This window comes from Camellia sinensis, chromosome 3 (assembly GCF_055761805.1).
Source record: "Camellia sinensis isolate YWXY chromosome 3, ASM5576180v1, whole genome shotgun sequence".
Taxonomy (NCBI): domain Eukaryota; kingdom Viridiplantae; phylum Streptophyta; class Magnoliopsida; order Ericales; family Theaceae; genus Camellia; species Camellia sinensis.
In genome coordinates this window covers 64,820,884-64,892,972 of record NC_138963.1, presented here as the reverse complement: position 1 = coordinate 64,892,972, position 72,089 = coordinate 64,820,884, and the positions used below count along the sequence as shown (strand labels likewise).

Genomic DNA, 72,089 nt, shown 5'->3' with positions numbered 1-72,089 from the left:
GTGACATCATGTATGTCAGATGTTACAAGGAGCTTGGCCTTTACCCAGACGATATGGAGCAATCCAATGGCCCAATGGTCGGGTTCAATAGAATGCCGACATGGCCATTGGGAGCAGCAAACTTGGAGGTGTAGACTGGCACCAAGAAGATAAGGACAGAGTTCACCATAATCGACATACCCTCCCCTCACAATGTTATCCTGGGAAGGCCATGGTTACATGCAATGAGGGCTATTCCCTCCACATTGCATCAACTATCGTGGTTCCCAACAGAGCATAGGATAGAGGAGGTCAGAGGGGATCAACTGCAGGCAAAGAACTGCTCCATGGCAGCAACAAAATCCACCTGCAGCATACGAGAACCAGAAGGGGCGGAGATCGAAGACGAGGACGTGGAAGTCCTAGACGACATCGGCAAAGAGCCAGCCGAGAAGAGTGAAGAAGCCCTAAAGAAAATCCTCGTCCAGCAGGGAGATGAAGAACGCTACTTCCTTCTCAGCTCCGGCTTAGTCGAAGAAGAGGAAAAAGAACTGAAGGCGTTCTTGAGAGCAAACATTGAAGTGTTTGCCTGGACGCCTTATGAAATGCCAGGCATTGACCCCGAGGTCACTTGCCATAAACTGAACGTAGACAGGTCGGCCAAACCTGTAATCCAACGGGCAAGAAGACCGATGCTGCTGCATGTTGAGGCAGTGGAAGAGGAAGTAGACAAACTTCTGGAGGCTAGAACCATTTGAGAGGTAAATTACCTGACATGGCTATCGAATACAGTGGTGGTGAAAAAAAAATGGTAAATGGAGGGTCTGCGTGGACTTTACCAGTCTAAACAAGGCCTGTTCCAAAGACAGTTTTCCTTTACCTAAGATTGACCAACTGGTGGATGCCACTTCAGGGCATGGAAGGATGAGCTTCCTAAATGCCTACAGAGGATACCATCAAATAGCCATGTACCCCCCAGATGAGGAGAAGACTGCGTTTATCACCCCAAAAGGGTTGTACTGCTACAGAGTGATGCCTTTTGGATTGAAAAATGCAAAAGCAACTTACTAGAGATTGGTAACTAAGATGTTCAGACACCTGATTGGCAGAATAGTGGAGGTATACATTGACGACATGGTCATGAAGACCAAGGAACCTGAGAATCACCTAGAAGGCTTGAGGGCAGTTTTTGACATCCTTAGAACATATCGACTTCGACTCAATGCATCGAAGTGTGCATTCGGAGTTGGATCTAGTAAATTCTTGGGATACTTGGTAACCAAAAGAGGCATTGAGGCCAGCCTAGATCAGATCAAAGCCATCCTAGAACTGAAAAGCCCAACATCAGCGAAGCAAGTACAGATGTTGACCGGAAGGGTTGCAGCCCTGAACAGGTTCATAAGCAAAAGTTTTGACAAATGCAAACCCTTCTTCAGCTTAGTGATGAAGGCTACAGACTTCTTATGGACAGAAGAGTGCGAAGTCGCCCTGGTCGACTTAAAGAAGTATTTGACCACGGCTCCAGTTCTCTCAAACCCAGAACCTGGAGAGGAGCTGTTCCTGTACTTAGCAGTTTCAGAACATGTGGTAAGTGCAGTGGTAATCCGAGAAGAAAATGGGGAGCAAATGGTTGTTTATTATGTAAGCAAAACCCTGGCTGATGCAGAAACTAGGTATTTACCTTTAGAGAAGTTAACGTTGGCCTTAGTAATGGCTTCAAAGAAGTTGAACCATTACTTTCAAGCCCACAAAATTGTGGTGCTAACTGAATATCCCTTGAAGTCCCTGTTGCAGCAGGGAGATCTGACAGGCAGGATAGGCAGAATAGCCAGATGGACAGTGGCCTTGGGCCAGTATGACCTGGAATACAGACCCAGAACAGCAATCAAAGGCTAAGTCCTGGCCGACTTTGTGGCCGAATTCACTCCAGGAGCCATCATACATTGGGCTCCATTGAGCCGAGGTGAACAAAGTCTAAGCGAGCAAAGAGGAGCCCAGCCAAAGGCAACAGAACAAAGGAAAGAAGAAAAACTCAGGCCCTGCAGCATTTACATCGGCGACTCCTTTCGACTGTTTGTTGATGGGAGTTTAAACCGACAAGGAGCGGGGGCAAGAGTAGTACTGGTATCTCCAGATGGACAGATACTAGAACAATCCATTCGTTTGGGGTACAAGGCCTCAAACAATGAAGCAGAGTATGAAGCGCTGATTGCAGGACTGAAACTGGCAGCAGCAGTAGAAGCAGATGAGGTGATAGTCTTCTGTGACTCTCAGTTTATAGTCAACCAGACAACATGCGAGTTCACAACCCGAGATGAACGTATGTCGGCATACGTAAAGGAAGTAGGCAGGTTGGTGGCCTTGTTTTAGAATTGCCGACTATAGCAGGTTAACTGAGATGATAACAGTCACGCCGATGCCCTGGCCAACCTGGCTAGTGCAATACAACCCGGAAAGGCAAGGACAATAATGGTCGATTACTTGTCGAGCCCGAGCATCGAACCACTGACCACAGAGCGTGAAGCAATGTGTGTGGACATAGGACCAAGCTAGATAGACGCAATAATAGCATTCTTGAAAGAAGGAAAACTTCCAGATGATCACAAAGAGGCACACAAGATCAAATTGAAATCGGCAAGATTCAGTCTGACAGCAGAGGGACATTTCTACAGAAGATCCTTCACTGGACCCCTTTTGAGGTGTGTACATCATTTACAAGTTGAAGATTTTTATACGAAATACATGAAGGAATATGTGGAAACCACGCAGGGGGCAGATCACTTGCCCATACGGCCATTACCCAAGGGTATTGGTGGCCCTACATGCAGAAAGATGCAGAAGCCTATGTCAAGAAGTGTGAAAAGTGCGAAGGTTTGCACCACTGATATACCAACCAGTAGCAGGCCTGAACCCAGTATCCAGTCCTTGGCCATTCGCCCAATGGGGCATGGATCTTGTTGGAAAACTGCCCCAAGCAACTGGACAAAGGAAGTACCTGCTGGTAGCAGTAGATTACTTCACCAAGTGGATAGAAACTGAACCCCTTGCCAAGATATCATCACCAGGTTTGGGATCCCAAGAGCACTAGTTGCAGACAATGGAACACAATTTGACAGTAAGCTAATCAAGAGCTTCTGTGCAAAGTTCAAAATCAAGAATTACTTTTTCACCCCAAGTTTTCCTCAAAGCAATGGACAAGCAGAAGCATCCAACAAAGTCATCTTGGATGGGATTAAGAAGAGGCTGCAAGCAGCAAAAGGAAAGTGGGAGGATGAACTGCCAAGTATACTCTGGGCATATCGGACTACGCCGAGAAGATCAATTGGGGAATCCCCATTTGCCATGGCTTATGGCACAGAAGCAGTCATTCCTCTGAAAGTCGGCATCCTAGGGATCAGAACCTAGGGAGTAGAGAACGGGACTAATGATGTATTATTAACTCGAGATCTGGATCTGCTAGAAGAAAGAAGGGAGAGAGCTGCAATTCAGCTAGCGGCATACCAGCAGCAGCTTGCCAAGGCTTATAATAAGAAGGTCAACCTAAAAGAGTTTCAAATCGATGACCTCGTCTTGAGAAAAGTCGTCGGCAACAAGAACAATCCCAAAGAGGCAAGCTTGGCCCAAATTGGGAGGGACCCTATAGAATCATCTCGGTATTAGGAAATGGGGCATATCGACTTGTAGATAATGAGGGCAAAGAGTTCCCAAGGCCCTCGAATACTTGCAATCTTAAATTTTTTTGTCATTAAATTTTCTTGTTCTTTGTTATTAGCCGAAGTAATAAATAAAGTTTTAGCTTGATTTTTCACACTTGTGACTGATAAGATAGTTGAGGATGTTTCTAGAATACATGCATAATAAGAATCCAAGTGGAACTTAAGTTCACATTAGGGGGCAGAAAGTTGGAAAATGGTTCCTGGCAAGGTAGAATATACAAGCTAAAATCAGTTTAACACTTGTTGAAATTTGTGAAAAATTTACAAGTTGAAGTTAGACCGAGATCATGTTTAACACTTATTGAAATTGGAGAAAAATTTACAAGTTGAAGTTAAACCGAGATCATATTTAACACTTGTTGAAATTTGAGAAAAATTTACAAGTTGAAGTTAAACCGAGATCATATTTAACACTTGTTGAAATTTGAGAAAAATTTACAAGTTGAAGTTAGACCGAGATCATGTTTAACACTTGTTGAAATTTGAGAAAAATTTACAAGTTAAAGTTAGACCGAGACCATGTTTCACTTGTTGAAATTTGAGAAAAATTTACAAGTTGAAGTTAGACCGAGATCATGTTTGACACTTGTTGAAATTTGAGAAAAATTTACAAGTTGAAGTTAGACCGAGATCATGTTTGACACTTGTCGAAATTTGTGAAAAATTTACAAGTTGAAATTGAACTGAACACTTGTTGAAATTTGTGGAAAAATTTTACAAGTTAAAGGCCAAGGTTGTATTAAAATAAACACTTATGTACTTGCCGATGTAAACCGTTGGTGGATATAATCGAGGTATTTCACCCCGAGAAGATTACACAGTTAAGGTGTACATTAAAGATATGCAGAAATATTCTAAGTATGAGAACCATACAAGAGCAGTAAAAGGAAGACAAACATGCAAAGCATTCAAGAGAAGAAGCTGTATTTACATTCAAAAGAAGGCACATCGGCCATATCGAGAGCTTACATTGTTTCAAAGAAAGGAAAAAGTACAAAGAAACAGAAAAAATGAGAAAGACATCAAACTAAGACTCTTCAACAACTTTAGGCGGTTGGGTCTGGAGTTCGAAAGACTACTGGGACGACATCTCGGTGGCCTTCTTAGCCACAAGCTCGGCATCTATTTCTTGAAGGGTTTGGTCGAGGCTCTTGTCGGCAATAGGCACGTTCGATGTCGCCTTCTCAGGAGTAGCATCCTTGGAAACCTCCTCACCCTCCTCATCCTGAGTCAAGTCCAGGACTTGCTAATTTTGAGTAAGGGACTTGGCCTCAGCAGCTGCCTTTGACTTTCTCACCAAAGCTTCCTCCTCAGACTTAGAATCGTCATCGGATTGGCTTGGAGTTGGGGGGAATGGCAGGGCGAGGACGTCGGTGTTCCTGAGGGGGGAGTCCTCGGGAACTTCAAGCTTTTTTAGTACAGCCATCCAACCAAGGGTGAAACCCTTGTTGCATGCATGCTTCACCTGTTTCTCGTAGTCCGCCGTGACATCGGCCACCCCGTCATTGTATGCCTTCTCATCGGCGGCCTTGAGCTCAGCATCTTTTGTGGCCAAGGCATCCTGCAGCTCTTTCTAGGCCTCGACCGTTTTCTCTTCGGCCTCTTTCTTCTAGGTCTCACGAACCTTGTTGATGGCCTCAGCGGCATCCGCCTTTTTCTCGGCCTCGTCTTTAGCTTTAACGGCCGATGCAGCCTGATCGGATAAAGTTTTCATCTTGGCCTCATTCTTTTTAAGAGTCTTCTGCAAACCAGAGACCTCCCTCGTCTTGTTGGCTAACTCTTTCCGATTCTCCAAAGCCTGCATCGAGAAAGAATGGGCATGCTGGATCGCCAAAAAGAAAATGAACAAAACAAAAGTTAGTGAAATTCTCTGAGTATGAAGGGATAGAGAAAGAAAGATACCAAGTGTGAAAGACTTACTTGAACAGAACGCTGGAGCATCAGAGCAAAGTTTTCATACTCGCTTATCTCGGCATTTCGGTTGAGATCTCCAAGAAGGTGCAAAGCTGTGCTAAGGGCAACACTGACGTTAACGTCATCGGCACTATCACCAACTCTGACCGGCCTGTCCTCCAGTGTGATTTGAAGGGCCCAGGGGGAGTCAGACTTTATGGAGCCCGAAGATATTGCAGATTCAGACCTCGGCCTTTTTGACCGAGTGGATTGAGATGGTTGGGCCTCGGCGGGCCTCTTCTCGGCAGCAGAATGAGACTTATCACTCTCAATCAATTTTGAAATTGGCAAGGTGTCCTCAGTATCAATCTGAGTCATCGTTGCCTTTGGCTGAGCCTTCTTTATTCTTTTTGGCTTTGATTTTGGTAGATGCTGGGACTACGCTAGTTGGGGGTCTATGGTGGATGGAATGTTAACCAAGAGGTCTTTAGCGACTGCTTTCTGGCGGCCCATCTCAGTAGCAAAAACAGTTCGTCGTCGTCGGCGGCGTTGAGATGGCGGGATCCGTTGTGGAGCTGAGATGGATGACTGCTCTACTAAATTTGAGGTTGACCTTTGATCTGGCCGAGATGAGGACGCTGTTGGAGGAGTTGTGGCAGAATGAGGATAATGGTTTTTCTTCCTCTTTGGGATGTCGGGAAGTACCGACTTGTAGGTCGGGATAAAGTTGAGTACCAAAGGGGCTCTGCGCTTATGGACTGGCAAATCCAATAGCTTCTTCAAACCCTTGCTGGGGAAAAAGGACTTCTGGAAGCCTTTTTCTGGTTGGGGAAGAGCTGCAAGAAAAACAAACATTAGAAACAAAACGAAGTATTGATGACTTTAAAAACAAGTAAGTATAAACACTGGGCTCTTACCATTACCCTCTACAAAAATTGTTCGAGGAAGAGGGTAGAGGTGGAGGTCCTCATCTGGAGTGAACTCCCAGTTCCCCGAGATAATGAAGTAATCATCTCCGACTCCCTTGTTGGAGTCTGGGAGGTCGACAACAATTTTATACTCTGTGTGCCTCGGTTTGAGGTAGTAAATATAGCCTTTCTCGTTTTTGAGGCCACACATGGTGTAGTAGTATTGGATGTCGGCTAAGGTAACCCTAACATTTTCTTGTTTGGCTAAGGCTATTATACCATTTATGACTCGGTAGGAGTTGATGGCAAGCTGCATTGGGTTCAATTTATAGTAATGGATTATCTTATGGAAGAGGATGTCGAGTGGGAGCCTAAGACCGCACTCAATGAAAGCTACAACGGGGAAGGGCATAGAATCAATTGTGGGCATGATGAAGTCATCCTCCCTAGCCAACCTCAGATGAACGTCGGCCGGGATGTCAAACTCCCGCCTAAAGTGTTCTAACTTGGTCGGGGTGTTTACCCTATGCTTCCACATACCCATAACGTCGGCTTAACTCGGAGGAGTTGGATTTCAAAAAGAAGGTGTTTTATGGAGGTTATAGTGACCTCGGCAAAAACCTAAAAGCGAGCTGGGGTAAAAAAATTTGGGAATCGTTTCAGTTCTTCTTAGAATTTGTGGGTTCTATAAACAAATCTCAAACCTAGATCTATGAAAACGAAGATTGGAGGCAAGAATCTGGAAAAAACACGGCAAACAGAAACAAGAACAATGATTCAGAATCAAAAATAGGGGTGAATTATCAAGGACACTATGACAGAGTGTGTGCCAGGGTGCAAGGCCAAGAACAGTGGTAGAATGAACAAGTATGTGGGTATTATGTGTATATTAAAGAACGGTTTGGGCAAAAAGCAAAATCATAAGGAAAATATGCTCAGAATACATGGTTGGATTCAAAAAGACAAAAATGGACAACATTGCAATAACAATATACAGATATAACAGTTTGAGAAAGAATAAGAATTGAAACGAATGAACAGTGACTTACAAGGGAAAATTAGAGTCGCCGAAATCAGATGGTGGCAGCGACCGGAAAAGTGCAGCAAAAATCCTCGCTGGAGGGGAGTGAACGGAAGTAATTGCAGAAAGCTTCACGGGAGCGACAATGGCAGACTTAAGAGAAAAATTTAGAGAGAGGAAAAGCTTCAGAAATGGTGGTGTAAAGTGAAAAGACGGAAAGAGGAAATGAAGTTTTGTCTAAACACAAAAACGGCGGCAAAAGGCAATTAATGTGCCTAAAACGACGTACGTATCAGACGGCGCACACGAGAGCAATTCGACTTAGTGGCGGGTATAGCCCAAAGAGAGATAGATGCATGGCAAGAACGGTTGAATAGTCATGCGTGATAGCGTATACGTGCGATAAAGCTCTTGGAATTCTTGATTTCATGGAGCAGTACCTCGGCTTGGAGGATGATCTCGGCTGAGAAACTTGGACAAATCCTGGTTAATGATTCTGAGGCATTGATGGAAGTAGACTGTGGGTCTTGGTCATACTGAGCCAACGAGTTCTTACTTCGGCAATGAATTAAGAAGCAAGCTTAGCCGACGTTATAGAAAGAAGTATTGATATAGGTTCTATCACCTCAGGATGCCGAGGTAATAGAACCTAGGGGCAGTTGTGGGGATATATTTTCTAAATACCAACACGTGGCCAAAGTGACGCCGATGTGTCAGCTGGGGTGCCACGTGTCCTGGTCGTGACGCCGAGGTGATCTCGGCTAGGCTGAGGTTATCTCCGAAGATATCGGAGTTCGGGATAAACGGATAAGGGACAAGAGTCCTAGAATGAGGAAGGACTTTAGCCTGGATAAGGATAAAGCTCTTAGGAAGTTTATCTTTATCTATTGGAGAGTCCAAGCTAAGCACTAAGCAGAAGTCCATTGAAGCTAGGCTTCTATCTGGACTAGGATTGTGTTGGCTATAAAAGAAAGGCACCCCCATGGGTCTAAGGTACGCAATTTATATTTGGAATAGTGAGTTAAGCACTTGATCTATCTTTGAGAGATAACTGACTTGATCGTCGGAGTGCCCCCGGGTGGACGAACCACCGCCGGAATCTCTTCTTGCTGTTGCAGGTCACTCAGGCGCCATCTATTCTGCCAGTGTTCTCCAGTTGAATACTTAGTTGGCAGTGTGGTTAGAAATTCACTCACACACCAAACATTTTATATTTCACTTAAATCATCAATTCAACTTCCATAAATTAAAAACCCTAGCTTTCTTCACATGTCTTTTATAAAAATCTCCTCAAAATGAGGGTTTTATGCAATAGAAATTATTACACATCTATCCACAAAATATTATTGAAGAGAAGCAAAGAAAATCCCTACCTTAAGCAAGGAGAGAGAGAAACCCGAAGTTTCAACTTCAATGAAAACAAGATCCTCTTAGATGGATTGAAAGCCCTTGGCGCACTCTACAACCTTCCTTAAGGGACCTAGGTGAGGAGATGCTTCTAGATGAGTAGATCTAGTAATCTAAGTGGGAAAAAATTGGGTTTAGAGAGAGATAAGAGAGGCTCACGGTTTGAGAGAGAGGAAGGAGGAGAAAAGTGAAATGAAACCATGCTTGGAGCCTATTTATAGTAGTAGATAAGTAGCCCTAAGGTCAATAAAATAATAGGCCCAAAACCCCCCAAAGGTAGGGCTCGTTTGAACCCCAAAATTTGAAAAAAAAAAAAAAAAAAAAAAAAAAACAACAACAACAACAACAACAAGTAGGGGTCGACCCTTTAGGTAGAAAAGACAATTTTGCACAAGTAATGGGGGGTCGACCCTTAGACAAGAGGGGGTCGACCCTATTTTCTAGCAACCAACACAAAAATTCTGCAGCATAAGAGGGTCGACCCTTCCCAAACTGGTATCGACCCTATAGAAAACCATGAGAGGCGCTAAGAATTCAAACAAGTATAACTCTCTCGTTCGGACTCCGTTTTAGGTCATTCTTGTATCCAAATTGAAGCCCCGAAAACAAGCTTTCCAATGGTTCTAGCCTCACATCCAAATTCAAAGTATGGAAAAATAAAAGGGCAAAAGAGTGAAGGATGGTCAACAACAAAAACTCAAATTTGGGGCTTTTGATCTAATCTTGTCTAAACACTTTGTTAAGGCTTCAATCAAGGTTCCAAACATCACCCAAGAATCCTCAATTATAAGATTTAAAGTTCACTTGCCAACCCATCAATACCAATCTGATATGAATTAGAATCTGAGTCATTACAATCTTGAACTTTGGATTCTATACCCTTGTATGTATTTGGAAAAGAGCGTGGCCTCGACATGGTAAAGATTGTGAATGGTGGTAAGTGGTGTATTTCCCAAAAGAGATTGCTTGTTTTGAGATTTGGTTGTAAAATCTATAAAGTGCAAACTAAATTAGGTTTAAAGATGAGATTTGAAACGGACAATATTCACAATTGTTGTTACCTCTACTTATTTAATTGTTTTGTCCCTAGGTGTTAGGGGAGGGGAGTGTCCAACACTTGTTGGTAAAAGAATTATCTTAAAGGAAATGAGTTGTGTTTTGAACCAGGGTTGTATTTTCTTTGGGGACATCTTGTGTCTGGTTGGTTAGTCTAGTGGTTCCCAAATGGAATCTTGGAATGATTCTATGAGTATGAAATTTTGGCAGTGTAATCTAGATTTTAGATTGTTTTGGCTGTACGAAATTTGGGTAGTCTTGAGAACTAGGTTCTCTTTTCTTTGCAAATGGGTGAGTTGGGATGAATTATGAGTTTGTTTGTTAAACCTTGGAGGGTGTTTCCTTGTGTTTAATGCGTGATAAGTCCTAGAAGAGAAGTAAGATCTCTTGTTAGTTAGTCAGGGGAAATGGCACTTTTGTTGTAAATATCCCGCGAGTTTGTGTTAGTCGAATCATGGTTGCATTTAGGGTGGACCTTGTGAGTCAGCAGAGTTTGAGTTGTAACTTGGAGTAAATGTCTTAGAAGTTGAGTTGAATTAGCTTTTAGCTTGAGGGCCATGTATAGCTTGGGTGGTTACCTAGTTGTGTTGAGTCTTGCTTTGACTTAAGGTATGTTGTTGAGACCATTTTGTAAACCCCACATCGGAGTGGAATCGTTAATGTTGATTTGTAGTCTTGTTGAAGGAAATCCTAGCTCGTTGTCCGAATTGATTTTATTTTGTTTAGGTTATGGGTTGTGGCATCACCCTAGTGTTGGTTAAGTGTTGTTCGTCTTGTGACGGTTGGCGGTCACTTTTTGAGTTGGTGGTTAGTACTTTTGAAGAGGTATTGTTTTGTTTTTTTTAAGGTCTCGGAGTAATAATAGTTTTTTTGGCATTGGGGTGCATTGTGCATTAGGCGATGGAGATAGTTCGTTGAAGTTGGGTTATCACCAATAAGGTATGGTGTCTTGGTATTTTGATGAGTCATTTTGCCAAAATTTGTGTTATGCTTAAGGGATTAGATCCTATTTTGGTTGCTTTCGGTTATCGATGTGGATAGAAGAATCACTTAATGGTTTATACTAGTAAGGGTTTTTATAATCAATTGTTGTGGAAAAGTAATGGTTTGGTTCGTTACCGGTGTGACTCGTTGAGACTCATGTAGTAGTCAAAAAAATTTTGTTGATGCATTGGTAAGTACCTGACGGAGTTTGTCGGTGACAGTAGGATGCATTACATTACTTGTTTAAATTTTGAGGACGAAATTTCTTTAAGGAGGGTAGGTTGCGATGACCAAGAATTTTTTTTTTTTAAATAGTCAGTGCATAATTTAATTGAAAAAATTTTCAGATTTCACTGCTGTGTAAATTCTGTACGAAAACAGTTTGGTTTTGTATTTTTTTAAAATAGTTTCCGATCTCAGAAAATTATGAAATTTTTATATGTTGTTCGCATACGAGTCTATCACGTTGGGTAAAAATTTCAGAATTTATTGATGAGTATTTATTTTATGAAAATTCATAGACTAATTGGTATTCAGTTTAATTTATAGCAGAATTTTTTTATTTAATTTTGAATGTTTATATCATGATTTGGATAAATTTGTTGGGTTTATTTTGCTATATAATTGGACCATGTTTGGCTTATGGATGAGACCCATGACTTAGATTTAATTTAATTTGAGTTTGTTTAGTGACTCATGTTTAACTGTTTGGTCCTTTTTAATTTTGTGATTGGTAGTAACCACCTTAGGAGTTGTTATTATTTATTATATAGGGGTTATAATAAATATTTTATGGTTGATTTTATGGTGTGCACCATATGGTAAAAAATTATATATTTTATAAAGAATGAAAATATGTATATTTCGTAATGAGCAAAATATTATATTTTGTGGTGTAAAAAAATATTATATTTTGTGGTGAGAAAAATTATATTATTTTATAATTTATATTATAAAATTTTGAGGTATTATTTCAAAAATTATATTATATTTTTTGAAAAACCCATTTTGGGGAAGTGAACCCACATGGAGTTGCTCCCCACTCCTCCCTTCTTTCTTTTCCTTTTCTTTTCTTGGGGCTTGGCAGAGCTCAACGTCTCTCTCTCTCTCTCTCTCTCTCTCTCTCTCTCTCTCTCCATGTTCACCATTTTTGCTCAAGCTTCAAGCTTGAAATGAGAGTCTTTAGAGTAAGATTTTGCAAAAGTGTTGTAAATAAAAGCTGGCGAGTTCATCGTGATCTTCACAATGGTAGTCCCGAATTCATGATCAGGCAATATTTGCCTTCCAGATCTGCTCTTCTTTAATATTTGAGGTAGGGACTTTCTTCATATTTTTACATTAAATTTATGTTAAGATTATATTAAGAGAATATGTCATTTTAAGAGGTATTGCATACATATATATATATATATATATGATTTTTAGATTTTTATTTGGTAATTTTTGGAAGAAAATTTATGATAAAATGTTAAGAATGTTGGCATTTTGAGATTGATTTTGGAAAAATCATTTTGTGTTATTAATTTTGAAAACAAAATCTGAAAATAAAATTTAAAGGTTGTATGATTGTATTTACATCATATTATGATTAGATGATTTATTTTGAGAAATATAAAGTTGAAATATTTTTTTTTACCTTTCATTTGGAATTTATTTTTGAGAAAAATAAATTGATGTTGAGGAGTATTATTTAGATTGTTAAGTTGGGATTATAGAGTTGTTTTGTGATTAAAAACTTTAAAAGTATTATATTCATGAAACTTTATCGAAGATGATATGTTGATGATTAAGTTGTGTTTATTTTTTTTGTGAAAATGAAAAATGTGAAATATGGACTATTTAACTCATAACCTTGAAAATGTTACTCTTGGGCATATTTCATAATTTTTTATATAAATATCATTTTTTTGGGTAAGTATGTGTAGACGTGCCCGAACGTCCCGGCTCTGCGTGCAAAGGCGCGAAATCCGTTTTGTTCAAAAGCTACTACAGTTCGGACTCAATGTCACGGTTCTGAATCTAATCTCATAAAGTGCAATGCAAGACCGATAAATCACCAAAGAGTCCAAATCCGGCAAGTCATTTTGGAAAACTTATTTTAATAAAGAAGTGACAAACATGGACTGCTTTGCCAGATACAGAATCGCCACCTAAATGTTTTTGTTTTGGGAAATTTAGGAAACCTTGAGTCGTGCCTAAGGCCACGTATCCGTCATCACCAAAGTTGCCTCGTCTCGGGAACTTGGGTACGAGAGGGGAAGGTCATGCAATGAGTACCCCCGCTCGCTCGATCAAAGATCGGTCTTTACTAAGCATGATATTTTGTTTTTGAAAACACATGCGTTCTTATTCCGGTTTATTAGCTAGCTTACTACGTGATGCGCACAACATACAAGTATAGACTAGATCGCCTAAGTTGGAACAAAACATCTTATGTTTGTTTGAAAATGGTTTGAAGGTGCTACTCGCAAGTAGGCTAAGACGTGGATTTGCCACCCTCAAGTGGGCTTAGAAAACATGATTTTACCACTCTCAAGTGGTCTTAAAACTTGCATTTCAATGAATTGTTCCAATTCAAGCAATCCAACCTTCACCCACAAGCATTCAGGTAGTTATATCATTTAAGCAAATAGCCTCATGGCAAGCATGCTATCATGGCAATCAATAACACACATGCAGGACGAAATTTTGAGGACGAAATTTCTTTAAGGAGGGTAGGTTGCGATGACCAAGAATTTTTTTTTTTTAAATAGTCAGTGCATAATTTAATTGAAAAAATTTTCAGATTTCACTGCTGTGTAAATTCTGTACGAAAACAGTTTGGTTTTGTATTTTTTTAAAATAGTTTCCGATCTCAGAAAATTATGAAATTTTTATATGTTGTTCGCATACGAGTCTATCACGTTGGGTAAAAATTTCAGAATTTATTGATGAGTATTTATTTTATGAAAATTCATAGACTAATTGGTATTCAGTTTAATTTATAGCAGAATTTTTTTATTTAATTTTGAATGTTTATATCATGATTTGGATAAATTTGTTGGGTTTATTTTGCTATATAATTGGACCATGTTTGGCTTATGGATGAGACCCATGACTTAGATTTAATTTAATTTGAGTTTGTTTAGTGACTCATGTTTAACTGTTTGGTCCTTTTTAATTTTGTGATTGGTAGTAACCACCTTAGGAGTTGTTATTATTTATTATATAGGGGTTATAATAAATATTTTATGGTTGATTTTATGGTGTGCACCATATGGTAAAAAATTATATATTTTATAAAGAATGAAAATATGTATATTTCGTAATGAGCAAAATATTATATTTTGTGGTGTAAAAAAATATTATATTTTGTGGTGAGAAAAATTATATTATTTTATAATTTATATTATAAAATTTTGAGGTATTATTTCAAAAATTATATTATATTTTTTGAAAAACCCATTTTGGGAAAGTGAACCCACATGGAGTTGCTCCCCACTCCTCCCTTCTTTCTTTTCCTTTTCTTTTCTTGGGGCTTGGCAGAGCTCAACGTCTCTCTCTCTCTCTCTCTCTCTCTCTCTCTCTCTCTCTCTCTCTCTCTCCATGTTCACCATTTTTGCTCAAGCTTCAAGCTTGAAATGAGAGTCTTTAGAGTAAGATTTTGCAAAAGTGTTGTAAATAAAAGCTGGAGAGTTCATCGTGATCTTCACAATGGTAGTCCCGAATTCATGATCAGGCAATATTTGCCTTCCAGATCTGCTCTTCCTTAATATTTGAGGTAGGGACTTTCTTTATATTTTTACATTAAATTTATGTTAAGATTATATTAAGAGAATATGTCATTTTAAGAGGTATTGCATACATATATATATATATATATATATGATTTTTAGATTTTTATTTGGTAATTTTTTGAAGAAAATTTATGATAAAATGTTAAGAATGTTGGCATTTTGAGATTGATTTTGGAAAAATCATTTTGTGTTATTAATTTTGAAAACAAAATCTGAAAATAAAATTTAAAGGTTGTATGATTGTATTTACATCATATTATGATTAGATGATTTATTTTGAGAAATATAAAGTTGAAATATTTTTTTTTACCTTTCATTTGGAATTTATTTTTGAGAAAAATAAATTGATGTTGAGGAGTATTATTTAGATTGTTAAGTTGGGATTATAGAGTTGTTTTGTGATTAAAAACTTTAAAAGTATTATATTCATGAAACTTTATCGAAGATGATATGTTGATGATTAAGTTGTGTTTATTTTTTTTGTGAAAATGAAAAATGTGAAATATGGACTATTTAACTCATAACCTTGAAAATGTTACTCTTGGGCATATTTCATAATTTTTTATATAAATATCATTTTTTTGGGTAAGTATGTGTAGACGTGCCCGAACGTCCCGGCTCTGCGTGCAAAGGCGCGAAATCCGTTTTGTTCAAAAGCTACTACAGTTCGGACTCAATGTCACGGTTCTGAATCTAATCTCGTAAAGTGCAATGCAAGACCGATAAATCACCAAAGAGTCCAAATCCGGCAAGTCATTTTGGAAAACTTATTTTAATAAAGAAGTGACAAACATGGACTGCTTTGCCAGATACAGAATCGCCACCTAAATGTTTTTGTTTTGGGAAATTTAGGAAACCTTGAGTCGTGCCTAAGGCCACGTATCCGTCATCACCAAAGTTGCCTCGTCTCGGGAACTTGGGTACGAGAGGGGAAGGTCATGCAATGAGTACCCCCGCTCGCTCGATCAAAGATCGGTCTTTACTAAGCATGATATTTTGTTTTTGAAAACACATGCGTTCTTATTCCGGTTTATTAGCTAGCTTACTACGTGATGCGCACAACATACAAGTATAGACTAGATCGCCTAAGTTGGAACAAAACATCTTATGTTTGTTTGAAAATGGTTTGAAGGTGCTACTCGCAAGTAGGCTAAGACGTGGATTTGCCACCCTCAAGTGGGCTTAGAAAACATGATTTTACCACTCTCAAGTGGTCTTAAAACTTGCATTTCAATGAATTGTTCCAATTCAAGCAATCCAACCTTCACCCACAAGCATTCAGGTAGTTATATCATTTAAGCAAATAGCCTCATGGCAAGCATGCTATCATGGCAATCAATAACACACATGCAGGGATGCTAAAGCATGAACACTTACAGTGTACTCCGAGCCAAAACAACAACTAGTTAGTAATCAATGCATGATCCTAGCTATGTTGTTTTGCCTAATGCAACACATGCAAAAATGTAACTAAAATAGGCTCGGCTATTCTAAGATAACATATGAAATGCAACTTGATAACATGCTGTTGAACACGTATTCAAGTAAATGTATTGAAATACAATGCAGTTTGTATGATACGCTGAGCCCGGTGCATGCAAGACAGATGAATGAATGCTTACATGCAAGCATAAGGATGCTAATCAAAACATAGCCTAGAACTAATCATCGTAAGCAGTTGAGTAAAAGGGAGAAAGACGTGGGGTTGGAAGACATTCACACACTCACGTACACTTATTACAAAATTTACCCTCTCGACGGAGGGTCCGAATGAATAATACAAGCTAGCTACGCTAAGCTATTCTAACTAATCTAATAATCTAATTAGACTATGCATGCATAGCATAAGGATGCTAAATTAAATATGCCCTAATACTAACCATCAAAAACAAGTAAGTAAAAGGGAGAAAGAAGTGGGGGTTGGAAGACATGCACACACGCACCCACACTTATTGCAAATTCACCCTCGCTCGGAGGAACCGAAAGAATAATACAATTAATTAATCTATAAGCTAATTAATTATTACAAACAATTAACTAGTTAAGCAAATTAACTAAGCTAAGAAAGCAGTAAAAGGCCTCGGAAGAGGGTCCAATGCACGCGTGCTCGGGTTTGCTCGAAAATCCGTCGCCATGCACAAGTTGCCTCTGTTTACCCTACTCTGCTTCTCTAAAAATTTCACAACTCCCAAGGTATGCTCCATGGACACTGTGGATCATCACCGACCAAGTATAAACCTCACCGGCCATGGTGGGATGGTCATCGACCATTTGTTGAGCTCTCGGCCATCCATCTTTGGTCGGTCGGCACTCTATTCAATCGACCGGCCAAATCTTCCTGCAGAAACCTGTTTTGACAGCAGCAGAGGACAAAACATGGCATGGCAATGCATTCCAAGCAAATGTGTGCACCAACACATCCCTTATCATGTTTATGGCTCAAAGGGACATGGTTCTTGGTTCTCGGACCACCAATCGCGCATTTCAATGCGTGATGGCCCAAGAGACCAAGTGTGCCATTTTGATTTCAAATGTAATGCAACGCATATAAACATACAAGGGAACCTTCAACCTCTATCATGGCTTGATCAAGAGGTGAGGCATGCATGCCAATGTAATGCAACCTAGGCATGTAAACTAGGCATGCAATATGAACATGCAAGCAAGTAATGATGCTAGGCACACAACCTAAGAAATTAATCATGCAAGGCATGGAAAGACAAGCATACAAAATGTAATGTGGGCATGCAAATAGGCAAGACATGTGACAACATGTTAGGCAACTTAACCAAGATAAATGCATGCCAAATGCAAAGCCATTTAAACATGCAACAACACATGATAAGCCAAGTATGCAATCAACACACAAGGTGAGCATGCCACAACATGCGAGAATGGACCTAGACTAATTTAGGCAGCCCTCAAACAAGCCTAAAACAGTGGCCAACATGCTCAAGGATGGAAGCCAAAACACATACAAATAAGCATGTATGGCAGGCCCAACACTTAGGCACGTAGAGACAACTTTTAAGCACACTTAAAAAAGAATAAACATGGACCAATGGCATGCATTATAAGCTCTGAAAATGCATGGAAAATAGGTGCCAAACCGGCCAATCAACACAAGCAAAGCATGCAAGCATGGCCAAAACTCGAGGCAAGCCAGGGAGGCTTAAACCAAGGCCAAGTCAACCAAGTCTCACAAGGCTAAGGGGACTTAGAATAGGTCCAATGCAGACCTGAACGAAGCTAAGGATGTACCTAGATGGCATCTAGGTGGTCTAAATATGTAAGCATACAAAGAGACACATTCATGGAGCATAAGGCAACAACCTTTTAACACATTGAAGGAGCATCAAACGCAAGCATATAGGCATGTTATAAGGACTAAAATAACATGGTAAATGGTTCCAAACCACTGAAATAATGCAAGTAATGCATGCTCGTGGTCCATGCACTTGAGGCTCACAAGCCAAGAATGCAAAGAGGCTATACTAAGCATGCCATGGTCAACCAAAGCAACCAAAAACAGAACTTCAACATGCTAAAATAAGCACAAAAGCTTCACAAAGCTAAGCCTAAATCATACTAGAACAAGGGTCTAAACCTAAAGCATGTTAAGGCAAAAATGTGGCATTACAAGACATGTATGCAAGGCATGCAAGGTGTGTCCAAACCAACTAAAAACAGAGCTATATTATGACATAATAAACACAAAAATCAGTTAAGGCATGGTCAACATGGACCTAAACTAGATGCTCACACAAGAGGCTAACATAGCCCTTTTCAAGGACAACAAGGAGAGGGGGTGACCCTCTCCTTCTTAAGACCTCAAGGCACCATCCTTACCACTGAAATCCCTCAAGATTTCAGTGGTGAGGAGGCCCAAACACAATGGTCCCAGAGCTCACCAAAATGGCACAAAAATAGAGCCTAACAAGGCTTAAGAGGGGTCAAACAACCTCAAAGCTCAAAGTACTCTTAAACAACTATTTAGAGTAGGCAAAAACAAGACTTTTATATGTTGTACACCAAGTCTAAAAACAGTTTCAAGGTAGTCAAAAAAGCTATGCAAAAATGGGGTAAAAAGAGCAAGAATGTTACCCTTCAAGACCCTCTTCACAAATGGTGGACCAGCAGCTTCCTTGAGCTCAAAACCACTCAAGAACACCAAGAACAGCCCTCTTGTGCCTCAGTTCCAAGAGAAGGTGTGATGGTGGGTGTTTGTGCACAAAAGTAAGACAAAACACACACAAAAACACAAAGAGAGAGAGATATAGAGATAGGATATATGCAAACCCTAACCCTAGAACTCAAAGCTCTAAAAAAAAATTATCTAACCTAAAAGAGGGAGAAGAGGCCTCCTCCTATAGAGGATTCAATCTTGTAAAGCTTCCAAGGCAAGCTAACAAGAGGGAGATCCCTCCATACGTGTATGGAGGGGAGCAAAGTGTATGCCAGATATCACAGCTGGCATGAAAATATCTGCAAAAGCAGATGAACAGTGGTCGGCCAGCCAAAAATGCAATTTGGCCAAAAAAAGATGGCCGGTCGACCATCTATAGTGCCGGCCAGCCAAACATTTGGCCGGTGGAAACAAAACACAGCCGGTGGCCTCAAGCCATGGCCGGTGATGTGTAGGGATGGCCCACAAGCCATTCCCTGCCCCTCTAAGGCAAAACACAAGTGTTTGGTGCAAAACCAGACACAAAACAGTCGAGTCGAGAGATCCTGAGGCAAGGCGCGTAGCCGAGACCTCCGGGAACTCAAGACAAACACAAACAAGGATGATCACCGGGTGCTCAAGTGGTGACGTCCAAGTCTTGAGGACGGTCAAAAATAGGGTGTCTACACTAATCATCATGCATTGTCTATAACAATCAAGACTATCCTCCACCGATAGCCCAAAGCAATTTATTTCTAAACAGATAATAAATGCATCAAGAGATAATTTGACAACAATTTCATAAGTGAGCGATTAATAAATCCAACTCCACCATTCCCTCTTATGATGAGCCAATTACATTATTTCCAACTCAATTCCATATTTCCATAACATTCCCAAATTAATTATATAAATTAATTCATACAATAATTTAGGGCTTTCTCTCCCATTTTTCTCTACAACGACCCAAAGGTCCCATATATCATCAACAACATCAATACCATCATTTTAAGACCTAAGATACACATTTATAAGTCAAAATAACCAAACCCCTCTTTATTCATTTTGAAACCCTAATACCCAAAATTACCCAACTTCAACATTATGTCAAAATGACCAATAGTGTATGTCAAAGACCATAAAAATGAGTAGTTATCCCTACCTCAAATTCGGAGCTCAAAGGAGAAGATGAAGAAATTTGAAAGTGCTCCAAACCCCAATATTTTCGGATCAAAATGTAGCCCTCAACAAGCTCCCCACTTTTTACAAAGGCCCAAGGATAAAAGATCACTCCTACTAGATCAAACCCTAGAGAGAAGTTGGAGTTTTAGAGTGAGGTGCTCTCCAATGGAGGTTTTGAAAAAGTAAGAGAGAGAAAGAAAATCAAAAAGTGATCCAAAATGTCACTTTTCGGACTGAAATAAGAGTCGCCCCGCTCGAGCGTGGAACTCCCCGCTCAAGCATCGATTGCACACTTCCAGAAGTTTTACAAACCATGGTCCCCGCTCAAGCATCAGACTCCCCGCTTGAGCGGAGGAACAAAATCAAAAGGGCCCACTCGAGCGTCAAAATACCCGCTCGAGCGGAGAAGCAAAAACAAAGGGCCCGCTCGAGCGTCAAAAGCCTCGCTCAAGCGTGAAGGCCAAAATCTGGGCAACAACCTTTGGTTTCTAAACACAACCAACCTGTTCCAAATTTGCCCAACACAACCCAAGACTCAAATACAAAGAGTAAATGATGAAAATGAGAATAAGACAACAACATAACCACGAAACCAAGTCCGGAATACAATAAACAAAGGAAGGGAAAATCGGGATCGCTATACTGTCAGTGATAAGGCTTTTCCTTCACTCACTACTTTAATAGAGCAGATGACCCCCACCATGCTCCATTAAAAAAAAAGCTGTGAAAATCCTTACACGTGTCTTGTAATAAATTATAGTGTCAAAATTTTATCCAAAAAGGAGGATTGAATGATATGCGATGGGGCCCAAAGCAGTACCCGATGTCATTATCCTAATCCTTTATTGATAATATTCTATCCATAACTAGAATAGTAATTTGAGTCAAAATCTATGCATTTATGGCATAGAAAAATTTGTAACATCTATGGCCTAGACTTAGGTAATCTTTAAGACTTTTGAGTTTAAGACTTTTGAGTCCAATCTTTTGACGTATAGATTTTTTGGCTTGTATGTATCTATCAACCATGTGTATAAATTGGCATTCATGCCAATGGAAAAAGCATAATGAAAAAATTCCCCTTCACTCTACTTTGTAAAAATTTCCAACCCCTCTCAAAAACCTCTAAGTGCACCAAATCTTTCAGAATTTCAGAGTCTGTAATATAATCTTTGTAAGTATATATAACGCCCTTAAATAAATACATATAACCCAACCATTCATGACAACCATAGATATACGAGAATAAAATATATTCATTTATCAGAGTATTCATTACAAAAAGTATTACATGTTGACAGCAAAAGTAAATGCCCTACGAGCTTACAAATTTCCAAGTCAACACTTCGTTACAACAAAAGAGAGTTCTAACTATTAACACTAAGCCCTTGGCTTGAATTACATGTAATACAAAATACAACTACAAAAAAAATAAGCCTTCAGCTTCTAAACCTCCCAAGCTACATCCTTGGAGGCGGCATATCACCTGTACCTAAAAATGATGTCCCATATAGGGTGAGCCAAAGCCCAATAGAGATATGCTAAACATAATATGAGAATTAACTAAAACATTAGCATTTGACAAATGGTTAACACTTATAAAACAACGTACATCTCTTCCAAGACCAATCAACACTTACAACCATGTTTCAATCCATTTCCATTTATTTATCCCGATCAAATCATAATGAGGTCTCAACTCATAGTATTAACACTTCAAAATGAGACTACAACTCATAATATTATTAATACTTTAGTCATTAACGTCATTCAAACGTAATCAAGGTTTCTGGACTTTCACCCTGAACACTCCAACCAACTTAGTTATCAATGGAGTCCATCCCCTATCTCCTCCCAAACAGTAGAGTACATCCCCTATCTCCTCCCAAACCGTGGAGTACATCCCCTATCTCCTCCCAAACCATGGAGTACATCCCCTTTCTTCTCCCAAACAAAACACATATACAATATATTTAAACAGCTTGTCATATACAATGATCAATTAAAGTACATATTCAACGTGTAAATCCAACTGTCATATTCAATGACATAAACCAATCGATTAGTTTCAATTTACCTAATCATCATGCAATATTTACAACAATCATGGCTAGCCTCCACCGATAGTCCAAAGCAGATATTTCTAAACAGATAAATAAATCTAATAATAGATAATTTATCAACTTTTCCAAAGGTGAGTAATTCATAAATCCAACCACACCATTTAGTCACATGTTCCTTCAATTACAAAATTTTCGAACCAATCTCGTTATTTATACAAACTAACTTATTTAATCAAATTAGGGCAAATCTCCCCCCTTTATCAAATATTATACTAAAGACCAAATTTCATCAATTCCTCTCAAGCCTTAACATATTCAAGACCCCTTATGCCCATAAAGGACTCAAATAGGAAACCCCTCTTTTATATACATAGGAACTAACCAAAAATTTACCAAAAACCTTCTCAAGTCACATCATCTATACCAGATGACAATATCTATGTGAAAACCCATATAGGATAGTAGAATATCCCTACCTCAAGCTTAGAAGAGGAAGAAGGAAGGAAAACTCAAAAGTCGACGGAGGAGAAACCAAGCTTTGCTCTGATCAAAATGAAGCCCTCGACAAGCTCTACACTTTATCTCAAAGGATCAAGGTGAGTAGAGGTCTTCAAGTAAGTAGATCTAAGGATCTTTGAGTAAAAAGTGCCTTTTGAGAGAGAGAGAAGGTGTTTCACGATTTAGAAGGAGAAAATGGAAGAAAAAGTGAAAGAAAATGTCAAGTGAGGGCCTTTATATATTACTAGGTTAAAAATAGATATAAACCCCAAAGTCAACTCAAAATATCTAGTCAAAATATCCCCAAAAAGTAGGCCCAAATCAGTAGAAAAATCTGAGAAATAGTCGCAGGTGTCGACCCTTCACAACACAGGCATCGACACCCAAGAAGAAATCTGGAACACTAAGCGTGACTGCACTGCAGGTGTCGACCCTTCCCTAGGCTGGTGTCGACACCAAAATACAGTGGGTAATTTCAGAACAAGGGTCAACCCTTCCTTAGATTGGTGTCGACCCTTGCAACCAATAAAAAGAGAAGGTGCTAACTCCACCAAGACCGGTGTCGACACCAAAATGCAGTGAACAAATTCATAACAAGGGTCGACCCTTCCCAGCTTTGGTGTCAACCCTTGTGGCAAACAAAAGAGAAGGTGTTGACACCACCAAGACCGGTGTCGACCCCAGAACATGATTTTCAAGTTTCCAAACAACTTTTCAACGCGAACGAGCGTGAACAAGCAATCCCAACAAGTTTAAATCAATTTGTACACCTCCAAAACTAAGGTACAACAACACCAAAGATTCCCAAAATAAAATAAAGGGTTCAAATACATTTACCAAAAGCTTTAAAGGGCTCAAGTGCTACAGTATATTCCTTATTAATATGAAGTGTGAGTAGTCTCTCTTTTTCCTTAAATATTTCAAAAGGGTAACCCTTCTATTCTAAAACTTTATTTTTTATTTTTTGGAAAAAACTAAATTTATGGAATGCTTGTTTGCTCATTAATATTACATGCTTTGCACCTTCGTAATATCTGTTGTTTTCTATTTTATTACTGAGTGACCGTAGCTGAAGAGCCCGTGTAAGCCGTTGTTAGGCGTTTGAGGGCAAATTGTAGGCAAGAAGGGAAAGGTAAAAAATAGAAAATAAAAATATACTACGTTGAACGAAGCTTAGCTTCAAGGTGGGAGTACATGTAATGAAAACAAACATTGCCTAAAAATAGTTTTGCCAAAGAACAAGAATTTTAGAATAAAAGGAGAGCAACCCGAGTAGAAATATTAAGGAAATATTGTCCATAAAAGGAATTTAAAAACAAAACTTTATGCCCTTAGAAGAAAAACTTAGGATTAAAATCAAAATCAGTGCTGACCTTATACAAGAATTAGAGGATCAAAAATTAAGATATCAATTTCTCTTATCATTAGCTTCTGGCAGATCCCTAGAAAATTACAGTTTAAAAGTTTCTCAAATAAATAGACAAATAACTGTAAAACAAGAAGCCTTAAAGCTAGCCATACAACAGCTTGAAGACCTATTAGCATAACTGTAGAATTAATTAGATAATTCTCAGCCCAATTTCAAAATAGTGGTAAACCACTAACTCATCACCCCAAAACAAAAAATTGGTATCAGAGCAGTGTTTGGTTTTAGGACAGTTTAAGTTAGTTTATGCATTTTGCTTATGGAAATAGAGTAGTTTTTATTTTTGGACAATGTAGTTATAAATTTCATATTATAATAGCTATTAATAATTTAAAGTAGGATTTAATTTTGTGTATGAAAAGAGTAGAATATTTAGATTTAAAACTCAGCAATCATAACCATAATCTTAACATAAATAAAAATAAATTTCGTTGCAATTTTGAAGGTATTTTTACACATCAGCTCCATAGTGAACATAATTCTCAGCTAAATAGTATCATAGGTTATCATATTAACTTTGCATAAAATATTAAAAATAACGTAGATAAAATTAGTAATCTCTTTACTTCATCTATAGACCATTTTCGTAATACTCATAGTATAATTAAAGATCAAGATAAAAAATTAGATTATATCAAGGACCAGTGTAGTTCCATCCTGCAAAATGAATAGATTTAAATTTAGAAAAATTTCCTACTAAGCTAGAAATAGAAACTCTAATTTCAACTATAAATACTAGCAGCTCAAAACAAATAGAGTTAGAATTTAAACAATTAATTAAAAAAATTCATAGCCAGATAAATCAAATAGCCAAACAAACAGAACAAATCAACCAAATTCAAGATAATTTAAAACAGAAATTAGAAATTTTAGAACAATTAAAAAAGTCTTAGTTTATGAGTAGTGATAAAAAAGCTAATAGGGACTACCAGATTATTTTAAAACAATCAGAAGACTTTCATAATAACCCAGAAGGAATTAGTAACTATCAAGGAATAAATCAATCAGATAAAATATCTGTAAGACAAAATAATATAGAAATTTTATTTCTAAGAATATTGTGTGAAAAATTTGAAGAACTATCAGAACAATTACACAGTGTAGAAAATCGTTTAGCCTCTTTAGAAAGAATAATACTTCAAAAAGGAAAAGGAGTAGAAGGACACACAAACAAACCTCAATCTCAGGTAAACAAAGAAGATATAGCTAGATATTTTGAAAAGATTAAATTACCAAAGAAACTTGTTTGTAGAACTTACAGAAAATAAAGATGTTTAAACAGCTAGTAAAAGGAAGTAGTAATAAAAAGCGTAATAACGATAAAGATGTCAAAATGGAAGAATTTATAGATGTAGAACAACAAATAGAAAAATTTAAGAATGAAAAGTTAGAATTAATTCCAGCTAAATATGTATATAAGTTAGGAAAAATTCATAAAAAACAATATCTATTTAAACACTATGGTGAACAAATGATTAGTGTAACTCATGAAGATGAAAAAATAGAGCTAAATTTAATAGACCGAGAAAGCTATAAATATGTAGTAAATGAACACCTCAAAATAACTCACTTAGGATTAGTAGTGGTAGGAGTTAAAGCTTTAACTAGAGAAAATTTAGGAGCTAAAATTTTTGTATGTCTTTATGATGATAGGTTTAATGATGTAGGACAAAGTATTTTAGGCAGCTATGAATTATATATGAATTCAATAGTTATTTTACACCAGATTTCTTACTACCAACCTCGACCTTTCATAAAAAGATAAAAATATAAATAAAGAGTAGAGGATACAAAATGAAAAAAGGAGAAAAGAATTTATTAGTTTGCACTGGATTTTTAGGCTTAACAGTCTCAGAAAGCAATACTCATTATAGACTTACAAATGATCAGATAGTTAAGTTATTAGGCGCAAAAGGAATAAAGGCACTACCAGCTAAAAATTTTAATTCTGAAGATAATGCAGCACTAGATTGGAACTTAGGAGATTTTCTAAGACAAAAAAGATTAGCCCCTCAAGATAACTTATTATACCAAAAAGCAGATGGAAGTTATGTAGTAAGATTCACTCAATATACGTATGTAGCACCAGCAAAATCTGAAAATGATGAATTTAGTAGTATAGATAGGGAAGAAAATCAAGATAATCGTAGTGACATAAATCAGCTTTATGTAATGACAGAGGAAAAAACAATATCACAAAATAAAATATATAATATTGATGAGATGGATTTAGAAAATTTCACCCTAGGCGACATGAATAAAATATTAGATACTAGATATTATGAATACTTAACTAGAGGAGATACCCCTGATGAAGCAGTGTCATTTTTAGACCAAGAATTTCGTATTGAATATGTAGATGATATCATAGAAGATAAAATACATCCTAGCAAAATATTTAGAATGCCAAAACCTAATTTAGAAGATACTTTTTATATGAATACAGAAAGCACAGGAACTAGTAACCCACAACCAACGGTTGAAGATCCCGTAGAACCAATGCATTATGCAGTAGAAGGAAGAAAACCATTAGCAAGTTCAGGACGAAGTAAGGCAGACCCAAATAAAAGTTATAGGTTTCATGGAAGGCGTAGATAACCAGATATGAGTATACAATTACTGCCAACCAATAACCAAGGAACCCTTTTAGACCTAGCCAGATTCGACCCTCAGATATGGCAAGAAGTAATAGAAAAATGGAAAAAAGATGCGGTAAAAGCATGGATGAGTAATCCCTTTGAATCAACAGATACGCGGGAATATATGGAAGCACTTTTAGGAGATTTAACTTTTAATATATATTTAACGTTTAAAGGAAAATATGAGGAAACAATTAGACAGCTTAAAGGACTAGGAGATAATCCGTAGAATTTTACTAGTTTTATAAAAGAAATACTTATAAGATATGAACCTTCTAGGAGAAATGATTATACTCAAAGCATAACATTAACTGAGTTAGATCAGATAACATTAGGAAGTTGGAAGTATATTATACCCTTTAGTAAAGAATACTTAGCCATAGCAGCTAGAACTGGAAAAAGTTTTGATGAAGAAATAGGAAATAAATATTTTAGAAAACTACCCGGAGAGCTAGGAAGAGAGATAGAAAATAAATGGTCAATTTATTATGCAAATTTACCAGCAAAAGTAGCCTCAGGAGAAGTAAAAATAAGAGGAACCTTAGGAACAGGACCTAGAATAGTTTATACATTTCACAAGCTCAGAGAAAAATGTATACAAGTTAAAATACAGAAAGATTTGAAAAAACAAAATTATGATTTTTGTAGCAGTGTAATATATACTCCTCAGCAATATGAAGATAAATATAATAGGAAAAAATACAAAAAATATGGAAAATATAGAAAAGAAAAATATTGAAAGAAAAAATTATAGAAAACCATGGAAAAAACAGAAATTCATTAGAAAGAGTAGAACTTTTAATAGGATAAATTATAAGCGATTACCCAAAGAAGAAAAAGATAAAAGAAAACAAAGATATGTTAGAAAATTCAATAGTAAAAAATGCAATTGTTTTATATGTGGAGAACCCAATCATTTTGCAAAAACCTGCCCAAAAAGACAAAGGCCTAATACTAATGAACAGATAAAAAGACTACATATAATAGAAGATTTAGAAGAAGATATAGTTAGCATAAATAGTGATGATTCAGAAGTATGTAGCATAGTTAGTGATTATGAATATCAAATAGAAGGCATAAGTTCAGATAGTGATTCAGAAAGTGATACAGACGTAGATAATCTTTTAGGACAACTTAACCAAGAAATCGGAATGCCCTCTTCTCATGACACTTTCTTTATGATGGAATGTAATGCAGATACTGAATGTCAGCATAATTTTCAAATAGGACTAGGATTTGATACCACTAGATGTAGTTATTATAATTGGTTTCCAGCTAAAGATAAGCAAGCTTAGTGTTTATTATGCAATATAACCTATTGTGTAATCTGTCTAGAAAAATTAAATATGACACACAAAATAACATTAGGAAATAACAATGAAATGCTATAAGATTGTAATTTAGAAAGCAAAGAATTACATCTAACAATTAGAGAATTAGAAATACAGGTAAGAGAACTGAAGTTACAATTACGAGAAATAGAAACTAAAACTAATTTTGACATAGAATGTTTAGAAACAGAAAATAGACAGCTTAAGCAACAGTTAGAACAATTTCATACTAAATATCCTTTAAAAGATAAATTGGTTGAAGAATATATGAATTCTTTAAAATTAGTCAACCTAGTTGATTCTTAACCCTTTAGTCAGTATTCCTGAACACAGTAAGATAATGCATACTTACCACTTAATTACCCTATTATACCCAAACCAAATTTAGTTGAGATCTCTTATGTAATTAAATTTGTAGAAAAAACCCTTAGTATAGATGTCATGATAGATACAGGAGCCAGTAAATCATACATTGAACAACACATAGTTCCACCAGGATGGAGCACAGCTTTAATAACCCCAGCTTTAGTCAGTATAACCGATGGAACTAAACAGACATATACACATTACATCAACGGAGCACATATTAGTTTTCATCACCTAGGTTCTCGAACTCAACATATAGAATAGTTTCCTTTACCTCAATTTTGGATTGGAAATACTCGACAAAATCATCATTTCATCTTAGGACTTAACTTCATCCATAGTTTACAGGGCAACATGTTTATCAGCCAAAACACCATTAGTTTCTTCAAACGAATTGTACATACACCCACAACATATGCCCTTCGCACCATTGCCCATTCATCAGAGTTGCGTGCGAAGCGTGGTGGTACCATAGGAGTAGATTCAGTTCTCGCTAGTTTTTTATTTCCTAGTAGAAATATTTTTCTTGAGCTAGCCCAAAAATATATACCTGATGAGATAGCAAATACTTATTTAGAAAATTTAGACATACAAAATTATGAATTAGAAAATTTAGAAGAATTTGATTTTGAAGAAAAATGAGACTATTGAAACCTAGAAGATTTTCAACAAACAGTTAACCTAGAATTAATTTTTGCAAAAACAGGAAAATTAAAGAAAAAACCAGTATACAGAAGAACAGAAAATGATTTAGATGAAATAATAAGATTAGCTTAAACAACAGAGATTTTAGGAGAACAGTCCATGGAATATTGGGAAAGAAATAATGTTTTAGCCAGTTTAGATATAAAAAATAAAGATTATAGGATTACATCAACACAAATAGATCATACGCCAGCAGATATAGAAGAATTTAGAACACAGATTAAGGAGTTCCTAGATTTATAAGTAATTAGACCTAGTAATAGTCCTCATAGGAGCACTGCATTCATGGTTAGAAATCACGCAGAGATAAAAAGAGGAAAAGCTAGAATGATTATAAATTATAAAAGATTAAATGATAATACAGAAGACGATAAATATAATATACCAGATAAAGATCAGCTCATAAATAGAATACAGACAGCGAAAATGTTTAGCAAATTTGATTGCAAGTTAGGATTTTGGCAGATAAAAATGAAAAATGAAAGCCTACCATGGATAACCGTTTGTTGCCCACAATGACATTATGAGTGGCTAGTCATGCCTTTTGGACTGAAAAATGCACATTCCATATTTCAGCGTAAGATGGATAGTATATTTAATAAATATAGTTTTATATTGGTATACATAGATGACGTATTAATATTCAGTCCAGATAAAAATAGTCACGTAGATCATTTATATATAGTATTAGAAGAATTCATAAATAATGGAATAATAATTAGTAAGAAGAAAATGGTATTAAATAAACCTCATATAGAATTTTTATGAATGGAGTTAGGAGATGGAAAAATCAGGCTACAACCTCACATAGTTAAGAAAATTTTAGATTACCCAGACAAATTAGAAGATACAAAACAACTCCAATCATTTTTAGGAATTTTAAATTATGCACGGATGTATATTCCTAACCTTAGTAAAATAATAGGATCCCTATATAGTAAGACCACACCCACAGGATAAAAATATTTCAATCAACACGATATAGCTCTAGTTAGAAAAATTTAAGACATTTGAAGAAATTTACCAGACCTACAACTTCCCTTAAAATCAAAATATATAGTTGTAGAGACAGACACAAGTCAATTAGGATGGGGAACAATATTATTAGCTAAACCTAGTAAGTATGATAGTAAAAATAAAGAACGCATTTGTAGACATAGTTCTGAAAAATTTAAAGAAAAAGACACGACCATGACCAGCCTAGATTTTGAAATATTAGGAGTAGTATATGCAATAAACAAATTTAGATTATTTTTGCACAAACCCTTTACAATTAGGACAGACTGTGAAGCTATAGTTAGATTTCATAATAAACTTAACGAGCGCAAATTAAGTACCAGAAGATGGGCGAAATTTTTAGACAGTGTAGTAGGACAATGATATAAAGTAGAATTTGAACATATTAAGGGGAGTGATAATAGGTTAACAGATTGGTTAAGTAGGAAAATTTATTTAGAAAAAGAAAATAACCAGCTTAATTTTTGTGTAGACAATGGAGAACAGCAAAACCATGAACTTTGGAGGATTCGCTCTTCCCATTCATGAAGGCAGAAACAAGTTTAGACCATTAACAGGAATTGAGCTAGACCCAGTTCAACAGTGTCTTCTAGATATCCTTTGGAACAGTCATAACCATCCAGCTAAACGTTTGTCAACTCTAAACTCTCTTAGTATATGTTTTTTAAAAATCCAAAATAAACCTTTGTCCAAAGCTTTTCTTTTTATGTAGTAGCTAAAGGAACCAAGCATGGTATTTACCATGATTGGTTAGAAGTTGAACCCCTAGTTAAAAATTTTCCCATACCTCAGTTTAAAGGATTCTATGATTTTGAGTCAGCCAGTATATATGCTCGAAGACAAATAGGAACCAGTTACTTTATCAGCCAGATAGCTAAGGATTACTTGGACACATTGAGTAAGATGCAGTAAACCATTCTTGCTACTAGTGGAGTTTCAGTTAGCTAGATAATTGGAAGTAGTAGTACTGGAGGTAGTAGTAATGATCCTCAGATAGATTCTCAAAATCCTCTCCAAATGTGCAGACATTGTGAAGGCTTTACTAGAAATTTCAAGAAAATTATGGAAAAAGGCAAAAAGGTCAGTGAAAAGCTAAACCAGCTCCGAGATGAAGAAAAACAATTGAGAGTAACCATTCGAACCCTAACCAACCAGCTTAAAAAATTAGCTCCAGGAAAAACAACTGCCTCATTTCCTAACCTAGAAATCAGACAACTCACCAGTGAGTAATTTGAACAATTGAGTGCTAGAATGTATTTCTTCAGGCATTCTATCATTCGATTTTTTTGTGAGAAAAGCCAAGAAATAGAGGACCTTAAACCCTATATATACACCTTAGCCGAAGATAGTAGAAATAGCGAGTCAGTCACTATTCAGTAGTTTCTTCAAGACCTCTCCATAGCAAGAGTTCAATGCCCTGGTATAGCTTATCAATGGACTTATCTTTACGAAGATGAAGAGCAGCCCTGCTTAGAAGAGGAAAGATGTATGGACAGGTCAGAACATTTTGGTCGATACCAGTGTAATTTAGATTTCAACATCTGCCTTTGCCAGATAAATCTAGCAACGTTCGAACCATTGGAGATAGAGATTAGGGGCAAAACGCGTTATCTAACAGCCTCACAATTATTAGATTACGGCTTTGTCTCTAGAATAATTTTTTCAGATCCATATCAAACAGATAGCTTTGGAAATAAACTTGCTCATTTAGTACTTTGTGTAATGGAAGAGCATCATCCATATGTAGAAGCATTAATTGATAGCAGGCTACCAGAGTGGAAAGAAATAAGGTGTATCCCAGCCAAGCATAAAATGTACCTCAGAGGAACCTCAACATTTCCGGGATACCCAGGACTTCTTAATCGGAGACCCTGGGCATGCAGAAAATTTTCACTCAGAGATCAGCTCAATAAATGGAGGAAATTCGCTAATAATCCTCTATTAGCATATAATGGAAATTATGGACATCTAGTTTACGAAGATAGAAATCAGAAGATATACTGTAACCTAGTTATCCCAGGATATCCCTTTAGCAAAGAAACATTCGTTGATGAAAGTCAGTATCCTAACTATCAGCATAGCGTTTCTCATGAGTCACCACTAATAGGAGAAGATGACCAAGATAATCAATGGGAAGATAAACCAGCCACTACAACATTTTCTTAGTTTAGTGACATTTGAAAGTGCCACAAAACTATTAGTTTAATGACATTTTTTAGTCTTGTGGCATTTTGAACAAGTGCCATTTGTATCCATGCCACAGTAGATACTAGTGCCACGGTAGATACTTGCAAGTGCCACTACACCATCATGGTTAAAAATTTTCAATGACATTTTGTTATCATGGTAGATATTATTTGTGGCACTAACAAGCGCCATTAAAAAAAGAGTTAGTAACACTTATAAGTGTCATTACACCATCAAGATTAAAACCTTTCAGTGACACTTTAATGTCATGGTAGACATTATTCGTGACGCTATCAAGTGCCATTCGTGACGATAATTCGTTGTAGAACAATTTGATCCGCTCTTGTGGAGACTCGAACCGTTAACCTCCCACACCATAAACCTTATACACCACACTCTTCCCACTACACCTTTATAGCACCACATGGTTACATATGCTACATATATTATTCATATAGTACATACATCTATATTAATATAAAAGTATATGTAGAAACATAATTATTTTATTGAACATAATTTATGTAAAATAAACTATTTACTAGCAAAATAAAAAAAGACTACTTTTGGCTACTAATTGTTTTTTAGTTGCTAAAAAACTTAACTTTTGCCGATTAAAATCGGATTTGGTCACCGAAGATGCACTTTCAGCTACCAAAATTTTAGTCGCAAAAAAATTTAATTCCCACCTTAGGATTTTAGTTATCCCGCGCTAAAAATGACCACTTTTTGCAACTAAACTTATTTTTTAGTTGCCAATTGTAGACTTTTGGCTACTAAAATTTTTTTAATCACCAAAAAGCTTTACTTTTGGCTACTTAAATTTTTTTAGTCGGTAAAACCCATATAATCAACGACCAAACTTAACTTTAATCGCCAATTGTAGACTTTTGGCTACTAAAATTGTTTAGTCGCCAAAAAGTTTTACTTTTGGCTACTAATGCTGTTTTCGTTGCTGGAAGCTATATTTCAGCGACCAAATTTTTTTTGGTCAGGAAATTTAGTCGCCGAATGTGTTTTTTCATGTAGTGTATATTGAGTTTAATTTATTTATTTTTAATCACTTACTGCATTTTAAAAATTTTAGAAAATATATTGGCATTTTTTATTTTTTCAAAAATGCCATTATAAGCTTGGAAAGTTTTTGGCTTAGTGGCATTTCTCAAAATGTTATAAAATATTTGTTTATGACACTTTTCACCTAAGTGCCATAAAAAGTAATTTGCACCTACCTAGTGTCCTGATATTTTTTAAAATATGCCATTGCTACTAAAGTTTAGTGACATTGGTTGGTAAATGTCACGAACATAATTTTTTGTGTCATTATTTTATAAAATATCATAAAATTGATGTGACATTTCTTTATTTAAATGCCACTAGAGCCTTATATGTTTGTGGTTATGTGACATTTTTCTAAAACATTTAATGCCAATTTTTATTTTTGTGGCATTTTCTAAAAATATGCCACTAGTGTAGTGTCACTAAAGTGTAAATTTGTTGTAGTGATATTTTTGTTCTAGTGAAGTGCCATTTTTTTTACTTGAATTGCCACTTGAGACTTATATGTTTGTGGCTCTATGACATTAGTATGATATCGCTAAAATGTATTTTTGTTGTAGTAAGCCATGGGAAATGATTTTTACGACTAGCTTTCAGCGGCAAATCTGAACGATTTCTCAGACAAAATGCATGAGTTAAAAAAAAAAAAAAAATACTGAAATCCTTATATTCAATCCGAGTAATTAAACGGGGCCAAAATGTATACATTTTAACGGCCGATATGACGATCGTGAAGAGATGTAAAGCAAAAAAGCGAAGGAACGTTAGGGTGAAGCAGCCCTCGACGCCGTTATCTCTATCAGAAAAGAATCAAACGGACCACTGGCACATCTCCATATATCACCGCCTCGCTTGCTTTCTGGCTCGCGTCTGTTCTCTCTCTCTCTCTCATCTCTCATCTCTCTCTGTCTCGTCGATCGTCAAGAGTGACTAACTAGGCTCTACTATTCATAACTGTTATAAAACTCATCACTTTATCGACATTCGAAAAACCCTGATTCCCCTCTCTTCTACACATATGGATTAGGGTTTACAATCGTCAATCGTATCCACTCGCCGTTTCTGCAAATTTCAGGTTTGATATCGATGTACAATGCTAACAGTCGATTGCATTTTTATATGCATACTTTTATTCTCAATTTTGTTGGGTTTTGTTGATCTCGTGATTGTGACCATCGATTTTGATTCTGTATCTTTTGAGTTTTTCTTTGTTTGTCCACATGCACGTTTGATTTTGGACGATGTACCTTGTATTTTATTGTTTTGATTTTGTATCTTAGGCTCTGTTTGATTAGAAAGAAAAAAATGATACCTAAGTGGTAGAAAGTAAAGTGAAAGAAAAAGAAACGAAAAGTATATATTTTTTTGCAAGCATTTGATTAGGATGAATATTTTGGAAGAGAAAGAGAGAGAAATTTGAATTATTAATTATAAGGAACCAAAACTTAGTTACAATGCTAATATGGGTTGTATAAAAAGAATTAACTTCGTTGTAGATTTCAACACTTTCATCCTAAACAGACCTAGAAAAAGTTTTTAAGTGTGAGATTTTACTTCCCATGGAAATAATGGTTGATGATAGATGTTAATTTTTAATTTGTTTTGAAGGTTTATTTTATGTAACTTCCTCCTGAAGTTTTTCACTCTGTATATCGATCGAGCTAACCATGGCATTCTAATGCGAATTCTTTAATCTCGTACTAAAACAAAAAAGGAAGTTATGTTGATCTGTAAATGTTTGTGTCTTGCATTTTCATTTGTTATTGATAATCATAATCATAACTCTAATTCACATGTACGTTTTATATTGATCTGTAACTGTTTTACCACATTATCGGCAAGCTTAAGTTTTCTAACTGACAGGCCAAAGGGCTTGGTATACCTTGTTATTATACATTGGCAAATGAGTCACTTGCTGGTGTTTTTTCTTTTTTCTTTTTTTTCCGGATGAACAAACCATATTTTTGGAAGATTAAAATAGTAAATAATGTGTAACGACACCTGCCCACAATATTTTTTAGTTAAACGTTTATATGCAGTTTTACTTATATGATAGAAATTTCTGGGAGGAATCTTGTAATTATCTGCTATGTTGTGTTATATTTGAATATTTTGTATATTAGTGGATTGCAAATTTTGATATACTATGTGATTTGGTGATGATTCAATTTATTGAAATATGAGGTGTGACTGTGTGAGCTACCATTTTTGCATGCCTTAACTTGTGGTGGGTTGAACAAGGGTAAATCTAATGGCTATCAAATGTTGAGCTTCTGCAGTTATTATCCCTTCTCGATTTTGTAAACCAGTATCCTTCAACTTGGATACATGCTGAAATTTGTATCTTGGAAATATTATTAGTCATTATATAGTTCTCTTGCTGCCTCTTTTTTTTTTGTTCTATGAACGTTACCCATCATTGGTTGTTCAAAGTATTTTTGGGCAGTTTAAGTTCATTTTGGCCTAGTGCAGCTGATATACGTTGTTTTCTATTTTTTAATTTTCCCTCTCTTCAGATCAATTGCATTGACACTTGGTGGGAGTTTAAGTTTTAATTCCCGAACCAGCATGGGTTTCGATAATGAGTGCATATTAAATATTCAATCTCTTGCTGGAGAGTACTTTTGTCCGGTTTGTCGCCTACTTGTCTACCCAAATGAAGCGCTTCAGTCACAGTGCACCCATCTATATTGTAAACCTTGTTTGACATATATCGTGGGCACTACTCGGGCGTGCCCCTATGATGGATACTTAGTGACAGAAGCTGATTCGAAGGTTAACTTAATCCTATTATGCTTTCTACTTGCCCACCTATGTGTTTTCTTTCTAAACGTAAGTTACTTATTGACCCTTTCTGCAGCCACTTATTGAATCAAACAAAGCACTGGCCGAAACCATAGGCAAAATAGCAGTTCATTGTCTCTATCACAGGAGTGGATGCCAATGGCAGGGTCCGTTGTCTGAGTGCACTTCCCATTGTACTGGGTGTGCCTTTGGAAATTCTCCAGTTGTTTGCAACAGGTGTGGGATCCAAATTGTGCATCGTCAAGTGCAAGAGCATGCTCAGAACTGTTCTGTGAGTCAATTAAGGCTTACACTTTTATATCTGTGTAAGATGCTTCTCTTGTTTTCTGAATGAATTAGCTCTTACTTATGTCTTTAAACAACAGGGTGTGCAGCCTCAAGCACCGCAGGCAGCAGGAGTGCAGGATGCTGCTGCTGGAGCCACAACCACAACCACAACAACAACCACAGCTGCATCAGCTAATGCTGAACAGACCCAGATTGCTAATCAATCTGGGGCATCTACTTCTCAGGCACAGACTTCACTAACCTTGGCTGGCCCTCCAACTGGACAAGACCCCAATCAGCAGGCTAATGCGAATTCTCAGGTGCAGGCTGTGGCTTCGACTGCTGTACCAACTCCAGAACAGTGGTATCAGCAACAATATCAGCAACACTACCATCAGCATCCTGGATATGACCCTTACCAGCAGCCTTATCAAAATTACCAACCGTATCAACAACAGGCTATTCAGCAATACCAGCAGCATCCCCAACATGTGCAGGTGCAGCACCAACCTCAGGTTTACTCTCAGGCCCAACCCCATACTCAGTTTCAACCACAGGTTCAGTCCCAGCCCCAGCCCCTGCCCCCACCCCCACCCCCACCCCAAACACAGCAGCCACAAATGCAGCCCCCGTCTCAAACACACCAGCCACAAATTCAGCCTCATACGCAGCCTCAACCTCTTCAACTTGTTCATGCTCCAGTGACTATGCAGGCTTCAGTCAACCCACAGCATCAACTTCACTCAACGCTGCAGCCACATGCTCAAATACATTCACAGGCTCAATCACAACCGCATGGCCACCCCCATCCTCAGCCTCAGCCTCAACCATATGCTCAAGCTCAGTCTCTCCCACAGCCCCATCCAGTTCAGCCTCATTTACAACAACACATGCAGATACCTCAATATCAGCAGCCTCAATCCCAGATGCAACATCCACAGCCACAAATTCAGCCTCAGCATTCTCTTCCACAACTGCAGCCACAACGTCATCTGCAAGCTCAGCCACAAGCACATGTTCAAGCTCAGGCACAACCACAGCTTCAACCTCAGCCACATCCTCGTCCGCAGCTCCCGCCCCCACCCCCGCCCCCACTCAACCAGCCTCCAAATATAAATGCCCAGTCTCAGACACAATACCCACCACCCAATGCAGTGACGGGTCTTCAATCTTATCCACATCCTCAAGCTCACCAGCAAATGCAGTTGGGATCTCAACAACCCCCTCACATGCATCCCCAGGCTGGGCCTATTCCTCCACCACCACATCAGATGGGTCCCCCCCAATCACATGCTCCAGTGCCAAAACAGCAACAGCCTGTTTTGTTGTCTTCACAGGGTCAGGTTCCAAGCATCCCACCAGCACAACAGCATCTGGTTCATCCTCATGCTCAGCAACCTGGTCATCCTGGTCTTCAGCGTCCTGTTTTGCAGCCAATGCAACAACCAGTGTCTCAACAATATTTTCAACATCCGCAGCCATTTCCAGGGCAAACATTGGGTCCTGTTCAGAATCAGTTACATCCACATGGCCATTTCATACAGCAGCAGCCTATGCAGTCTCAGTTACGCCCTCAGGGCCTTCATCACATGGAGCAGCAAAATTCTCAGGACAATATGTCGTCACAACAAAATATTGCGCATTCACATGGTTTGCAAACTCACCAGCCTCAGAATTACGCTGCAAGACCAATGATGCCAAGCCATGGGGCACAATCACAGCCCTTTCCTCAATCTCCTGTTGGATTTGCCGGTACATCTCAAGTGAGGCCAATGCAGCTTGGTGCAAACCAGCCACCGGCTAATCAAAATTATCCACCGAGATCAAACCACCAAATGCAGATGTCATCTGAACAAAAAATTGGCCAATCTGGGCTGACCTTGAAACCTAGGGTGCTGGATAGGCAAGGTGATCATATGCCTGAGCAAAGTGTAGCTGATAGTAAAGATGGATCATCCTTTCAGGAAACTGCTCTTAAGGAACCAAATGGTTTGGTTTCAACATCTGGTCTCGGAGCTGATTCGGTTCAAGTAAGAAATATCAAATCTGAAACAGATGTGCAATCGAAGGATGTTGTACAGAAACCAATGGGTGGTGATAAAGATAGCAATAGTCAGGTTGATATGCACGGCAAGGATATGGACTCCGAGTTGCATGCAGGGGGAAATGCTTCTGCAGAGCCTGCAGTCAATCAAATGGTTAAGAAAGAGTGTAATGAGAGTGGGTTGGGCAATTCCCCTGGTGCTAAGTCTGTTAAAATTGTAGCTGCAGGACCCGAAGATGCAACTGATCTTCTTCCACGAGCTGAGCATTCAGCAGAAGATGGTAATTCATTGCAACAAGTAGAATCTAGTAAGAAACGTAGTGAGTTGGAAAAAGATGTAATAGATACGGCTATGCTGGTAACTGATGGGGCTGATAAGGGCTCACAAGCTATTCCTCTGGCCTCAACTCATATCCCTGACAGTTCTGCCGAGTCTCAGACTCCTCTTACTGGTGGAGAACGTTTGCAGCACGGTTCTCAGGAAAGAAATTTGAGTCAATCCCAGCTCACAACTCAAGGTCCTGGAGTGGATGAATTTAGGAGCTTCCCTTCACATGATCAGGCGTTGGGCAAGGGCGTTATGCCTCCTGGTCATCCATTCCCTCCAACTGATCATGGCAGGCATCAACATATGCCAATGTATTATGGACCATCAGCTCACCAACAAAGTCCTGCTGGAGCTGCAATGTTACAATCAGCACTTCCTCATGCACAGGTGCCAGGGCAACCCCCGAACATGTTAAGGCCTCAAGGACCTGGACATTTACCTCAGCCAGGACAGCCTTTAAACCCACCTGATCATTTACAGCCACCTGTGCTGAGGCAGCCTCAGGGTTCATTTCATCCTGAAATTGCTTCGGGTGGAATTCCTGGTCCAAGCTCTTCATCATTAGGGAGGGGACCTAGTCATTTTGGTCCTGAGAGAAATTTTGGACTGCAATCTTTTGGTCCTCAAGGGCATTATAACCAAGGTCATGTGCCTCCTTCACATGCTGGGCTCCCTAGGATGGCTCAAGGTGAACCTCCGCATGGTGGATTAATGGGAATTGCACCTCCACATGGCCCTGAAGGGCAGATTGGTCAGCAGCGTCCTAGTAATAGAATGGAAAGTGAAGTCTTTTTGGATCAGAGGTCCCGTCATTTGGATGGCAGACAATCTGATTCCCATTTGCTTGGTTCTTCGGAAGGTGCTCCATTTGGACAGCCTCATGGTGTTGAAGCTAATGTGATGAGAATGAATGGGCCCCCGGGTACTCATTCCTCCAGTTTTCGGGATGAAAGGTTCAATCATCGGACAGAGGAGGGCTTGAATCACTTTCCAATGGAACCAGCTTGGCATGTTGATCGAGGTGAGCTTAAAGAAGATCTGAAACAACATCCTAGGAACCCTCATTTGGACACTGAGCCTGGACCAAAGTTTGGGGGCTACTTCTCCTCATCAAGGCCCAATGATAGGGGACCGCATGGATTGAACTATGATGCTGGATTGAATTTAGATCCGGGTGTTGATAATGCTCCTAGACTTTTGCCTCCCTATCATCCTAGTGGTTCAAATGATACCGGATATAGATCACGACCAGTTGGTCCTGATGGTAACATTGGGAGAGCTGATTCTACTCGTACTCATCCAGATTTTCTTGGACCGTTTCCTGGATTTGGTCGGCATCATATGGATCGTGCGGCTCCAAGAAGCCCGGGTAGAGAATATCATGGTTTTTCACCTCGTGATTTAAGAGGTTTTTCTGGCCTGGATGATAGTAATGGCCGGGAATCACGCACATTTGGTGAAGGATCCAGATCCTTCAACTTGCGAAGAGGTGAGCTTGACGGGCCAAGGAATGTGCAGAGCGGTGATTCGATGGGGCAAGATATTCTCCCTAGTCGTTTAAGGAGGGGCGATTTTTTGGGCCCTCAGAACTTACGTGGTGATTTGCATTTTGGTGAGGCTGAGGGTTTTGGTTCTTTTCATGGTCACGCACGGATGGGGGATCTTTCTGGTCCTGGGAACTTCCTGCATCGTCTACCTCATGGTGAACCGTTTGGAGGTGACAGGTCAGGTCAGCCACGTCTTGGTGAGCCTGGATTTAGGAGCAGTTATTCCCTCACTGTAAGTACTTTCAGCCTTTGTGCTAATTATGTTTTCATCTCTCTCTCTTTCTCTTTCTCTTTCTCTCTTTCCCTGTAACTTGTTGACATGTATATTCTCTATAGCATTCAACGCTGTTGCATACAGAATTCTTGGTTTGTTTATGAATATGTTGAATGCATCTTTTTTGATTGCATGGTATCTGCAGGGTGGCATGGATCCTTTTGATAACTCAAGGAAGCGGAAGCTAGCAAGCATGGGGTGGTGCCGCATCTGTAAAGTTGATTGTGAAACAGTTGAAGGGCTAGACCTGCACTCACAGACAAGGCAACACCAAAAGATGGCTATGGATATGGTTCTAAGCATAAAGAAACATAATGCAAAGAAGCAGAAGTGAGTTGTCATCGGTATATCAAATGAATGACACACATTTTCAGAAACCTAAAGAAATTCTTTTGCCTTTGTTTTGTAGAACTTCCAATGTTCATTCTTCACTTGAGGAACCAAGCAAATCAAGAGGTAGCAATTATGAGGTTCGTGGCAATAAGTCTTGAGTCATTGTGCTAAGCTGCAAGCTGGACTGAAGCAGTCTCACACTTGACTTGGGATCGAAGTCGTGTCTTGGTATTTTTCCATGTTGCAATATCGGTGATTCGTCTTTCTACGTCTCTCTTCGTCATTCGGGGTGGTTTATGCTAGTTTTGATATTTCAGGTTGCTGTTCTTTTAGTGGAGATGGTATTTTGGAACTGAAGTTTCAGTCGCAGTTAAGTTTGTTTTGTTTTTGATTTGACATCCTCATTTAGTACTCTTTATTTAGTGCTGGGATAGTTTATGTCGACTTAGTACTGTAGTAACCTAGTTAAAATTGAAATTGCGTTATCAGTCATTTTAGCAGTTTTTAGTTCAAGACAAACCTGGTGCCTTCTGTAGATGCTATGATTGGGCTCTAGTTTTTGGTGGAGTTGTGTGTTTGATGAGCATCTTGAGTTAAACTACATCAAGGAACAAAATTTCCATTTGTTTTTCATTAAAATGGCTGAAACGTTCCCCTTCCTGAAAGAAGAAAATAAAACACAATTAGAATAATGACATTTTTGTTTCCATCAAAACGCATCAGAACACAGCGAAACACACCATAAAACAGAGTAATATACCAAAACTATAAGTTGAGTTGACATGAATTTTGAATTTTTTCATAAATATTTTAAGAATTTTTTAGAAATATATAAAAGACTGTATTTTCCAACATTATTAAATATTATTACTAGTAACTGTCTACGTAAATCTTAGACCTTATTTGCTTGGGATCTTTCTCTCTTTTTATTTATTTATATTTATTTATTTATATTTTTAATTATTATTTATTTATGCATATATATTTTTGATAAGCAATTGTATAATTCATTCAGCAAAAAGGCACCTAGGGGTTACCCACCTGAATACAAAACCAACAAACAAAATCAGTGAGATATACATCAGTCACTGATAAGACTACAAAATCTAAAATGTTCGGATCTTACACACTTTTAGAATCATTTACATTTGTGTTTATTAAAATTGAATTATTTGACCCCAATATTTGGTTTTTAGCAAATTGGCAATATTAATTACAATTGCTCTTTTAAGTGATTGACTATATAAATCCAATTATATTTAATTAATCAATTATTAAAGTTTAATACATTTGTACAGACTTTAATTTATGTTTCCAATTGTATCTATGTATTTTCAAATCCTTTGGTTGCTTTCAAAATGTTTCCAAAACAATTTAGAAACATTTCAGAAGCATTTTCATTTTCCTACTAATTGGAACAGCACAGTAAAAAGAAATTTTGGTCCTAGGTGCATGTATGGGATTTGGTGTGATGTTGATGTATTATAATGTGTCTATAAAAACTTTGCTTCCTTAATAGCTTATGTGCTTTTTTTTAGCTTGGAGATTTTGACTAAATTAATTATTTTTTCTGCTGCCAAAACTGGTACCAGTTTGTTTGTTGCCTGTCCTCTCATTCTTTGCTGTTGATGGGCCATTTCTGGCGCTTGTGTCAGTTGCTTGTTTGGAGATGGAAATTCTCATGACCAAATTAGGACTGCAAGATGAAAATAGTTTTTTTTAAACTAAACTCTCTCTTTCTTTCCCCCCTTGGTTTCTCTCTCCCTTTTCCTAACCCCCTGTTTCTATTGCTCTGTGTCTCCCTTGACAAATGTGTTTTGTGCATAAAACTTAGTTAGGACATTTTTTAAAAACTTGTTCACCTCTGAATATCATTGTAGCTTTACGTTATATTGCAATGGTGCCTCCTTTTTTATGTTACGTGTTCTTTAACTTTTTAATACTTTAAGCTAGATTGATAGTAGTAAAAATGAAACCCTATGAGTCATTGATTAGCGATACAGATAATCACCTGTTGAAGTACGTGTTTATATCTGATGAATATAGGAAAGGAAAACGAAGGCAATATTTCAAAACTTGGGCTCTTTGACATTGTTCTTGGTGTGTTGCACAGGTAAAACCAAACCAAACCAAACCATACCTTGTGTCCCAATCAAGTGGGGTTGGCTACATGAATCTTTTTTTACCGTTCAGCTCTATCAAGGGTTATATGTTAAGTTATATTTAATAAATTTATACATATTTTTCACTACTGCATCCTATGTCAACTTAGATCTTTCTCTCATCCTAGGATCTCCATTTATGGTGATCATACTATTGCATGACCAAATGTTGCATAGGTGTTTAGCATTAAATGATTTACCATTAAATTTGTTTGCTTCTAGCTTAGTTTAAGAGGAACAGTGCTTTTGCTTTGCTTCTTGAGTGATTGAATAGCTGGCCATTCACTTTCATTCTAATGTCTTACCCTCTGGCCTCGTGCGGCCTTCTTGAAATAGCTTGAACCATTAAGTGATGGTCTTAGACAATGCAAAATCTTGATCAACGACCGTTTTCAAAAAATACTCTGCTGCATTTATTGCTGTGTGGTTGCTATAACTTGTAAGGTTGCTGAGAAGAAAGTATTCACTGGGCTACTAACAGATCAACCATTGGAAACATAGTGTTGAATTTATTGGGAAACACAATTTGATGCTGATGATCAAGTGCAAGTCTGACGGAGCTAACAAATCAGAACTACTTGAGCTTACCTTTTTAAAACTTTTTGATTGGCAATTTTAGCCTTGGAACTTTATTGGTTATAAGAGATGGTATAAAACAGATTTATTGTATGCTTTCGAAAGTAGGTCAACAACAAAAAGTATGAAGAATCACGTTATGGGAATCATACCTTGCGATAGAGGCTGATTAAAATAGTCTGTACATGTGAAGTCAAAATGTGATGTGTTGCTATTGTATTGGTTATAAGAAATCGTATAAATCAGATTTTATTGTATGCTCAGGAACAAAGGTCAACACAAAAAGTATGAAGAATCAAATATATGGGAATCATATAGTGGGATAGAGGCTGATTAAAATAGTCCGTACATGTGAAGTAAAAATTTGATGTGTTTCCTTGCTAGCTTGTAATGCTTCTATACTATATTTGGAAGATGATTTAGCTTGGTAGTTCTAAATGTTTTGTTTTGATACATTATATGTGTGAAATTTGTGGTTAATGTAAGACAGGAATGGAAATATTAGCAAATATCTGATAATTGCTAGCAAAGCAGTTGCCACATTCAACAGGCAGGCAATGATTTTGGCATCTAATTGAGAAGAATCGAAGTGTAGATTTTGCATTAATGAATGTCCATAGGCATATTTTTTAGCTTAGTATTGTGTATGGTTACATGTAAGTAGGTCATTAAACCCTATGAATCAATAAAAGGAGGGATATTAGAAGAGAAGAGGCCAAAGAGAGATGTTATTATACTGAGTTGCTTAACATTCTAAATGGTTGTGTAATGATATTGATGATATATGTTGGGAGATTTGATATTGTGAACTGAACATATTAAAACCTATGAATCAATAAAAGGCGGGATATTAAAACAGAAGAGGCCAAAGAGAGATGTTATTATACTGAGTTGCTCCACATTCTAAATGGTTGTAGAATGATATTGATGATATATGTTGGGAGATTTGATATTATGAACTGAAGATGTTTGAGTATTGGCTAGAATGCTCTTTTAGGCCTTGTTTGGGAACAAGGTTTTTTAGTAACTTTTTAGCTTTTTGGCTAAAATATGATGTATGAAAAACTAGTATGTTTGGGATGACTTTTTGATTTTTTACAAAAAGATGTGCAAAAAGTAAAGAGAAAAGGGAATCTTTGACTTTTTGATGTAGGAAGTTGGCTTTTTGGTTTTTTTAGTGACTTTTTGGCTTTTAGGCTAAAAAGTGATGTTACCAAACAAGGCCTTAGAAAAGTTTTAGACACAAAACAATTAGGTTTTAGTGTCTTAATAAGGCTGAATGTGGGGCTGGGATTTATTTTCAAGTTTAACGGCTTTCTGATGAAAGTGGGGGCTTTTTTGTGTGCCGTAAATAATGACCAGGTTATTTTTTGTAGTAGGGGAAGAGGGGGAGATGATGAGGAGAAACAAAAGCCTAGAGGGCTTGCACTTGCAAGGGTGCCTACTTCACTCAAACACAATCACAAACTCTAGAACTTAAACTCTTGCTGTATTGGAGGCTTGGGTGAGAGGAGAAAGTTGTGGATGCCTGCTTCTTTTTGTTTGATGTAATGTATTTGGGAGAGTGGGAATAGTAAGAAAGAGTGAGAGCAACTGATGTAAAAAATGATCTACTAGGTCCAAAAAGTTATATAATGAACATATGAAACAGAACGTATGCCAAATACGTGTATGCATTTTAAGCTTTTTGTGGGCTGTTTGAGACTCTGTGTAGTGGATTATGATATATAAAAGTAGATGAATGGCATAATCTAGTTTTGGACGTCTGTCTTGTGGCATTTCTTGTTGATTGCAGATGAGGGTTCTCGTCCTATTAACCGCAATTTAAGAAGTGACATGTGAAAAGGAACTAAATATAGATGCAAGGTATACGTAGCTAACCTTATGCCAAAAGGACATGCAAAAAAAACTAAATATAGATGGACTGTTTGGGTCTTGTACTGCGTTGGCTATCCAATATCCCCGAATCAACGTTTCCAATCCAAAACTTAGTTTTTTGGTTGGCTTGCATTTGCAAGTTCATGTGAATAAAACAATGAAAATAAGAAACCTGAGTATCTGACTATGAAAACTATTTTGAACTTGATATAAACCTCCTAAAACCCCAAAACATAAAATAACTCATGAAATGGCTTATGGACCATTACCACTGCCCATGTCCTGCAAGTCCTGAAATTGCTAAAGTAGGTGTGAGTTATAAAACCCAATGAACATAAATAACATTGTTCCAACAGCAGCACAGATCGAAGATGAAAATGAAATGACATTTGACTCAGAGCCATGATAATTTTAAGACTTCGAACATGAATGTCTTATCTAATCAAGTGATGGTTAGAACATCAAATATTTTGACATCTAAGAATACTGAATATCTTTGGGCTAGGACTTAACTCATAATCTGTTTTTGTTAGCTGGTGTCTTGGAGAGATTATCTTATGGTTTTAGTTAACTATAGTGAAGAATATTGGTTCTTGTTTTTTAATAAGTAGGTTTTATTGTTTGTAGTGCTAGCAATAAATTAAGGTTTAATTTGCAATTTGATCAAAATTAACTTAACATTATTGAGGCTGGTCTTTGAAGTTGATTTTGTCTTTTCGATTGAAATTTTTGTCTTTTATAATAGATCTTTTCAATTCAACAATTCTTTTTTCGGCGAAGCAGACAACATGAAGGTTGAAAGTTCGGTTGAAAGGTTTACTCTCAATTTTTTTATATGGTAAGAGTACTTTGAAAGCACAAATTTTGTTTATTACCTAAATTTGCTTTGTTGTTTTTTTGTTGTGAAATTGGTGGTTTGTTTGGAAATTGTTATAATATGTACATTTTGATCACCGAGTATTTATATGTTGAATTTATAAGCTAATATTTGTGGTCTTAGGGAATTTGAAAAATTAGTTGTTCTCTATGGTTGTGTATTTATTTGTTTATTGCCCCAACGTGGTTATAATCTAGTGCTTGTTTGACAATTGGATTCTTTCCTCCTTATTTCGCCAACCGAGTTAGAGGTTGAACGCATGGGTCTATACCAACTAATCTGATTGGTCTAACAGTAATAGCATTTATTGATTGTTTTGCTTTAGTTGGCAAGCATTTTAAATTATCGATTGTTAGTTGTCAATATGATCCATTTCCATTTTTTAGGATGATCCTGTCTTTGTTGGTGTTGGAACGTAAATTTTTAGGATTTTCGGTGCTCGTTGAAGTGAAGGCATATGCAGAGTTACAGAGAGTTGTTTGTGTGGTATGTTGGAGACAATTACAAAAGTTACATTAATATGAACGGAACATTGTGATTTTACCATGTAGAGCAGATAAATTGAAATCCTCATGTTTGGTACTAGAGTTTTTCAAAGAAGTTATACTCAAGAATAGAAGTGCATGTGATGCTATTTTCTTGAGTTATAAAACCGTCAAATCAAAAGAAAATAGGGAGTACTAGTTCTGTATGGTTGCTTGTAGAATGGGTATAAGGTGGGGGTGGCAGTTCGATAATAGATGTGCATGTCGTAGGATGCTTTTTTTGTGCAGATAAGTAAATGTATTCAAAACATGCCAGGAGTGGCACAACCTTTGTATACCTGATGTATACAATATACAAGCGCAAAAGATGGTTAAAAAATTACATATAAGCCAAAAATGAAAATTGTGGATTAAAGTGGACTTCAATCCTTCTAGTGACAACTCTAATTCATTAAAAGTACGTGGACATGAATTTCTAGTGACTCTTCATTAGGATTATTTATGTGTTCGTGGACATGAATTTCTGAAGAGTTGATTCCCACTCTGATTGACACTATATATATATACCTCAATCCATTTTAGGTTTATTGATGGATTATTTCTATTTTAGTTTACGATTATGTGATTGCAATGCTGCTAATGGTCACTTTTGTGTATTTTTTATTTTTTATGAAAAGTAGAGCACAGCTTGACCTCTTTGCCTTAACTTTCCTTCATAAGGTGTACTTTGATAATTTTTCTATTCAACTCTAGATCTGATAGTAGCTTATAAACTATAGAGCTAATTATCTGTGAAAAAACAGAACTATGAGAAGTTGGAAAATGAATAGGATGAGGAAGGTTGTCAGAGTATAATAATTCTAAGAAGCCGACTCGTGGAAAATTCGTATTAGCCAATAAGTCCAAAAGTTAACTCTAAATAGGAGGCCTAGCAATTTAGATTTGTGCTGCTGGCATACTTGATCTATATTGGGTGGATTAAGTTCTTGAGTTTAGATGGTTGGGTAATCTGGTAAATGGAGCTGGTAAGCCCCCCTCCACTTTGAATAAAGTTTATCTTGTTTTTGGCAAAAAAAAACCCTTAATTTACTTTAACTAGGTTCTGGCACTTTTCTCAGATAATAATAGGGAAGGTCTTGTTTACCATTTAAAATACTTGTGTCAAACATTTAGGCCTCGTTTGATTGTTCGGATTGGCTATAAGAGTTTGAGGGGGATATGTAATACCTAAGGATGATGATGGGATATAATATGTTATAGGATATGAGATGGATTATATATATTGTGGGGTCACTTATACTATGTTTGGTTAAGGTAGGATATTGGATGGGATAAGAGAAGAGTGATTATTGTTTACCTTTAGATGAAGAATGAGTTATATCCAACGGTAGGAGATATATAGTATCATGAGGGGTATTGCATTGTATCATATACTATCCTGACTTCCTATATCTGCAGCAACTAAACACAGGATATAAAGAGACAAAAAAACATGTGAGACCCACCTCATATTATATTCAGCCCCACCCTCATATCTGGCCCTTGTATACCATAAACAAACATGGCCTTAATGGTTTAGAACCAGTTGTGGACCCCAGAATTGTTTTCCTTAAAACAGGCCATAATAGATTGGGTCACTGTTATAATTAAACATTTTGTTGAAGTTGTTCACCATTCCAATTGAACCATCCATTGAATGAGTGTTGAGCTTGTTGATCCATTGACAGTAATCATATTCCCTCCATTTTAGATAGCGTTAAGTGGTTGTGACTGCCATATTATCACCAAATATTCAATTGAACCATCCATTGAATGAGTGTTGAGCTTGTTGACCCATTGACAGTAATCATATTCCCTCCATTTTAGATAGCCTTAAGTGGTTGTGACTGCCATATTATCACCAAATATCCCAAAAACTTGAGCTGTTAAAACTTGAGGATGGAATTTGTATTAAATATAAACTTTAAAAATTACATTGACCTCTCTTGACTTTGTGACCCCTAAGCAGAGTTTGTTTCCCTCATTCACCATTTTCTGTCCTTGATAAATATTTTATAGCATCTTCCTCGAGATAGTATCTTCCTTAAGACTTGTTATGCTGTAGTGCTTTAGTGATATTTGTTAATTCGATTAAATAGAGAATAAGCTCTTCAAGTGAATTTTTATATAATTATTTTTATTTTATAAAAACCACCTCAGTAAATTAGTGAGCCAGTGGAGAATTCAGTCTGCCAACATTCAGAAATAACATTAATGACATATTTCTTAGTGAAATGATTGAGTAGGAAGCTCATGCAAGTCTCGCAAGTGTAGTTTAATAGCTGCACTAGAAAAAGTATTGATATCGTTTTCCTTTGGGTAGATACTCTTTTAAGGCTTTTTGAGTTGAGTATTGATACTCTTTTGAGTGATGCAACTTTTAACTCAAGACGGATTTCTTGTGCTTCTAGAACGCATCTGGTGCATTCCCTTTCTCGCAAAATGTTGGGAGTAGTATCAAAGCTTTGGGGTAGGCTTTACTTTGTTGGATGACAATCTTGGACTTCAAACACTGCTCCTTCGTTGTGTTTAAACCAGGTTTGCAGTATTTCCTATGTTGTGAACTTTGAATTGCATCACACGTTGATTTCGATTTTTATTGGATTACAACATTTAGTTAAATTTCTGCTTTAATTTCTGAAATAAATATGTAGGTGCCAGAGTTTTCTATACTAATCTTTGCTATTAGAATTGGCGAACTCTCCTCGTAGATGTATTTTTTTGAATTAAGTTGAACTTCCTTGTAGGAGCTACATTAGCTTGGTACTTTTTGTTAGATCACCACTAATTCCAAAAGCTTAAGCTGGAATAGAGCAGAAATTGCAATTGAAAGAAGAAAAACAGTGATCAAATGCAAACCGAGGGATTTGAACCAAAGACTTAGGAAATGGGCCCAACAATGTTATCCTATTTTGCACATGAAGATGCAAACACCATAAATAGAGAGAAGAAAGAATGAAAATGGAGAGACTTGAACGTATGACTTCATCCAATCTGAGCTCTTATACCATGTTAGATCACCTATTCAACACTTTCAAATGATTAAAAGATTCTTTTAAGAAAATAAATCTTATTCTGGTTGTTATTGTCAATAAACAATGGTGAGGAAAAGTAATTTTTAAGGGAAGTGAATGTGTGTGGTGCATGCTGTCTGCCTAGTAATGATATACAGTATTAATCTTTTATTTTTTATTATTCTTATATTATGCTTTTTAGATAGTGGAGGCATCATGTCATAAGTGTGAAATTGTGTTATTTTGATATTATTAAATTAGTTGAATGCAAATGCATAATTTTAATTTATAAATAAATTGGGAATTAGCTCACTTAATGTTTAAAATAGAAGACTTATGGCCTTACGATCATAATCTAGACTTCTAGAGAGAACAATGGTAGAAACCAGACTCACACAACTGTCTGTACATAATTTTCCTCAAACTTACCGTTGAGTGATTTATATTAATTCTTAAAACTGCCGTATTCAACTGTTTACATTGTTTGATGCAACCTTGTCTTCTATATAGATTATTAGATATGGGGAAAGAGCAAAAGATAAATAAGTTCTCTAACCTTGTCTCCCTTTGGCCCCCAGTTCTTTTATCTCGTTCACATCGAATTAGTAGAAGTTATGCTAGACATCCATCATCATTATATTTCTGGTGTTTGTATTGATTGGAAAGAGTTGGATGTACTTGTTTCTAGAGTTCTTTGGTCTTGTGGTACCTTTTTTTGGTCATTTTCTGCTTTTTCTTTGTTCTATTATTTATGTTTTTTGTAACTTTAGTTGCGAATCTTGAATGCCTTCACAAATATTAATTTGTCAACTATGAGATTTTGATAGATGAACATATTTGTGAGAAGTTGAGAACCAATTCAGCTAAAATGAAAGAGAAGTGTAGTTGTTGAAAATCGTTGATGGTATTGCTGAGGGGGAGGACCAAAATTGTTGTGGCTTAAAATGGTTAGGTTTAACAAAACATATAATATGGATAGTGTGGAATGTTGAAAGATTATACAGGGTTATGTTTTGATGATATAAAGGTGTCAAAATTGAGTAACCCATATCATAATGGTCAACTAAATGGATGATACATTCTGCTATATGCTAAAATGATGTGTAGTTTCAATTTTATTAAGACACTTAGGTCATGTTTGTTTGGGTGAACATGAGATTGGGATTGAACTAATAGTCCAATAAAATTATTAATCCGATGTTTGGTTAAATAATTGAAGTAGGGACTAATTATTTTAAACTTGACTATTAGTTAAGATAGGATACATAATCTAACGGATTCGTAGTACTAGGACTATTAGTCATGGGAATGCTAATCTAATCCGCCAAACAAACATGGCCTTAAGGCTATGATTGTTACTACAGGTTAGGAATAGAAATTACAGTGAATATTAGTGCGCATGAGGATGCCTATGGTGTTGATGTCATTGACACGTGGCGTTTTGTTCTCCATATCATAATTCGGAACCCTTGAGTTGGCAACATGGCTAGTGTGGGGATTTGGTGTAGGAGAGAAAAAATCAGGTTCAGGAGAGGAAGATGAAGAATAAGTGGTCGTCATATGTCCACCGTTATATACACAATACACAGATCATAGATTTTGGGAGTGGGAAAATGAGAAAATACAGTCAGCCTCAGCTTTGTTTTGTCCCCGTAAAACCACATCCAACGCTATTTTATCTCTCTATATCTGTTTGCATTTCCCTTTCTGTCTGTCTTTATGAACCATAACTAGGACTACAAATGAACAGAGTCGCTCGTGAATAAGCTCAAGCTCGGCTCGGTAAAAGCTCGTTTGAATTCGGTTCGTTAAATTTTTTGTGTTCAAGCTCGAGCTCAAGCTTCTTAAATTTTTAATAAACAAGTCCAAACATTCTGAAGCTCGGCTCGTTAACAGGCTCGTTTACTGTTTATTATTTATATAGTAAATATTGTAAAAATATGTATAAAAAATAAGATAAATACGTTATTTATATATTTAAAAAATATAAATGTAAATAATATTGAACTGGATTTATATAATAGTGGTTGTAGATATTATTATTTTGATAAAATATTAATTTTTTTTAATATGCTTATATATATTGTATATATAATTGTATGATCAAAATTTTAATTGTAACTTTAGTCTCATATACAAGTATGAATTTATAAATTTTGACTTGTTAAGACTCGTGAACATGCTCAAGCTCAAGTCAAACCTAAGTTAACTTTGCTTGAGCTCGGTTTGTTATTATTGAGCTCGAGCGTAAGTTCGAGTTTGTTAAAATCTTAATAAACAAATCTAAACATATTAAAGTTCGGGTCAGTTTTAGTCGGCTCATTTGCAGTCCTAATCACAACTCTCTTTCTTGTACTTGAAAAGAGCAGTGCATGGAAATTGTCGTCGGGTTTAAATTAAAGGATGATGTGGTAATGCCACAGCTTAGATTGAAAGAGGTAGTTTAAACACGTATTTATTTGTAGAGATGAGTTTAAGACTTTCTATTTTTTTATTTGTAGTTATGAACAACAGTTATCAAATTCCGAAAGTTTGTTTCTTAAAAGTTTGGTTGTTATTAACGTGCTTTCAGTTTTTTTTTTTTTTTTAATTTATTTATTTTTTATATAAAAAAGTAGGTCTAGTTTAGTCTTTATTGGATGGGGTTCTAGCATGGGTTGATTGGATTCAGATCCGATCCAACCTTTGACATAATTTGCATGAAGTGATTGTCCTGAGCTTCCAACCTAGGATCTCAAGATTAGTAAACCTAGTTTTAACTGCTAAACTAATGGCCTCTTGTCAATCTGTAAATAATACCCAAAAAATAAAAATAAATAAATAAATAAATAAATAAATAATTTGACAATGCCAGCGAGATAAACAAAAGAAAGAATTCTCTCATCTTTAGATGACGACCGACCACAACCACTTTGTCAGATGGGGTTTTATCACAAGGAAATTAAAATTTCCAATCTCTCTTCTCTACCTCAGATTCACTTCAATTTTTTCACTGGGCCCCGATTTTGTAAGGCCCCTAGGCTTCGACATTCTTTGTCCAAATATATTATACTCTAAAATATTTTGTTTACAGATCCAAGAAATAAAATTCATTGTAAATAGGCCATTCATGTATACTGTTAGTGATTATTTTTGTTTATTATTATTTCTTAGTTGTTTTTTTTTTTTTAAATATTATTATTATTGGGCTTTTTTTATTTATTTATTTTTATCAATAGTGTGTTAGTTGATTTTGGGCTTGTAATAGTTGATGGTTTAATTTGATGTAATTCTCTTAATAGTTGAAAATATTCTCATGCTCTTTGACAAAAAAAGAAAAAGAAAAAAGGTCCTCAATCATAAATACTTGGAACACTCATATTTTTTCTTGGTTGTCTAAAGGCCCATAAAAAATTCTTCCTGTTTAGAGGCCCCAGTTGTCTAAAGGCTATTTTTATTGAACATAAAATTAATTTTTACCTAAAAAAAGGAATTAATAAATATTATTTCAATGTAAAAAAGCCTGAGATTTTGCTTTAGGCCTCATTGAGAGTTGGGTCAGCCTTGAGACGAACCAAACCAAATTGTCAAAGATGGTTTGATTATGGTTTGGATCCACAGTTATGAGGTAATTTCTATTTTTTTTTTTCTTTTCTTCTCTTTAATATAAATTGATTTCTATCTATAAAATTATTCCAAAAAAATCTGCAAGTGTATTGCAAATTTCAAAATGCAATCTAAACTAATATTAATGAAAAGTTTAAAGACAACAAAATCCTCATATTATGTACTAATTGTTGTAGAAATGCAATTCTCAATAATATACGTTGTGTAAAAATTTTAAAAATTACATAAACAAATATATCTTTATAATAGAGAAGTACCCCGTGAATAGAAAGTAGGAATGAGTTTGGATTTTGAAGAAGATGATGAGTCGAGTACTTTGCAGAATACCTCTATACATATTAAAATTAATAAACAAAATAGGGAACAGTTTGGTTTGTTTCCATCTTGTTCTGTTAAAAGCATTAATAATCTGGAATCGAATTGTAAAGAATGGTTCGTTTCCATCGTGTTCTTTTAATTGCTTAGAACCAGAACCTATGCATCTCTACAAATAACCAAACCAGACTGCACATTTTGAATTGATCAGGACTGATGGACTCCAGCTCTGTAGACAGCTTTAGTCAAATCTCATTTCAAGGGTTTAGATGGAATAGAGCTTAATACTTCAATTTATTTTATTTTTTTGATTTAGACCTTGAAACATTTTGTAAAATTATCATTATTATTATTATATTTTTAAATGCAAAATACCTTTAGAAAATAGTGATGATGATATATAAACGGAAAATTCATGTAGAATTTTTTGTAAAGAATGGTGTGGCTCAATATGAATATTTTACTTTTAAAACATAACATCCACAAAGATATGACATTGTCACATTATTCTTGTGATATATTTTGTATAAACTTGCTGTAAGAATAATGTTTCGCTTTAAAAACAGTTTTTACACATTGACATAGAAAACACATAAAATTTATTTGTATTTTATTATTATTATATATTGTGGGAAACTCATTCTTTCAGAGTGTTTTTATGCAATTCTTAATTATGCCAATGCAATATGATTTGAATTGCTTTAATGTTGTGTTTGCAAGGGGTGCATTGTAGGTTAATGGTTGTTTTTGAATTCTGTCTTCAAGGTATATGTGTATATATATGTATTGAGGGTGCTTACCATGTTTGCTCGAGTGGTTATGTTTTTGCAGAGGTTCGTTTATGTCAACTTTTCAACTACAGTCATGCTAGGTATCATGAAAAACCTTTCATGAAAATAATCATAAAAGGTTTGTGACCTTTGGATTACACTTAGAATAAAGCACCACACACTAATCAAGGTAATCCAATGATCATAATTCTTTCATGATCATTTTCATGAAAAAAATTTCATGATCCCTAATTTTTCTCTTTCAACTATCACACCCAAAAAACCGAACTCTGTGTTACGTAAAGTTGCTAGAGTATGATTAATCTCTGGATTTGAAAACATTGCTTATGTACTTAGTATTGGTCATGATTCACAAGAACATTCTATAATCTTAGTAAGAGGGGAAAGGGTTAAGGATTTACCTAGTGTGAGATATCACATTGTTCGAGAAGCTCTAGTATGTATAAGAATATGATTCTGGTTGTGCTTATGCAACGATGCTACGAGCTGAAACTCGACTAGTTTGAGGAGAATTTACCAGACTGCCAATATGTCATCTGATTATGGTTATGCTTATGTAATGATGCTATGAGCTGAAACTCGACTAGTTTGAGGAGAATTTACCCGACTGTCAATATGTTATCTTTGTGTGGTTGCAGTGATTGTAGAGCTCAAACATGAACTATTTTTCTTTCTTGTTACAAAGTATTAAAAAAAGAAGGCTAAATTACACAATTAGCCCTAAATTGTGTTTTTATTTTCAGTTCAGTCTTATTTTCAGTTCAGTCTCTCACCGCATTTTGTCTAAATTTACTACGGTTATAAATTATAAAATGTATGAATATACATAATTTGTCCCTGTTATATACATTTTTAATAAAAAAATTAAGGCATTTAACAAATAACATAAAGTTTTAAGGGAAAATAACAAAAATAAAAATAAAAACCATGGCTTGAGCCTTATTATTACAAGATAAATCATGAGTTATTTTGTTTTATTTTATTAATTTAAACCATAATTTTTTAATTTAAACTATTTTTCTATTCTCGTTAAGTAAAATTATCGAAAAAAATGATATTTTAGTCATAATTCTCAATGTAGATGTATAAAAAAAAAAATTTTAAAATGCCATTTTTCATTTAGTTTAATGACTAACATATTTTTTTTCTATTAGTATTACTTAACGAAAATAGACAAATAATTTAAATTGAAAACAAATCAAAAAACAGAATTAAGATTGATAAAATAAAAAATTAAGAGTTTATTTTATTATAAAGATTAAACCTTGTTTTTTATTTTATTTTATTTTATAAATTTTCCATTTTGTCAGTTGAACAAAAGTATTTTTGGTAAATCTTATTGTAAGTTAAAAGTTGATAATCAAAAAATAGAAGCTAAAAGTATCAGTTTTTACATTTGTTTTCAGGTTATTCAAATTATTTTTGCTTAATAAATTATAAGTAGAAGTTGTACTAAACATTTTGACATAAATTTTTTAAATAAAATAAAAAAAAAGTATAAGAAGCTTAGACATTTAAAATCACAAATGCCTTTTGACATTTAGGTTTCATTTGAGAACAGATTTTTTTAGTAATTTTTAAATTTTTTGGCTAAAATATGATATAAAAAACAACTAGTATGTTTGGGATGATATTTTAGTTTTTTACGAAAAGATGTGTAAAAAATAGAAAGAAAAAGAAATTTTTAATTTTTTGATATAAGTTATTGACTTTTTAATTTTTACTGACCTTTTAACTTCTAAGCTAAAAAATGATGCCAAACGAGGCCTAAAAAAATATACAAATATCTTCCCCCAAGAATTTGGTGAATCAAATATTTTTGTTTTCTTTTTGTTTTGGATGACTCTATTTATCCTACAAGTCTAGCTTACGCCATTTTCCAATTGAACCCCTTTAAAATTAAAATTTTCATTTTATCTAGGGGTGGGCAACGGTTTATCCGAACCGCTCAAACCGCCCAATCCGCCCAACCCGCATATAAATGGGCGGTTTCGCTAACATAATGCGGGCGGATTCGGTTTGAAATATGACAAATTTGTGGGTTGCGGGCGGGTCGCGGTTTAAACCCGCAACCCGCAAAAATCGCCCGCACTTTAATTATTATTATTATTATTATTATTATTATTATTATTATTATTATTATTATTATTATTATTTTTACTTTTTATATACCAACTTTGTAACTTTTACAGGAGCACCATTATATTATCTATGACACTATAGGATCCTTATTTTTAAGTATTTCTCAACTTTCTTAATGCCGTAGAATTATCAAGTCCTAAACTTGGTTTCTTATATGATTTTCATTGGTGATTCATCCATTTTTTCCTAATAAAATTTTCCTTCCAATGGTCGATGGAACTTATAGTTTGATTATTGATTACTGAACTGGCAATTCTAATTGAGTACAACCTTTAATGAATTGATATACATTTTTTTCATGGCAAAAATGTTAGTGTAGGGTCTCTTTGTTTTGGGTACTTTCATTTAATGCATTGATATTTAACTTTTATTTGTAAACTCATCAAAAAAATTGTTATCACAAATATATAAAATGAATTTGATGCCTAAATTCGCTGGAAAAAAAAACTCAAAAATTAATTTTTAAAGAAAAAAAGTGTAAACCGCAAACCGCCCGCAACCGCCCGCACATTTACAAACCCTATCTGCACAAACCGCAAACCGCACTGTGGGCGGTTGCGGGTTGACTTTTTCCCAAACCGCATAAATGCGGACGGGTCAAAACCGAACCGCAAACCGCACAAAACCGATCCGCGAACACTCTTAATTTTATCTTCTTATACTCTATAATTTCAGTTATCGTTATTTCTGACGTCTTATCTTTCTTTACTCCTAAAACCATTCAAATCTTTAGCTCTACCCCGACTACCCTTGCAACCTTTCGCTAGTTCCAACTGTCACTCCCAACCGCCTTCCCTATCCCCACTACTACCCTTGCATCCCTTTTTTATTGCCAAGACCTCCACCCTCCAGTCTCACATCGTCAAGACCACTATGTCCTACAACCTCCAATCCTAATGAAAATGGGTGAGTAGAATAAGAAATAGGGTTTTGGTTTTTTTTTTTTTTTTTTTTTTTTTTTTTTTTTTTTTTTTGGAGAGGGGTAAATTATTCTCACTTTTCTTAAGGTTTAAAGAAAAATACAGTTAATTCTATACTTTTAGTATAATTACACTGGCATCCTTTAATGTTTTAATTCATATAGTGCTTAAGCTATTTTTTATCAATAATTTGTTTCTCATCAATAAAAAAATAATATCATCATCACTTTCCTATTAAAATATATATTTACCTTTATTTAATTATCTTCCCACCATCGCCCTTAGTTTTAGTAGCTTTTAACACTAACTATATTTTGTCGAAATTTCAAGGGATGTGATGTGAGTGTAATTTATCTTTTCTTGGGGGTAATTTTAAATAATGATAAAATTGTAATAACATTTGAAAAATTAAAGATGGTAATGAAGCAAACTTATAATAGTGTAGACAGAATCACCCACTTGTAAATAGTCTATAGGTGAGCAATTATTATAAATTATAGGGTAAATTATACTAACAATTTTGTAGTTTGGGACTTGTATTAATTTGGTTTTTAACCTTTTAATCATGATACATTTGACATGAATTTTGAATATTGTTTCAAATAAGGACAATTAAAGACACTATTTTCTTTGTAAACGGAAAATATTGTATTTCAAGAGTAAAGTCGTCAATGGGAAAAAATATAAATTAGATTGATAAAAATAAATGTCAAAAAGTTATTTTTGAATTTTTAAAAACTATTTCTATCCACCAAAGATAAAATTATATAAAAATGATAATTTTTTTACATTTTTACATTTTTACTAAATTAATTTTTATTATGTGTTTGGATGATAATTTTTGGATGATTATTATGTAATAGATGTTTGTTTTTGTTGTTAACGGATATTTTTAGATGATTATCATGTAATGGATGATTATTAGACTTTTAATGTTGTTGGCTACATATTTTGTATAAGCCAATTGGAATTCAACGCGTGGCAAAATAAGGGCAATACGGGAAGACTATTCAAGTTTTCGATCGTGATCGTACACGTGGCAGTTAGTATTAGTTCTTACAAGATCTGCGTAGCACTGGATCAGTAAAGGGATGCAAAGTGATGTAACTTCAACGGTTACTCACATTCAAATTCAAAATCAGGAGGGAAGCCTAACTACAAGTGATGGCATAGTGGAGCTAAGTATAAGGCAACATGATCAGCGATCATGGAGGAACGATTCGACGATTAGAAGTGCAGTTCGATGGTCATCCTTGAGAAGTATAAATAGTAGAGAAGGCCCCAGAAAAAAGCCCAGACTCAGATCCAAAAAATCAGTTTTATTCTACTTTATTTCCTTTCCAGTTTTACATTTCCTGTTCTTTACATTTCTGTACTTTAAAATTCCTGCATTGCACTTCGTTCATAGGAGTAGTTTCAAGCAGATTGTTGCTGTAAACTTCTACGAGGCTGAATTGGATCATTGTAAGTTTTTCATGAGATGCTTCAATTGTTCTTCATTTGATTGTTGTTTACTTAATTCTTCTAAATCAAGCCACCAGCAAAAGTTCTCTTCATTGAGGTTGAAAGAACTAAAACACAATCATCTGATAATTGGTTGGCAACTAATTTTCTGTAACGACTGATTGATCCTTACTGGCACACTCACAATTACAATAATAACCTTCGAAAGCCAAAAAGCCAACAAATGTGTAATTTATATGTTTAATATATGAAATGTTTTTAGTTTTGAATTTTTTGATTTAATGAATTGATTTAATAATGACATTAAAGTTGTCATCATATTTGAATTTTGAAAAAATAGAAACTAATTATCAAAAAGAAAATTATTTTTACCTTCTCAAAAGATAAAATTATATAAAAATGATGTGTTTTTAATTTTTTTTTCACCAATTTAATTTTTAGTTTTTTAGAAAAAATTTCTGAAAATAAATTTTGAAAACCAAATTAAACATAACTATAACCAAGAAAGTATCAGCATTATTTATTAAGAAAATGGTAAGTTATTTATAAGTCCTATTTAGAAGACTTGATCTTATGAAAAAATACTTATAACCTAATAGGTCCTGTACTTTTATTGTGGACACATCTACCCCCAATCTTAATTAATTAATAACCTGATTAATGATAATACCATATATGGGAAATCCAATGTTACCATAGATTGTAATAATATCTGTATGGTTAGAAATTTGAAATTTAAAATAACCTAATTAATGACAATACCATATATGAGAAATCCAATATTACCATAGATTGTGATCATATTTATATGGTTGGAAATTTGAAATTCAAAACTCAAAACGTAACATGTAACATCCCAAACCTAATGTGACACTCCCAAACTCAACGTAACATTCCCATATGTTTCCAAAATTCAAAATAATTTGATTAATGGCAATCCAATGTTACCATATGAGAGGGTAATTTATATGAAAATTGGGCCGAACTGGGTAATGGGCCGTCATGGGCCGCAATACAAAGGGCTGAGTAAAAAGGCTTTAAAGTTAGTCCGGTACAAGAGCCTCGAAGCTAGTCCGGCCCGGAGGAGACTTGAAGTTAGTCCGGTCCTAAGGCCGTGAAGCTAGCCCGGTCCAACAGAAGATCGAAGTTAGATCGGTCTAACGGTACTTTGGAGTTACACCGGTCATGACATGTTAGTTCGGTCTAACCACGCCATGGGTTGTGCATGAGAAGCCGACGTAAGAGCAGTAAAAGGAGGAGCTAGTTCGACTTATTCTGCGGCTATGCATAGTCATGTTTACTTCGGTCATATTGGAGTTCGGCCATGATAAAACCATCTCACTTGGTTTAAGTAGTGAGGGGGGTGTTGAAGGATAAGCATTATCTTTCAGGAGTATGAATCCTAGAAGGACTCTGCATGGAGAAGTAAAAGTCCTACTAGGATTGTGCCACACGGAACCTATAAAAGCTCACAACATCACCTTTGGAGAGGTAACACAACTTTGCTTTCTGAATACATAGAGCTTTTGTCTATTCGTCAAGCTTACTGACTTAGACATCGGAGAGGTTTCCGGCACACACCCGCCGGCTAGCTCACGTTTGTGTTTTCAAGTGATAAAGCGACGACGTACAGAGGAGCGCAGACTTGATCAACAAGATTATACCAGAAGGTTTATTTCTTTCCCGTACAATTGGCGCTGTCTGTGGGAAAAACAGACAGGACAAAACCTCTTGATCAAGCTTTACCTCTTTAGGAACAATGACGCATATTGAAGAATTACCACAGTCCGCCATCGATGGGCAAACACCAGACGGGGGTGCAAGGCACCAAGGATTACCTTCTATCCCTCCCATGGCGGACTTAGAGCCCCAACGACATAACTCTAGAAGAGATACTAGGGGGAGACGAACTCACAGCCCCCGTCACTCTCATTCCCAAAGTCCTGACAGGCAAAGACGGAGGATTGATCCTCAAGTTCTGGAGGACCGCATAAAGGAGCAAGACGAATTAATAAGGAAGATGGCGGCCGACATGGAGACCTTGAAGCGCCAGATGAAGGGAAAAGGAGTGGCGACAGGAGAGGGGCACAAAAACAAGACGCCCCCTCGCCGTTCAGAAGACCATGGAAGATATTCCACACCATCACAAGCAGAAAGTAGAAGCCTCAGGACAGGCGATACTCAGTCTAGAACCTCCAGAACTTGTTACTCCAGGTCTGAGAGAACGAGATTATTGAGGTCTTACACAGAGGGAAGTACCTACTGCCCCTCGCACTCGCACCAGACATCATCCAAACAGACGGAGTTGCCCAAATCATCCGATTTACAGATCATGCTGGAAGAAAAGGCACGATGGAAGGAGGACACCAGGGCACGCGACCCTCGCAGAGTTTCTGCCCTTCAACGATTGGCTCCTCGATCGCATGAAAGCGTCGAGGTTGGAATGCCATTACCACGCCCTGCCTACGAACCAACGGACAAGGCATTAGCAAGGCTGCAGACTTCACCATTCATTCCGGCAATCGAAAACGCACCCCTACCTACAGGCTTCCTTCAGCCCAAATTCACTACGTATGAGGGGAAGATGGACCCCTACATTCACCTTAGCCACTTCCGCCAGGTTATGGCGGTATATCGGTGAAACGAGGCTCTAATGTGCATCCTCTTCCCGTCAAGCCTTGGCGATCTAGGCTTAACTTGGTTTGAGAAACTTCCAGAAGGCAGCATAGCCTCCTGGGCGCAATTGGCAGAGGCGTTTGTCACAAGGTTCAGAACAAACACTAAAACCCTGGTGGAGATTGACCAGTTACTCTCCATCGACATGGGCGACAAAGAGACCCTAAGATCCTACAATAGTCGCTACTGGGAGACATTCAACCAGATTGGGGACTGCCCTACCAATCTTGTCATTACACAGTATAAAAGAGGCCTTCCAGTCGGGAACAGATTAAGGGACTCGATCACCATGACGCCACCCCTTACCATGGAAGCCTTGATGGAAAGAGTGCATCAGCACATCAGGGTGAAAGAGGATGACGCACGTGCCAAAGCAAAATCTGGCGCGACCACAGTACCAGAAAAGAAGACCTCAGCAAAGGTCAACACGGTAGATCGACCTAACAGAAACGGACGTGGCAGACGAGACAACGGAGAGGACCAGGATAAAAGATGGCTGAGGGTCCGCACGACCATAACCACAGTATTCAAGAAACCGATCTATCGGGTTCTGAGCGAAATACGCGATGAGCCTTTCGTCAAGTGGCCAGCTAAGCTAGAAGAAGCACAGAAAGACTATGACGAAAGATCGCGATGCACCTTCCACAAAGAAAAGGGACACCGCACTGAAAATTGTACACCATTGAAACAACATTTAAAGGAGCTTGTGGCAGCCGGTCACCTGGATAAGTACATTGAAGGAGGGACGCAACCAGCCCCCCAGGACCATAATAACCCCAACGGGATGCCAGTCGACGCCCCACCTCAAGGCATTATCAATGTGATACATGGAGTCTTTGAACCTGAGCGTGTATGCGAGCTCAGGGGATCAATAAAAAAGGCTGAGCACTTTAGAGAGGTGCTGAGTGCCCAACCTGCCATCAAGAAGGGGAAGACAGAGGCAACAAACGTCATGTCTTTTTCGGATAAAGACTTGGAACAGATATACTGCCCTCACAATGATGCCTTGGTCGTCACTCTCCGAGTCAAGGATTTTGACGTCAAACGGATTCTGATTGACCAAGGTAGTTCATGTGAAATCATGTACTACGAAACATTCAAACAATTGAAGCTACAAGACAAAGACTTGGCGCCAGCCGTATCTCCCCTAATTGGATTTAACTCCATACCAGAATGGCCCGTCGGCAAAATAATTCTTCTAGTCAGAGCAGGAAGCATGACGAAGCAAGTGGAGTTCTAGGTATTGAAGGTCCCCTTCACTTACAACATCATCTTGGGCAGAACATGGCTGCATGCCATGCGATCAGTGGCGTCATCCTATCACCAAGTAATGCGGTTCTCCAACGATACTGGGGTAATTGAAGAAGTCTATGGCGACCAGATCATGTCGAAACAATGCTTCGTCACGGTGAATGGTAGCCGCGCTGCCAAAGGATACGTTCATTCGGTAGAAGAACCTGAGAGCAATGAGCTATTCGCAGATGTCGGCAAAGCAGCTGATCAGAAAGTAGTGGAGGACTTGGTAGAGGTAAGAATAGATGAAACGAACCCGGATAAGTTCTTTTTGCTCGGTTCGTCATTGTCCAGCACTGAGAGATTAGAGGTCTTGGAATTCTTAACCTCTAACATCGAAGTGTTCATCTGGACGCCCTACGACATGCCAGACATTGATCCAAACTTCATCTGTCACCAACTCAATGTCCACCCATCCACCAGACCAGTCATCCAACGCACACGCAGATCAGCACTCCACCATGCCGAGATAATGGCGGAAGAAGTAGGTAACTTGCTGGAGGCAGGAACAATTAGAGAAGTACACTACCCAAGATGGATCTCCAACACAGTCGTAGTGCCAAAAAAGAATGGCAAATGGCGTGTCTGCGTCGACTATAAAACAGTCAACAAGGCGTGCCCAAAAGATAGCTTTCCTCTACCACGGATAGATCAACTGGTAGACCTGACGGCGGGGCACAACCGACTTAGCTTTCTAGATGCATACAGAGGCTACCACCAAATCGCCATGCATGAACCAGACTAGGAGGTCACATCCTTTATAACTCCAAGAGGACTATACTGTTACAAGGTCATGCCCTTTGGCCTAAAGAACGCAGGGGCAACATTCCAACAGATGGTCACCAAGATGTTTGAACCATTGTTAGGCAGAACAATGGAGGCTTACATCGACGACATGGTGGTCAAGAGCAAGGATGAGAATGACCATCTCAAGGACTTAGGAGAGATGTTTGAAATCCTGAAGAAGCACAAGTTGCGCCTCAACGCATCCAAGTGTGCATTCGGAGTAGGATCTGGCAAATTCCTGGGTTTCCTTGTGACCAACCGGGGAATAGAAGCAGACCCCTCCCAGATCAAAGCAATCCAGGATTTGGAGAGACCAAACTCAGTGAAAGAAGTGCAGCATCTCACCGGCATCGCAGCTGCGCTCAATCGGTTCATAAGCCGATCATCAGACAGACTACGACCATTCTTCCATGCACTAAAAGCCAAGTTCGAATGGGACGAAGAATGCGACCAAGCTCTGGAAAGCCTGAAAGAATACATGTCTTCTCCACCATTGCTGGTCACCCCAGTACCTGGAGAAGAACTCTTCCTGTACCTGGAAGTCTTTCAACACGCAATTAGCGCAGTGTTGGTCCGTGCGGAAGGAATTCAACATCTGTCCATCTATTATGTCATCAAGACATTGCTAGGAGCCGAAACAAGGTATTTGCCACTGGAAAAGTTAGCATTGGCCTTGATGATGGCCTCCAGGAAATTGGCACACTACTTTCACGCCCATACCACAGTTGTCCTCACAGCTTTTCCACTAAAAGCTTTGTTTGAAAGGGCGAACTTTTCTGGGCGAATCTTGAAGTGGGCAGTAGAGTTGGGACAATTCGACATCAAGTTCCAACCCAGCACCGCAGTAAAAGCCCAATCTTTGGCAGACTTCGTCGCAGAGTTTACTCCTGGAAGTCATCATATCTACCCAGTCGACCTAACTGACATAACCGAACTAGGGATGGAAGTTGACGCCAGAATAGCATAACCCCTAGCATAACCCCTAGCAGAAAGCACTCGGTCAGACTCCAAGGCAGACCAGACTAAAGACAGCAAGGAAGAAACAAACCAAGACTCACCAACAAATAAAGACTTGGTACAATCAGATAGCGAGGGACGGACAGCAAGCATGGACCTTGAAGAAAACACCAACAACATTCTTGACCCCACGACATCATCTGACCCCTCCACCTGCTGGAAGTTGTTCGTTGGAGAGATGTGGAAGCTCTTTGTAGATGGAGCATCCAACCGGCATGGTGCAGGACTTGGCATAGTCCTCATCTCACCAGACGGCCTGGTTGTGGAGCAAGCAATCAACCTTGGCTTCTCAGCATCAAACAACGAAGCGGAGTACGAAGCACTCCTTGCAGGACTCAAAACAGGCATCCTACATGAAGGCCACCGAACTAATGGTCTACAGCGACTCACAGCTGGTGGTAAACCAAATTTCTGGCGACTATGAAGCAAAGGATGATAGGATGGCCAAGTACCAAGAATTGGTCAGAACAGAGATCAAGAAATTTGAAGTAGTAAGGATAGAACAGATAGGCAGGGAAGAGAACGGCAGAGCAGACGAACTAGCAGGCTTTGCTTCAATGGCAGATACATCCATCCCTCATCCATTGCTCATCGACTACTTACCAAGACCAAGCATCGAAGACCTGGAAGCAGAAGAAGTATGCTGCGCCGATCTAGGCCCCTCATGGATGGATCCCATCATACTATTCTTGAAAGATGGCATCCTACCGGAAGAAAAGAAAGAAGCCAACAAAATTAGAGCAAAGTCACAGCGATTTTGGCTCTCCCCATCTTTGGCATTATACAAAAAGTCATTCTCAGGACCCTATCTAAAGTGTGTCCACCCCAGCAAAGTGGAAGCATTCTTATACGAGATACACAAAGGAGTGTGCGGAAGCCATCAAGGAGGAAGATCGCTAGCCTACAGGGCCATTTCACAAGGATACTGGTGGCCATACATGCAGGCAGACTCAGAGAAATATGTGAAGAAGTGCGAGAAATGCCAAAAATTCGCACACCAAATACATCAACCAGCTAGAGAACTCCTACCATTGACTAGCCCATGGCCTTTCGCAATGTGGGGCTTGGACATAGTAGGACCACTTCCAACAGCACCCGGCAACAGGAAGTTCTTTCTCGCAGTAACAGACTACTTCACAAAGTGGGTGGAAGCAGAAGCATTGGCATCGATCAAGGAAAGAGATGTGAAAAAGTTTGTCTGGCAAAATATCATTACTCGATTCGGCATACCTAAAGCCCTCATATTAGACAACGGCACCCAGTTTGATGGCAAAATTTTCAGAAGCTTTTGTGAAGAATACAAGATAGAGTTCTACAATTCTACACCAGCATATCCTCAAGCAAATGGCCAAGCAGAAGCATCAAATAAGGTTGTCTTGGATGGACTGAAGAAAAGGTTAGAGAAGGCAAAAGGCAAGTGGACGGAAGAACTTCCTCGTGTTTTATGGGCTTACCGCACCACACCTCGACGATCAACAGGAGAAACACCATTCTCCTTAGCCTACGGAATGGAAGCAGTAATCCCACTGGAAGTTGGCCTCCCCACAATTCGAAGCGAAAATTTTGATCCCGACTTGAACGGAGAAGCCATAACATTGGAGCTCGACCTCGCCGAAGAAAGAAGAGAAAGAGCACTAGTCCACATTGCCTCGTATCAACAAGAGTCATCCAGGAAATACAACAAAACAGTACATCCAAGGTAATTCAAGATCGGAGATTGGATGCTGCACAAAGTGATGGGAAACACCCTGGTGCTAGGAGATGGCAAGCTAGGACCTAATTGGGAAGGTCCTTACAAAGTAGTTGGGTTAGCAGGCAAAGGGGAATACCACCTAGAAGACAAGGACGGCAAAACAATCCCTAGGCCATGGAACACCGCCAATCTCAAGTTATTTTATTTTTAGCTTTTCTCTTTCAAACATGTGTAATTTTTTCTTTCCTCAATAAAACAAATCGATTCTTTTTAGCATAAGTTGTTCTCTGTAAAAGTCAGCTTTAGTAAAGTTAGGTACATTGCAAACATTTTATTCTAAGTTGGCTGGAAAAACTAACTTAGAGGTTGGCTAGATTAAACCAACACCCTCCTAAGCCCAGGATAAGGATCCAGGCTGCAGGACGTTTGGTCGGAATAACCAAACATTTTATTCTAAGTTGGCTGGAAAAACTAACTTAGAGGTTGGCTGGATTAAACCAACACCCCTCCTAAGCCCAGGATAAAGATCCAGGCTGCAGGACGTTTGGTCGGAATAACCAAACATTTTATTCTAAGTTGGCTGGAAAAACTAACTTAGAGGTTGGCTGGATTAAACCAACACCCCTCCTAAGTCCAGGATAAGAATCTAAGCTGCAGAACGTTTGGTCGGAATAACCAAACATTTTATTCTAAGTTGGCTGGAAAAACTAACTTAGAGGTTGGCTGGATTAAACTAACACCCCTCCTAAGCCCAGGATAAGGATCCAGGCTGCAGGACGTTTGGTCGGAATAACCAAACATTTTATTCTAAGTTGACTGGAAAAACTAACTTAGAGGTTGGCTGGATTAAACCAACACCCCTCTTAAGCCCAGGATAAGGATCCAGGCTGCAGGACGTTTGGTCGGAATAACCAAACATTTTATTCTAAGTTGGCTGGAAAAACTGACTTAGAGGTTGGCTGGATTAAACCAACACCCCTTCTAAGCCCAGCATAAGGATCCAGGCTGCAGGACGTTTGGTCGGCATAAACCAAACATTTTATTCTAAGTTGGCTAAGAAAAACTAACTTAGAGGTTGGCTGGATTAAACCAACCCTTGGTACTCTTTAGCCGAAGTAAGGACATCAGCTAAGAGTGGTTGGCTGAATTAAACCAACTTTTAGTACTCTTTAGTCGAAGTAAGGACATCGGCTACAGAGTGGTTGGCTAGTAAGCTCAGTAAGATTGCTCAGCTGAGACCGGAATACAGTATCTCGGCCACACTACTATTAGAAAGCAAGCTCAAAACAGGAATTTAAATCGAGATAACAGTTGGAAGTGAAAAGATCATGGAAAAGTCATTACAAGTACAAACATACAAATCAACCGAAATAAGAGTTCAAAACAAGAAAATTTTCATTCATCAAAGGGCAATTACAAAGGGGGGGCCATAGCCCGGTTACAAGAGCAAAAAGTAACAAAGAAAAGAAAGTACAGAATCAAGTGAAAAGGTCTTCAAGGTCGGCGTCAATATCAACTTGAACACCGGTTGCAGATGGAAGATCAGTCTCAGTAGCAATTGGCAGAACGATGTCAGTCGACGGCTTAACAGTCAGGTCTTCAACCGTTGGCTCCAACCGAGCTGATTGATCGTTGCCTTGCTCGTTGACTACCGGAGTAACAGTTGGCTCAATTTCTTCATCTTCATCATCTGAACCCTGCAAAAATTGTTGTTGGACAGAAGCAGCATATTCCGCTAGTGAGGCCGGAATGAAGTACTGCGGAGCATTGTAGACCTCGGTTTCGGGCCCACAGCCGAGCTGTTCCACAGCACTTCTCCAGCCGCACTTAAAGAATAAGTCCTTCGCTCCCTCGCATTGAGGAATGTAGAGGCCCTCCGCCTCTTTGAAACCCTCCGCGTTGGCATCACCGACCTTCTTCTTCAGTTCGGCGATTTCGGCATCCTTTTTCCCTTCAAGCTTGACTAGCTCACGAAGGTACTTGTCTTTCATTACGATCAACGCCTTCTGTTTGTCAGCTTCAGTCGAGGTAACTAGTCCGGATAGACGAGCTATCTCAACCTCTAGCTTGGCCGTTTTTTGTTGGAACTTCTTCAGCTCGGTTGTTTTTTCTTCGATCTCTGCCATGGCCTGCCTAGCCGTCTTCCTGAGCTCCAATACCTTTTGGTGGGAAATTTGGCTCTTCTGAAGAGACTGAAATGAATGGAAAGAAATCAATGAGGAAACCGAACTGAAAGTTAGAAAAAAATTTTAGAGAGAAGGGGCATCATACCAGGATCATGGATTTAGTGGCCGATCGGATGGCCTTTAGCTCGGTAAGTTCTGGTGGTGTTCCATGTCTGCTGGAAGGCAAACACTCTTGGCAAGATTGAAGGCCATCAAGTGATCCTTCTCAGCAACCATCGAATCGGTATCTTGAATAAGGCGGTTCTGAAATTTCAGCTTCGGTGCCCGCCTGGAAGAGCCAGCCCGGTCAGAAGGTTCCGGTTGTGGAATCGGTGGAGGCGTGGTTTCGTGCTCGTCCACTAGACGCTGCTCGGTTGGGGTAGACCGGGCGCGCTTGGACTGGCGTGATGAAGAAGGCTGTTGAGAAGGAAGGGCCACAACGGCAGGTTGCGTTTGGCTTGGCGGCGGTACTTCGGGTCTGTTGGTTTCGGTCAATAGCGCCCTAACCCTATTTCTATTGGCCATTTCTTCTTCAGCAGTCAGTGGGATTAGTCTAATTTCTGGTAAGGTTGGGTCCGGTTCTGGGGCCTCCCCTAGCAGAAAGTCGGTTACTCTCGCTTTTCAGCGGCCGCTGTATCTATAGGTCGGTTCGAACTTTAGTAGCTTGGCCCAACTACGTTCTGGATACCGTAGTACGGTGCGCAAGGTCACTAGATTTGGGTAGCTGTATAGAGAATGGAGGTGGGCAGAATCTGCGAAAGAAGACAACTGTTAGTTCGGCTGAAAAATTGAAAACCGAAATATTGTAAAGCACATAAGAAAAACCGAAGTAATTATACCAGGTGTTCTTTTTTTCCAATTGATGCTTCGGCCAGGAATCTGGGCTTGGTGATCCTCAAAGTTCCCAGACACCCAGAAAAAATCGTCGTCATTCAAGTCTTTATCCGGTGTGTTTTTTATTATTTTCTCACGATGACGGCATATTCTAAGATAGTACACCCAGCCGTCTTCCTTCGAACCAATAGAGTATTGGTGAAAGATTTCGGCCAGACCGAGGTTGAGACCGGCTTGGTGATTTAGTTCGACTATTCCCATTATTATACGGTATGAATTGGTGGATAGTTGGGTTGGGCATAGTCTGGTTTGCCTAAGAAACTCACAAATTAAGGGTTGGACTAGAAATCGTAGTCCGGTTTCAATTATGGACAAGAGGGTGAAGGGGACAAAGCCTTCATTGCCCCAAGGTATGACATCTTTTTCGGCTAAAATCAGGTGGACGTCATCGGGTATATTGTAATCTTTTCAGAATTCGGCTAGACCGCCCGGAGTATTTACTAAAAATCTATACTTCCCCATTTATTTTATAAGTTATGAATAAATTAGTTCGGTCCAAAAATTGTGCTCAGTAGCTCGGTTGAGCGCGCATAGGAGTGCCTGGGCAACCTAAGTCTGCAAAGTGAAGAACAAAGGTGTTAAGCACAGATCATTGGGCTGTGCTACAAATTAAAAGCAAGATAAAAAGTCCTACTTCGACTGTGTGGGATGTTACAGGCTCTATCTCGATTTCTGCAAGGTGATTGGTAGCTTGGTTTGAGCAGGGTATTTAATTAGCTCGGCCTTGGCAAGCGTCTCGATATCTCGATTGTGGAAACAATTTTGTTAGACCGGTTGATCGTCTAGGGGCAGCTTTCTGAGTTCGGTCTAAAAAACTAAGAAAGCTGGTTTAGCCCCTAAGGCCTAGATCGGTTGGAATTCAGGTATCTCAGTATGCTAAGTGCAAACTTAGATCGGTTGGTTACCTCGGCTGAGATAACGCAAGAAGTGGTTTGACTTATTAAAACTACTGGTGTAAACATGAAGTGTTAGTCCGGTTGTAAACTGACTAGACTTTTACCTAAGCTTAAACAGTGTCCTAGTTCTGTTGCATCATGATTTTGGATCGAAAACCAGTTTTCTACAAGATATTACATGTACTCATGTGTTATATTGTTAAGTTTTTTCCAGAAAAGTACAGAGCAAAGCGAAATGAAAAAATATGTTTTGCAAAAACACAGAAAACAAAATACGAAAACAAAGTAAGATGTACAGTGCTTACCAGATGAAGAGGCAAGAGCTGGAGAGAGAATAACAGCTGTGGAGAACACGAGCTCAGAAGAAGAAGAACAGTGAAGAACTCAGAGAAAAGGAAGAGGATGAATAGTAGAAGTGGGGGGTTTTGGCCTTAGGGTTTGTTTTTGTTAGAAAGCCCAAAATTTGGGCGGGACTGTTCAAAAAAAATGCGGAGTACGAAGGCGGCATGACAGTTGCATTGAGCCAATCAGCGCCTGCCACGTGTCATTGGAATAAGAAGCGATTCAGTTGCTGTGATTGAAGAGACGTTTTGACCGGACAGCTAGAGCCCGGCGTGAATTTAGCTCGGTTGGATAGGCTAAAGGGTTTTTAGCTCGGTTGGAAAAGATAAAGGGTTTTGGCTCGGCTAGAAGACCTTAGCTCGGCTAATAAAACAGGTAATCCCAATCATGCTAGACAGATGGAATTAAGGGGCAATTGAGAGGGTAATTTATATGAAATTTGGGCCGAACTGGGTAATGGGCCGTCATGGGCCGCAATACAAAGGGCTGAGTAAAAAGGCTTTAAAGTTAGTCCGATACAAGAGCCCCGAAGCTAGTTCGGCCCGGAGGAGACTTGAAATTAGTCCAGTCCTAAGGCCGTGAAGCTAGCCCGGTCCAACAGAAGATCGAAGTTAGATCGGTCTAACGGTACTTTGGAGTTAGACCGGTCTTGGAGTTACACTGGTCATGACATGTTAGTTCGGTCTAACCACGCCATGGGTTATGAATGAGAAGCCGACGTAAGAGCAGTAAAAGGAGGAGCTAGTTCGGCTTATTCTGCGGCTATGCATAGTCATGTTTACTTCGGTCATATTGGAGTTCGGCCATGATAAAACCATCTCACTTGGTTTAAGTAGTGAGGGGGGTGTTGAAGGATAAACATTATCTTTCAGGAGTATGAATCCTAGAAGGACTCTGCATGGAGAAGTAAAAGTCCTACTAGGATTGTGCCACACGGAACCTATAAAAGCTCACAACATCACCTTTGGAGAGGTAACACAACTTTGCTTTCTGAATACATAGAGCTTTTGTCTATTCGTCAAGCTTACTGACTTAGGCATCGGAGAGGTTTCCGGCACACACCCGCCGGCTAGCTCACGTTT

The 72,089-nt window shown here is 37.7% G+C and overlaps 1 protein-coding gene across 17 annotated transcripts; it reads left to right on the top strand.

Annotated features, from left to right (window-relative positions):
- Positions 1-34,194: 34,194 nt before the first annotated feature.
- On the top strand, positions 34,195-59,260 carry LOC114307083 (uncharacterized). 17 transcript variants are annotated; one of them, XR_014364027.1, is made up of 11 exons: positions 34,195-34,453; positions 35,895-36,153; positions 36,239-36,454; positions 36,549-40,601; positions 40,789-40,973; positions 41,053-41,204; positions 41,294-41,345; positions 43,023-43,089; positions 46,338-46,430; positions 49,405-49,531; positions 58,742-59,260. XR_014364027.1 is itself a non-coding variant. In XM_082919914.1 (6 exons), exons 2-6 carry the CDS (start codon positions 35,947-35,949, stop codon positions 41,132-41,134), a joined length of 4,743 nt encoding a protein of 1,580 aa, XP_082776040.1. In that variant the 5' UTR covers positions 34,195-34,453; positions 35,895-35,946; the 3' UTR covers positions 41,135-41,495. The 17 variants fall into 17 exon arrangements, 1 of the variants encoding a protein (XP_082776040.1); XR_014364028.1 differs by lacking the exon at positions 43,023-43,089; XR_014364025.1 differs by having other exon boundaries at positions 49,405-59,260.
- Positions 59,261-72,089: the final 12,829 nt, after the last annotated feature.

Bases quoted from the DNA above. Each gene is read 5' to 3' on its own strand.
- LOC114307083 (XM_082919914.1), top strand. From the start codon at position 35,947: ATGGGTTTCGATAATGAGTGCATATTAAATATTCAATCTCTTGCTGGA. The intron at 36,154-36,238 runs GTTAACTTAATC...CCCTTTCTGCAG, and splicing joins TGACAGAAGCTGATTCGAAG to CCACTTATTGAATCAAACAA. The intron at 36,455-36,548 runs GTGAGTCAATTA...TTTAAACAACAG, and splicing joins AGCATGCTCAGAACTGTTCT to GGTGTGCAGCCTCAAGCACC.